This window comes from Oxyura jamaicensis, chromosome 21 (assembly GCF_011077185.1).
Source record: "Oxyura jamaicensis isolate SHBP4307 breed ruddy duck chromosome 21, BPBGC_Ojam_1.0, whole genome shotgun sequence".
Lineage (NCBI taxonomy): Eukaryota > Metazoa > Chordata > Aves > Anseriformes > Anatidae > Oxyura > Oxyura jamaicensis.
Genome location: NC_048913.1, coordinates 3,644,489 through 3,710,976, shown reverse-complemented (window position 1 = coordinate 3,710,976; position 66,488 = coordinate 3,644,489). Strand labels below are relative to the sequence as shown.

The window sequence follows — 66,488 nt, the reverse complement described above, 5'->3', positions numbered from 1 at the left end:
AGCCCTGCCCCCAGCCCCGCCCCCAGCCCCGCCCCGGCGCGGGGCCGGCGCGGGCAGAGCGGAGCCCGCAGCACCGGGCACCGGCACCGGGAGCGCGGCGGGGCCGGACCGGGAGCCGTGAGTAGCACCGGGGGCAGTGGGGAGCACCGGGACCGGCCCTGCTCCCCCGCACCGGGACCGGTCGGGGTATGGGGGGAGCCCCCCCGGGCCCTGGCGGCGGTGGTGGTGGCTCCGTGCCCAGCCCGCAGCGGCCCCCGGGGAACCGGCGGCGGTGCGGATGGGAGCTAGGGGTAATCCGGTGTGCCCCCCCGCTCCTGAGCAGCCATCCCGGTTGTGCTCCCGGTAACCCACCGGCCTCTCATCACGGGGAGGTGAAGGGCACGGGGAGAAGCCTGGTACCTCGGGGGAACGGGAGGAGGCGTCGGGTTTGGCGATTATTTATTTTTTCCCTCTTGGCCTCTGCGGTGAGCGGCAGGAGCCGTCCTCCCTGCTACGGCATCCCCGGGCCTGGGGCAACCGCTGCTCGGTCCCGGGCAGGGATTCGGCATCTCCCCGGTAGTGTTCGGGGTCAGGAAGGGGCACAAGCGGTGACCTGGCTTTTTTGGGGTCTCTGTAACCACCATCAGCGGGGTTCACCGGGGACACAGTCCCGGGGGAGTCCCTGAGAGGAGGCAGGGTGCTCCCGGGGTGATTCAGCACCGTGGGGATCCCGGGAGCACCGGGAGGGTGCCGGCGGCTGGTGGAGGTGAGCAGAACCATCGGCTGGAGGGAGCTGGGGTGGGGGGGAGGAAGGATGGGGACCTCCCGACAGGTTTGTGGCAGCGTTTGGGTCCGTTACGATCCCAATTAGAAGGGGCTCAGGCCCCAGCGGGTATCACAGCGCTGCTTTCAGGAACGATGGCTGTTGGAAGGCGAGGTGTTGTAGGCAACCTCACGTGCCTTCAGATGCTGGTTCCTCCATGCTGCAGAGACCCCATGCGGAAAGGTTATCTGCTATTTCAATTCTTTTGAGCTCAGGTAGGGTTTTCTTAAAAGTAATCCCGGCCGTCACTTATGCTATCAGACAAGAAGGATGTGTGGAGGAGAACTTGTGCTGCTGGACAAGGACGGGGACGTGGAGGTGCTGCAGGCGCCCTGGCCCCGGTGTGCCACCGGGGCACGAAGGTCTCGTGGTTAGGGGCGCTACAACCGAGCGGTCACCTCCGTGGAGCTTTCTTTCCCTCCTGATCCGGGAGCATCTGGTGGCGATGCGTTCAACGGGGCAGTGTTGTGGGTGTGTTGGGTGTAAAGATGTGAATTTCCTTCCTGAGAGCTCACCAAGCAGGCAGCACCCAGTTCAGAGCAAAGCGGGAGCTGGCAGGGGTGGCCGTAGCCCAGCCTCTTGACTTGGTAGTCCAGGATCTGAGTGGAGTCACTCCTTCGTGCCTGGGGCTACAAGGAAGGTCCCTTGTTGTCCCTTCTGCCTGCCAAGGGCAGCTCGGTGGGCAAAGAAACCTCTCTTCCCAGCCCACCTCGTGCCCTCCATCCTTGCTCCCCTCAGCACCAGCCCGGGGCTCTGAAGGCCACAGATCTGCTGGGCTCCTCTTCTGGTCTCGCTTCGGTGCACTGCAGGCCCAGCAGCCCCCAAATCACACAGCCTGGCTGAAGTCTGAGCTCTGGTTTCTGTATTTTCTCGGGTCCCGTCGCTTTGTCTCCAGCCCCAGAGGCAGGGCAGGCCTCCCCCTTTGTGTCCGGCCCGCAGGCCCCGCTGCCTGCCTGCAGGATGCGACCCCTCACGGGCAGGAGCTTGAGCTTCTTCGGCTCCGGTTCCCAGCGTCTGGGACCCTGCGTGATGGCCGGTCCTTCACAGCTTCCCAAGCAAGTGGTTTTTTTTGGGGGGATTTCCCTGGTCTCTACCTCAGAGCAGACCTGGTTCAGTCAGAGATGGCTCCTCACCCATGACGGCCGGTCTCCTGGCCTCTCCTGCATCCCCACCCTGCTTCCATCTCTCTCCAGCCCTGCTTTAGGCCGAACATCCTCAGTTCCACAAACACCTGCCCAGGAGGAAGCATTTTGCATCCCTCTCACACGAGTGGCAAGGACACGAGGGCTCCAGAGGGCTGCCTGCAGGTGCCCCGAGCTCCGGTCTTGTCTCCGCTCACCTGCCTGAAAAACACGAGGTGGGGACGGAGATGTGCCTCCCAGGGGAGGTCAGCAGTACCACGCCGCTGGGTGGTGCTTAAGCAGCTGTTAATTAGTGCTCTTTGCTGCCTGGAGACTTGCTCCGTGCCCACGTGTGGAGGTGTGACCCTGCTTGGGCCGCGATACAGCACCTGACCTGATGGTAGCTTCTCTCCCTTTTCTGCTGAGGGATGCTAGGAAGGGGCAATCAGGACGTTTCCAGCCCTTGGTGGAAGCAAAGGGCTTAGATTTTGCTTAGATTTTGCTTCGTTTTTGGGGTACTTTAGGCTGTAGGAACTGCTGCCTGGCCTCGCTGCAGCTGGAGACCTGCACATTTTGCATCTCGAGGCACCTTTACAATTTGCTTTCCATTTCTTGTTTCTTCCCAGCGTGGGAAGCCAAAACTGTTCAGGTCCCGGCCCTCACACCCAATTACCTGGTGTGACCCCAATGTTAGCACGGACGCCCCTACGTCCACAGACCGTGCGGTCCTGCTTGGAGCTGCTGTGATCCCCTCTCTGCGAGATGCCGAAGGCGAAGGCTGCAGGGGAAGCTGTCTGCAGGAAGAGTTGCTGCCTGTGCATGAGAAGGGTGTTTGCCCAGGTAGGCACTAGGCGAGCTGGGCTAAAAACCTTTCTCTTTGGGGTATGGGAATGTCCTGGTGCTGAGGTTCTGCCTTGCACCCCCTTCTCTGAGCAAATTCACTTCTGAGGATGAGCTGGGGGGAAGCGGGCGCAACTATGTGCTGCGTTCCCAGACAAAACACCCCGGGAGAAATGGGAAGAGAAGCTTCAATGAGAGGAGACCTCCAGCCTTGCGTGTGCACCAGAACCTATTGATTACAGCCCACTGAGCTGCTGAAAGGCACTGACTAGGTCAATGTGCTGAACGCCCTTCTTTGCCTGAAGCCAGCGCTCTGCCTGTGCTGGAGAGCTGGCAATCGTGTGCGCTTCTCCCCTGCCCTCCCCACCCCCTTGCCAAGGCTCCCCATCCTCTCTGGCAGCTTGTCACTTCTCTGCAGATGTCTAGACAGGAGGATTCAGTGCGTGGCAGTTATGCCTAATTCATTAAAAAAAAAAAAAAAAAAAAAAAAACACCCTAGTGAGGATTCTCAGCCCTGCAGACTCAGCGCTGCCGGTGGTGCCCCTGCAGGCTGGCTCTCAGCAGATTTGTTCCGCCGCTCGCAGGATCCACGGCGGGAGGGTCTGGGGGGACAGGAGGTGGACGTGTGTGTGTGTGTGCCCACAGCGGGTGCCACAGCCAGCCCCGGAGGGAGAGGAGGGGAGGGTGAAGGGATTGGGATTGGTGTGCGTGCTCAGAGCGGCTGTCTGTCCTTGCAGCTGATCACAGCCGTGCGTTCTGGCCGTGCTCCTGCCCTCCACGGTGCTCATCGGGAGCTGGGAGAGGGGCACGAGGCATCCGAGCCCTCGGTCTGGCTACCTGAACCCGCCAGCTTCCCGACTGCCAGTCCCGAGGCAGAGCTGGTGCCGGGAAGGCCAGCTCCTTGCCCTGTTAGGTCGTATTTCCATCAGTAGTTGCAGTCCTGACCTGTGTATGGGTTTATTTTATAGGTATTTACTGCCGTAAATTGGCCATGGCGGTGGCTGGATCCGCAGCTCGGAGCAGCTGGTGCTGAGCCGTCAGGGCCCTCTGCTGCCTCTCCATCGTAACGTGGGCTCTGCTGGGCTGGGCACCCCAATAACCGTGGGTAAAGGGGCTGAACGCGAGCTGCTGCGCGTTCCTGGTGTCTGCTCGGGGTCCCGGGGTGCAGGCGGGGGGAGGACGGAGTGAATTTCGAACTGAGGGCACGGGGTTCTCTGTCTGGAACGGGACGGCTCTTTTGGGGGACAAGCGCCCAGATTTAGTGCCTGCTTTGTGTCTCAGCCCTGGGTAGATAATGTCTGGAGGGTTTCCAACCCGCTTCGGTTGTGTTTGTTGCAGAGAAGGGAGCGGGGGAGGTGGGCATGCAGTTCTATTCTGTAATCAGCAGCGCCAGGACCTGGGAAAGGAGCAGGAAATTTTGGGATACCCAGGTTGGAGGCGGAAGGGCAGGTGAAGTCCGTCTGCTGTAGCTTGCGAAAACAGCCCCGGCGTCTCAGAGATGCCTGCTGCAGGAGGATTACTGATGCAAAAATACTGCTAGTCATCTTACAGCCTCTCTTCAGAGGCTTCAGAGCCACGGACGGGATTCACCAAAAGGGCTGGCTCAGCGCGGAGGAGCCCTACGCCTAACGGGACCTCCACAAAGCCCCGAGGAAGGGGAAAATTTGCAGGCAGGCCGGCAGCGTTCCCAGCTAGATGTCTGGGTGCTGGTCCGTGCCCCCGTGGTGCTCTTACTTTGCGGCAGCACAACAGCAGCTATTGTTACTGCCGGCTCAGCTGGTCGTGTCTTATGACTGCTGAAGGGAAGGAGCAGTCCCCGGGAGCACAGGAGCACATCCTCTCCCTGCTCCGGGGGGTGGGAAAGAAGAAGCTGCCTGCGATGCTGTGCGCACCCAGGGGTTCCCCGTGCCCCCTTGTGGGGGTCCCTGGGCTCTTTCCCTGAGCTTCACCGTGCGCTGGGTGCCTGGGCTCCTTGCATGCAGGAGGCTGCTGCTGGGAACAGCCTGGGAGCCCTCTCGGAGGGGCTACAAGTAATAATTCCCAGGGATGGTGTAGGGGAGAGGAGAATGCACTCAGAAGCAGCAATTCTCTCCTTTTGACCCCGCCGCCAGCTCCTTCCTCCCCAGGGTCCGTGCCCTTGCTCTGGCGCAGGGCGAGCCTTGCAGTGCATGCCCCAAAGCAGGGCTGTGGGGCTGGGTTCCCAGCAAGGAGGCACTGGGAAAGCAGGGACAGGGCACACGTGGGAGGGATGGATCTGGGCATAAAGCGCCTCAGGCCTTGGGGAATATCATGCCGTAGAGGAGGGTACGGCACCTTGTCCCCAGCACCCGGCCAGCTGCACAGGATGTCTCCTCATGGCCCGGCGGACACAAACTCCCCATCCAGGGCCACCAACAAAAAGCCTTTCTGCAGGGCCTTCCTGGGGAAAGGGCAGCCCCCGAGCTTCTCCCGGGAGGATGCTCTGTTCCCTGTCTATTGCTCAGCACGCTTCTTTTCACTCTCGGCAAAATATGTTATTTTTTATTTGTGCGAAGAGAACAGGCCTCCCTTTGGGCAGGCATCATTTGCATTAATTAACGGAGCCGTTATGCACGGCCACGCTCTGTCGCGTAGGAGCCAAACAAACGCCTTTTTCTTATTTTATTTCATTTATTTTTTTTTTAATTTTGTCATAACCCAGGAGTTATTACAAGTCAGCCACCGCATCCGTTCCAGCCGCTGCGTTACACGTGCGCCCAGGCTGCCGCGTGCTCCACAAAAGTGGGCTTGTGTTTCCTTCCCCCCGCTGGAGCCCTGGACACTGCCTCACTGTCTCTCGTGGTCCAGGCGCCGTTCGCCGTTAATTATATCTTCGCCGGGCTCGTAGCCCTTCATTTCCTGGGAACGAGGTTTTAGGAGGAAATGAGGAACGTTTAATGCTGCCGGCGGGGCTGGGAGCTCGGGGAGGGAGCAGCAGCAGGGTGTCCTCTCCCTTTCCCCCCCCACTGGTTATGTTCTGGCTGGTTAAAGCAGAAGAGCTCTGATGGGAACGCGTCATTTCGGAGCAGAGGGAGTGCTGGGGAGGGGGACAGGGGCTCTGTGCCCACTGCAAGCCTTAAACCAGACCCATGCCAGTGGTCTCCACGTTTTGGGATGGGGACCCTTCCCCACGGTGCCTGCGGGGCACAACGCATGGAGCGGGGCATCAGCTGCCAGCCTGCCTGCTTCGGTAACCCTGCAGAGCTCGGTGCTTTTATCATGTAAGGTGGTCGTGGCTGGTGTTTTTCTGGCATTTAAAACGCAGCTGTGAGCCTGTGCGGTGCCCTTAGGTGAAGGGCTTCTTTTTCGAGGGCCCCCCTAGCACAGCAAATCAGCCTCCTAGGGTTTGTCGTCGTGATTCACCTCTGTGTGCGCTGATGCACGCAGCCAGGAGGGGGGAGGCTCTGCAGGAGCTGTTTCCCTGTGCAAATCCTAAGGGAGGGACTGTCCCGTGGGCTGGGGATGCTCTTGGGATCCCGGTGGCAGTGGGGTGGCTGGGGTGGGATCTCCCTTGGGTGCTGCTCCCTGCTTGGTCGCTTTGTTGCTGGCGCTGCACGGGGCAGCAGGGGCGAGGGGGGCACCGGTGGGGCTTCACTGAGCTCTTCGGAGGCTCACTGCAGGGAAAGATAACGTCCCCCTTGTCACTCTCTGCGTTTGTACTTGCCCAAAGTCATGCAATGACTCAGTGGCAGGGCTGGGAAGAGAGCCCAGGACTTCCGACCCTCCTTGGAAATGCATCTGATGGCTGGAGCTGGAGATGCAGCGGCATCACGGTAACCTTCAGCCCGCCGTGCCCTCTCTCCCCGCTGCTGGAGCCGCCTCGTGTACTGCCCTCCAGCTTGTCCCGGGGAGGCACAGCGTCCTCACAAGCCTGCCAGCACGCCGAGCAGCAACCCCAGCTCCCTGCACACCTCTCCTCTCCTGCCTGGTGCCCTAGCAGTGCTCGGGGGGGGGCTCTTGGTTACAGCTGGGGCACCACTGCCGAAGCGACGGGGAGCAGTGTGCTCGGTGGGGTATTGCACAGAGAATCAGGCTTGCAGCTAGGCAGGGGAATAAAGGAGAAGCAACGTCTGTTCTCTGCCTCTAAACCAGGTCTGGGAAGGGAGCTGCTGAGCCTGGAGAGATGCTAAGGTGCCTTCGTGCAGGAACCTCTCGCCGCGGCGTCCACACGCGTTACCTGGCACAAATGGGGTGTCCCGGGGACGTCGCAGCTTTCTGAGAGCTCAGCTGAGGGGCTTGGGAGGAGAAGGCCAGTTAACGCTTGGGATCTTCTTCCCTTCCAAGGGCACAGCAGCAACCTGCTCTCGCTGCTGGGAAGCATTCCTTGTGTGCCCATGAATCCTCCTCGCCGTCACTGCGACGGGGAATCTCATATCGCGCTGATGATGCGAGGAGAAGAGGGCATCGCAGGCCTCTCTCCTGCTCGGAAAAGCTGTTTATTCATCTTTTTCCCTCCCCCAGACTCTAGTACATGATACAACTGCTATTTAAAAATGAATAGATGGCTGCTTTCGTGGCTGAGCAGGCACAGCGTGGTGGGCTGCTATTTTTAGGCTGAGCGCGGCTGGCGACGTGGAGGTGTCGCGGGGAGCAGGGAGGCGGAGGGGATTCTCTCGCCGCAGGGATGCGGGGGCAGGCGATGAGCACAGCATGCTGGCTTTCTTCCTCCCAGCTGCCTTTTTCTCCTGCCGCCTCCCCCGGCTCCCTCCTGCTGCTCTCTTGTTCCCTCCTCACTCCCCCGGCTCGCCTTTGGGTGCCGCTGGCAGGGAGGCAGCCAAATGCCTTTTGAAACGCAGGCAGGAGCCTAGATGCTCACGGCACGGAAAGGAGAAAAAAAAAAAACACATCTTTGCACAAATAAATGCCCTTGTTTAGGCATTTTTTTTGTTTGCTGAGAGCTCAGCAAGCTCCCGCTGCTGCTCCCCGCGTGCCCAGAGGCGTGCGCGCAGGCTGAGCTCTGCATCGGGTCCCGGCCACCCGCTCAGTGTCCCTGTCCTTTGCTGTCTGTCTGTCCCATCCTTCCCATCAAGCGAGCACTGCCTGAAGCCCAGGGCCAAGTGCTGGAAGGACAACATCAGCCAGGGATGGTGCAGGGGGGCTCGGGGCTCTGCTTTGCCCCCGCTGCCCACTGGGACCGGAGCTGCGGCGCTGCGGCAGGATGGCCCAGAGCAGCCTTGGGGTTGGATGTGCACGGTTAGAGGACAGGAGGGGGGAGTGAGACCAGCATGTTAAAGCGCGTGTTCCCTGTTCCCGTAAAGCAAAGCTCAGCCTTTGTCCAAAAAGAGGCTTGAAATATAAAAAAGAGAGAACTGAACCCCAAATCCGCAGGGTTCTGTTGCTGGGGCTGTGCAGCTCTGTGCTGCGATTGCCTTTGCCCTCCGCCTTGTCCTCCTGAATTGTTTTTGGGCAGCTCTTTGGGCTTACCTTCTGAAGGCATTGCAAACCTCCTGGCATCTTCTGGAGGCAGGAAGAGGTCAAGCACCGCTCAGAGGGCTGTGGTAACACCCCTCCTGCATTTGGGATCACGGCGTTCCCTGGTTCTTACTTGTGGTCGCGTTCGCTGTCTCGAGTGGTTTATTTAAAAAGTGCTTGATCAACGCGAGGCTGGCGTGCCCTGGTGGGACTTCTGAGATCAGGGCTGGGGACGTGACGGAGATGCACACGGTCGGGCTGATTTGGAGGTGGTGTAGCTTCACGGAAAACCAGCAGGGATCACATACCTCGTAGAGCAGTGCCCTTCTGGGCGCGGGGAGGAGGATATCGATCCGGAGATGAGCACAGCAGGGAAGCAGCGGGTGTGAGAGCAGCGAAGACCCTCGGCATCACCTTGCATCTCTCGTGTCCCTCCAGGGACCGTCCCCTCCCCATTCCTTAGGAGCAGGGTGCTGTTTCCCTGGCAGGAGCTGCTCTTGCTTGGGGTCTTTGAGGAGGGACCCACGGGAACTGTCGGGGTCTAGAGCTGTTCTGGGTAATGCTTTGTTTCTCCCCCCATCAGTGACACCGAGAAGGGGGATCCCACCGCCCGCCACCCGCAGCCATGGAAGGCGGCGTGCAGCTCCTCAACCGCGACGGCCACAGCATCTCGCACAACTCCAAGCGGCACTACCACGACGCCTTCGTCTGCATGAACCGCATGCGGCAGCGCGGGCTGCTCTGCGACATCGTGCTCCACGTGGGCACCAAGGAGATCAAGGCCCACAAGGTGGTGCTGGCGTCCTGCAGCCCGTACTTCCACGCCATGTTCACAAGCAAGTAGTCTTCCTCTCTTCTCCGCGGCGTGGTATCCCCGGCTCCTCAAACCCTCTGTTTCCTGCAGTCCCCTTCCCTTTCTGCCCTGCTCCTGCCTTGTGGAAGGATGATGCCTGTGTATCATCTTGGTGAGCAAGTGCGTGCCTCATTTGGCTCCCCTCTGTGCAGCAGTTTGCCCGTAATCCCCTTCCCAGGTATCTTGATGCCTGTCCTGCAGACGTAGACCCCATTCCCGGCTGCTTCTCCCCGCTGAGAAGTGGGCAGGAGACCTTCCTTGGCTGTGATGCCGGGCTGTGGACGTGGCTGGTTCCGTATACAGCCAAGTCTCCCTGCGGGGAAGAGTCCCGCTGAGGGACTTTGTTCGTGTGTTGCCCCAGATGAGATGAGTGAGAGCCGCCAGACCCACGTCACGCTGCACGACATCGACCCGCAGGCCCTGGAGCAGCTGGTGCAGTACGCTTACACGGCTGAGATCGTGGTGGGCGAGGGCAACGTGCAGGTAGGAGCCCCCCCAAATCCTTCCTCTCCACAAAGCTTGTATGAGGCGTAGCTCCTGGGGATTTTCTTGCCCTCTGCTCGGGACTTTCAGCTGTTGTTCTGTGATGCCACCCACATTTAGCAGTGGTCAGGGAGTTCCTCTGCCTTCCTGAGCCCAGAGGTGGAGTTTTTGCAACTGCCTCCCTAAAGCACAGTGGCAAGGGCAGCTCTAGCCCCAAGCATCTGTCATTCTCCTGCCACTTCCGAGCACTCTGGAGTATCGTAGGCATCCTTCCTGGCTCTTCTTAAACTCAGTCCTGTTGGAAACAAATAATACTCTGTCCTCTATGAGCTTGTGTGCATGAAGCCGCTCACTTAAGCTGTTCTGCCATTGACCTGCAGTGGGACAAGGGTGAAAATGGTGTTTCCTTGCCCTGGAAGCTCCCTTTTTCCCCATTCTTTTCCACTGCCAGACACTTCTTCCCGCCGCCAGCCTGCTTCAGCTCAATGGTGTGCGGGATGCTTGCTGCAAGTTCCTCCTGAGCCAGCTCGACCCATCCAACTGCCTGGGGATCCGGGGCTTTGCCGACACGCACTCCTGCAGCGACCTCCTCAAGTCTGCCCACAAGTACGTCCTCCAGCACTTCGTGGAGGTGTCCAAGACCGAGGAGTTCATGTTGCTGCCCCTCAAACAGGTGAGGTCCTGCTGGAGACGTGAAGGTGTGGGCCTGGCGAGGCTTTGCTTGATTTATCCTGGAAGGCACAGTCAGGAGCCTGAGGGACCCGCACAGAGGGGACAGGGTTTGGCAGGGAAATGTAGCCAGAATCTGTGCTTTGTAGCCAGAATCTGTGCTTTGGTCTTTTCTGTTTGATGGCGAAACAATACGTGGAGGAGTGCTGTCAGAGCGAGCTTAATCCCCTGTGAAACAGGGACGGGAGGCTAGCAGGGAGGATAATTGCTGGTGCTGGTGCTCGCCACGTGAGCTCTGGGTGCACTGCCCTCTGCCTGGGAGCACAAAGGGACACGTCTCCCTCTGTCCGTCCTCGGGGCAGAGGGGAGGGAGCATTTTGCCACCTGCTCCAGCTCTGTCATCCTTTGGCAGGCGAAGCGAGCCTGCTGGGAACAGCCAGGGCACCTGGCTCCATCCCATGAAATATTGAAGGGACGCGTGCGGGCAGAGTCATCTGCCTGAGCTCACTGATGCTTATTGGAAGTGTCAGGCACTGCAGCAGCTTCAGACACAGAAGGGGGGGGGAACGAGCCAAGGAGGGTGGCCGAGGGCAGAGCTGGCTCCGCACCCGTGCTGCAAGGAGGGGGAGCTGCACCTGCCTGCTAGCGGGGTCCCAGCTGCCCTGCGGATCCTTCATGCAGCGGCTGTGCACTCCTCGGCCACCAGCATCTGCAGGGGGCTGCTCTCTGCCTCTGCCGGTGCTGTTCTGCTGGCCACTCAGCTGCCTGTGGGAATAAATCCCTCGCTCCCACGCTGTGCCAGCTGACACTTGCCTTCTCCATCCCTCTCTGCAGGTGCTGGACCTCATTTCCAGTGACAGCCTCAACGTGCCGTCGGAGGAGGAGGTGTACCGGGCCGTGCTCAGCTGGGTCAAGCACGATGTGGACAGCAGAAGGCAGCATGTCCCCAGGGTGAGGGAGCCTGCTGGGTTCAACCCGCCAGCTCCCAGCGTCTGTCGGGGTGGGAACGCAGCTGTAGGAAGCTGCGGGGTGGCCAGAGGGCAGGGTGGCCCTGGCACCGGGCAGGGTGTGGGCAGCAGAGGGGGATCAGCCCTGCCTGCAGACTTCCAGAGCTTTCCCATGCATTCTCAAACAGGAATCTCAGACAAACGTGATCAGAGACTTCTTCCAACTCATGTCTTTGTACCTGCACCTTGGAGCCTCCTGCCGTGGGCACGCTGGGTGCGGGAGGGCTCAGCAGCCCCACGGCGAGGATCATTGCTCATAGGATGAGGATGAGGGACGTGTCCCGCTGGGCTGAGGGCTCCTGGCCCTGCAGGGGCATTAAGGCAGAATTGGTGGCTTTGTCACCAGCTGCCTGTTCTGCCAAGTGAGCAGGATGCCACCTCCACGCAGAGGCAGCCTTGTTGGTGTGCCAGGGTTTGGAGGGGTGGCATGGGGGGGTGTAAAACCACCACGGGGGGGCTACAGTGGCCAAATCCTTCCCACCCCGCTGATGGGACGTGACCCCTCTCCCTTCAGCTCATGAAGTGCGTGCGGCTGCCCTTGCTGAGCCGGGACTTCCTGATGAGCAACGTGGACACGGAGCTGCTGGTGCGGCACCACTCGGAGTGCAAGGACCTGCTGATCGAGGCCCTCAAGTACCACCTCATGCCGGAGCAGCGAGGGGTCCTCAGCAACAGCAGGACGAGGCCACGGCGCTGCGAGGGGGCCAGCACCGTGCTGTTTGCCGTGGGTAAGGCGCCGCCGGGGAGGGGATTGCCCCTTCCACGCGCGGATATCCTTGAAAACCCACTTCCCAGGGCCTCGGGACTGTTGTGTGCTCTGCTTTGCCGTCCCGTGCGCAGGTGGGGGGAGCCTGTTCGCCATCCACGGGGACTGCGAGGCCTACGACACGCGGACGGACCGGTGGCACATGGTGGCCTCCATGTCGACGCGCAGGGCCAGGGTCGGCGTGGCTGCCATCGGGAACAAGCTCTACGCCGTGGGCGGGTAAGGAGGGCAGGGGGACAAGGAGGGGCTGTCACCACCTCTGCACAGAGCTGTCTGTGCTCTCAGCAGGTGCTTTGGTGCTCTCAGCCTTGGAGGAAGCTGGGGTGGTGACGGGGATCCAGGCCCTGGGTTTCTCCAGCACACACCCAGGCTTCCCAGCCTCTCACACGCTCTCTGTTCTTTTTATCCCCCTACAGCTACGACGGGACCTCTGATCTGGCCACGGTGGAGTCCTACGATCCCGTCACCAATTCCTGGCAGCCCGAGGTGTCCATGGGCACCAGGAGGAGCTGCCTGGGCGTAGCGGCGCTTCACGGGCTTCTCTATGCAGCTGGGGGGTACGACGGGGCCTCGTGCCTCAACAGGTAGGGGATCGCCCTGCTGCGGCCTCCTCCGTTGCTCTTGCATGCACTGTCCGTGGCGCTGGGTGCCTGGGGAGCCCCCACTGTCTGCTCCCGACAGAAAGCCTGGCCCTGGCATAGATTTCTTGCAATCCAGCTGTGCCTCCCAGTGTCTTTGGCCCAGGGAAATAGCATCCTGTAGCCCTCTGCCACCACAGCCCGTGACCTTTGTTAGCTCTCCCCTCCGTTTTTCCCCTCCCTTTTTCCCAAGCCTTCTTGGGAGCTGCCCGCGAGGCTGTGTCAAAGGGCTTTGACCTGGGCTTTGCCAGCGTCACACCTTGTGTTCCTGTGTCCCTGCCTGCTGCAGCGCAGAGCGGTACGACCCTCTGACAGGCACCTGGACATCCATCGCTGCCATGAGCACCAGGAGACGCTACGTCCGGGTGGCAACGCTAGGTGGGTGATGGCACGAGGACCCGGCTTCTGTGCAGACCGTCTCTTGCGTTCCTGGGTGGTTCCTTTTCATCTTCTTCTGTTCCAGTCGCTGCCTCCCCTTCCGCAGGTTCCCTGGCCGCGGGTGCGGGTAACCCAGCCGTCCCTCTGCTATGTCCTGACCTGCTCCCTGCCTTTGCCTTGCTCCTCAGCCTCCCTCGTGGTTGGGTTCCGGCACATTCCGGCAGCTCCCCAGGGGACCCAGTGCCCCCACGACTTGTTCCTCAGCTCCTTTGTGCTCACTTCGAGCTTGGAGCACGAGGGCTGGCTGCGGACGATCAGCCATCCCTAGCAGGGAGGGGAACGCCTTACGAGTTTTCCCTTTTGACAAGGGGGCAGTTCCCTTACTGATGATCCAAGCAGTAGTGCGGGGTCAAACCTGTGTCTACCGGGGGTGCCATGCCACGATGTCTCATGACTCCGCCGAGCGACTTCTGTCCTTAAGGAGGATGCAGTGGGAGAAGCGGCCACTTCATTACTTAGTGCAGCTCTGGGGTTAATGCAAGTTCCACTCCCCCCCCCCCCGAGCTGGACCCCCGTGGGGATGCCAGGGCAGCGCTCTGCTCCCCGCCACCCCAGCATCTGCTGCGAGGCGTCCCCGGGCGCCTCTCCCCTGCCTCGTTCTGTGCTTCCAGCTCTCGGTGCTGACTCAGAGGTTCCCTCCCCTCCATCACCAGCTCGCACGCCGCCGGCCACGGCCTTTATTGGCTTTCCCCTGCTCCAGCCTCCGCTGCTAAAAATATCCCGTGGCTCTGGCGGGGAGCGCTTGCAGCTCCCGTCACGCGGAGGTCAGGAAGCAGCCGGCGGACGAGCTCTTTGGGAAGCTTGCGGCGGGGCTGGGAAATTGCCCGATGAATATTTCACAAGGCTCCATGCTGCAAGGCAGGGGGGAGCCCTGCCAGCCCCCTGGGGAGCGGGGGGCACCCATGGGGACACCCCATGCGGCGTTTCTGGGGGATTATGCGGGGACTGGGGGGCTTCAGCTGATTCCTGCGTGTGTCTGACTGTCTTTGCAGAAGGCAACCTCTATGCTGTTGGGGGATATGACAGCTCGTCCCACTTAGCCACGGTAGAAAAGTATGAGCCCCAGGTAAATCCGAGAGAAAGCGTGCCTGGTAACCTCTTTTCTTTCTCCCCTCCTGGTGGGTGCCTGAAGGGGCCCTGCAGGAAGAGAAGGGCCACGCGAGTTGCTGAAGGATGTAGCAGAAGGTGAGAGGTCTGCTGTGCATGGTTTTGGAGCAGGCAGCTGCCGTAGTTGAAGATGGGACCACGTCCTAGCAAAGTATTGCAGGGACAGGGGAGCTGGAGGGGTGCTCAGCTGAACGTGGGCAGCACGGAGCTGCCCGCCTCCTTGGTGGCACGTCCCCATGGACAGCCCTGAAATGGGGCCATACCAACCCCTTGTCCAGCAGTTCTGCAGGGGCAGAGCATCCGTGGGGGCAGCCCAGAGCAAATGAGCCATCACCCACCTCTGAGATCTCTCTTTGAGGTTTTTAACCACCAGAGCCCTCCATATCCTCGGTGCCCGTAGGCCAGCTCGGCTTGTCTAGGAAGAGCAGTTCTCGTTCACGTCTCCCAGCTTCCAGCCCGAGGTTTTTGCTGCGTGCTCACCCGGGGCACTTAGCAGGGATTGCAGGAGGCTGGGGACAAGGGTCTGGGGGCTCACAGCTCCGTTACAGCAGGCTGCAGAGCTGCAAACAGATCAAAGAGAAGCTCCTGGAGGTTTTCTGTGAGCCCTAAAGCCACAGCCGTGCCTTGTAGAGGTTTGAAATAGCCACAGCTCCATCCCCGTGCCTGGTTCGGTTGCGAGATGCCTGGTGGCCTGGCACAGAGCTCTGCTCAGGGGGTGGCAGGGCTCCTGCCAGCTGGGGCTGTGCTTTCCCGAGCCTGTCGGCAGAGGTCTCTCCTGGGGCCTCGCACCTCTTCCTGCTGGAGAATTGTTTCATCTGCGAACTTTGGGTTTGTTTGATAGCTCTTCTGGAGCCGCAGCAGTGTCCCAGAACCCTGCATTCACAGTCCTCCCAGGTGCTTAGCTGGGAAGGGCAGAAAAATCTTCCCCATGGGAGCTGTGAACAGCGATAATTTGCCTCTCTCCTTCAGCAGGAGCAAACCAAACCCATGCAGCAGAGCTCTCCACCCTCCATCGTCTCACGACATCTCTGTGATCCCCTCCAAAACTGTTTTGTTTTGTTTTGTTTTTTGCGAGGGACGAGAGGAGGCTCACAGTTAGCCTGCAGCTCGTGCGGGCAGCGTGCTGCTATCCGCCTGCAGCCGAGCTGGAGAGCCGTGGGGCCGGGCCGGAGATGGCAGCCGGCAGTGCTGCGATCCAGCTCGCTGTGCAAGCAGCTCGTGGCCTCTGCTCCACATAGCGATGCTGGGAGGGCTGCTCCTCGCTCGCCTGTTGCCCTGACCTCTTTGGATGAAGGGGAAAGAGCTGGGGTCCTGCCAACAGCGTTTTCTGGGGGGAGGGCTGTTAACTCAGCGTGGGTAGAGCAGGGGTGAGGGGAAGAGGACTTGTACCCGCGGCTCATGAGCAAGCATTGCCCCCTCCCAGATCAACACCTGGACGCCCATTGCCAACATGCTGAGCCGCCGGAGCAGCGCAGGGGTGGCCGTGCTGGAGGGGATGCTCTACGTGGCCGGCGGCAACGACGGGACCAGCTGCCTTAACTCCGTGGAGCGCTACAACCCCAAAACCAACACGTGGGAGAGCGTGGCGCCCATGAACATCCGCAGGTAAGGAGCTCGGGGCCAGGAGCTCGTCCCTCCGAGAGCTTTGCCGCACTTGGCACGGCGAGCGGTGCGCCGCAGAGCGTGCCCCAGGGGCCGGCCGGCCCTGCAGCTGGCTGGCTCCGTGCTTGCTGCACAAAGGCAACCCGCACGTCCTCTGTGGGGGATTTAGGGGGGTGTGTGTGTGCCAGGAGGGGCCTTCTGCAGCGGGCGTTGTCTGCTGAGGGATTTATTCCCGGCTCTCCGCATGGCTGTACAGGTTCAGGTGGCGCAGCTGGCTGGGGCCACGTAGATGTTGCTTGGCTGCGGGAGGATTTTAAGCTTGGAAGTGCAAGAATTTTAGGCTCCTGTTATTTAGAAATAACACTGCTGCTGTGGGAATTGGATATCGGAGTGAGGGGAAAGACTCAAAGCCCTGTACTGTGCTCTGCCACGAACACACAGTTTCTTTTCATGGGGCATTTGTGAGGCTGGGCACCCCCTTTAGCGGGGTGGCAGAGCTCCCCCGCACCCCGCGTGCGCTGCACTGGAGCCTCACACCCCTGTGGTCTCTGCGCGGTCCTTCCAGGAGCACCCACGACCTGGTGGCCATGGACGGCTGGCTGTACGCCGTGGGTGGCAACGACGGGAGCTCCAGCCTGAACTCCATCGAGAAGTACAACCCGCGCACCAACAAGTGGGTGGCAGCCTCCTGCATGTTCACCCGCCGGAGCAGCGTGGGGGTGGCGGTGCTGGAACTGCTCAACTTCCCACCCCCTTCCTCGCCCACCCTCTCGGTGTCTTCGACGAGCCTTTGACAAAGGAGCAGGACCTGCCCTACCTCAAGGGGACAGGGGCGCCTGGCGGAGCACCCGGCCGCCGTGGCCCGCCCCGCGGGGCAGCCGGTCGTTATAGGAGGAGAGCGAAGGCACCGGGTGCCACCTCCAACCCCAGCACCCCCAGGGACCACGGAGCCATCCCCGCTCTCGGTGCACGCATGGGACCCGCGCGGCGGTCAGAAATGTGCTTCCCGGGGGAGCACCCTCCTTCCAGGGGGCGAGGAGAGGGGGTGCTGTCTGCCCCGTCCACGGACTCATCTCACCGCCCTCCCGAAGGGTGTGTATTTTCCTTCGGGGATGGGAATCTCGAAACCATTGCTGCTTCTCGGATTCAGACGATCCGGCCGGTGCCGCACGGGCGAGCACAGCCAGCCGTGGAGGCTCCCCGGAGTCCCGTGGGGTGGCAGAGGTGGGCGGCGCTCCTCCCAGGGACACGGCCGAGCGTGCGAGCTCTCCTCTGAATGTCACTGTAGCCAAACTCTTTACCAAGCCTTTCGTGCACTGTTCAAGACTCTGAGGCCACCGCATGGTTCTCAATGGTGTCTAATCGATGCCTTAAAATAAATGACTGAAGCCCAGCGAAGGAACAGGGCCTGGAGGAGGCGAAGTTTGGAGACAAAGCTGGATGCAGCATCCTCATCCCTCGGTGTTTCCCGGCTCAGCTGGCCCAACCTCGCTCCCAAGGCTCCCAACGGCCCGTCCCTTTGGGGCGGCCCCAGACGGGGGGATTGGACTTGTTCGCATCGTGCCCAGGTTTTGCTGTCCCAGGTTCAAGTGGCCGTGTGGCTGCCTGCTCCCTGCACGTGCACCTGGTGGGAGCAGATCGGCCTGGCTGCTGCTCCCCTCTCTGCAAAGCAGGTTCTGGGTTCTGGGAAGGGTTCTCGGTTCTTGAAGGAGAGCAGTCCAGCCTTCTGAACGAGGAGGGTTGCCTGGTGTTACTTTTTTGGGTGTTCATTTTTCACCTTTTTTAACCTGAGTGCCAGTATTTTAATTTTAATGACTTCGTATCCTTTTATTTTTACGCTCTCCCGGTATTCCCCATCCCATCTGCTTTTAAGGCAGCAGAAGGGATGCAATTACTTTCCTTAATTGTCGATGAGATGATGACTGTGTCCTGGAAGACGCGTGGGTGTGTGTGCATGTGTGAGATACCATATGTACAGCGAAAGCAGCATGGAAGGGACCATGTGCAATTAGCAACTCCCCGGCAATTAAGCAGCCACTTTAACTAAAGGTTGAATAAATTAGCACTGTAAATCACAAGCCTGTCCTTCCAGAGCCGCCTGTGCCATGGGACCTCCTGGGTGGTTGCTTAGGATGCGATTTCGATGTGTGCGCGTTGTAGGGGAGTGACTCGAGCCCTGGTACCTCAGCGGTGTTCGTGGGGCATTGGAACGTGCTCTGACTTTGTTTGCTTCAGACTTAATGCCTTCAGCCGTGTGCCCCCGCTCCTCCTTGTTCCCCATTTGCAGAACTCACGTTTCACTTGTGATGGTATTTGGCCTAGATTTGCAAGTGGCGTGGGATTTCCTGCTTTCTTTGGGGTGGAAAGAGAGCTTGAGACTCCCCAACTTGAGGCGATTTGTCCCGCGATCTGATTTCTCCTGGACAGGTGCCTGCATGTTTTACAAGCCCATTTACAGTGCCTAAAGTTGGACACCTGAAATTACCAGCTGCTCCTGAAAATCTAGACTGCTTCTCCCCCTGGCCTCCCCCCCAGGACAGTCTGGGCTTCTCGGGCTGAGGAGGACGTTTTGTTTCTCAGAACAGACTTGAAACCCGCCTTTTGTTCCCCTGCCACTTCCCAAGACTCTGTCGAAGCCAGCCCAGCTCAGCAGCTCTCCCCTTCCTGGAGATTCACACCCTGTGAGCGGCCGGGAGGCTCGTGCAGGTTGCCTCCTGGTCAGCACGGCGGTAGGGCTGCCAAAAGCGGTGGCGTTCATCTGCTTTGTGTGCAGGAATGAAGAACTGGCGAAATCCGCATTGGTGTGTGTGCGAGTGTGCGTGAGAGAGGTCTCGAGCCTTTTCTTCCCGTTCCTGTAAGCAACATCAGGATTTTAGTCTTCTGCTGGGCTCGTTTCAGCCAGCACATCCAAGGTGCCCTGGGCTTTAGGGTCCCCTGTACAGGAGGATCGGCCTGAAAGCCTCACGGTACGCTCAGAAAGGGGCTGGTGCTGGGACGCTGAGGCCGGTGTAAGGAATGGGATAAGGAGAGCTGCGATCCTGAGCAATTTATGCTAGAAAAGCTGTGCAATGCTGCCCTGCCTCCCGAGGGTCAGGGAAAGGGGCAGTGTGACTCCCGTCACCCTCCGGGTGGGTCCTGAGCAATACCACCAGAAATTGTGGAGGAGGGAGCCCTTCGTGTCTGACGTCCTAACTATGCAGGTGCTCACGGCTTTCCCCTAACGGGAAACAGAGGAAGGAAAGGGAGAAACAGTTCCCCAGCAGCTTGCGGGGGTCCAGAGCACCCCAACCCACACTGTGTGGACACGAGGTGTCAGCATCTGCCCCGGGGCGATGCCGGGGCCGGAATTGGTGCTGCACGCCCCTTGCCTCGGCGGGGATGTGCGTCTGTGTGTGTCCGTCTGTGCGTTGTACCCTGTCCGAGCGGGGAGGAGAACCGTCCCGACCCTCCGTGGCTTCTCTGCCAGTTTTAGTTCAGTGGTGTCTCGCCCGAAACGCCCCTCGTGCCGTTTCCCACGTGAATTTCCCCCGGCTGAGGGGCGGCTCCGGGCTGGCTGTGTTGATGTGCTTTGCCCACCGACCCCGCTGGGGATTGCGGGGGGACGGCCAGGGTGGGCCGAGCCCCGAGCCCACACGGGGCAGGGGTTTGCTTGGCCATCCCGGTGGGCAGACCCTGTCTAGCCATGTCAACCCGTCGTCACTTTGATTTCTCTGTAAGTTATCCAACTTATTTATGTGGAACTCTGTTTCTCTGAATTTTTTGCACTACGTGGGACTGGGGAGGGGATACAAGCAATACGAGCCAACGTGTACAATAAAGATGTTTTCTTGAATACAGGATCCTGTCTTCTGCATCCTTTCTTCTCACTTCCCTGGCACGGAGACAGGTAACATTGCCCCGTGCAGATGGTGCTGGGCTAGGACTGTCCTCCCCAGAGCAAAACCAAGGCAAAGATGCTGGTGGTGCTGGAGCCCACTGGGAAAAGCCCAGCCTGAGGCACAGGGGCTGATTTACACCTCTCCCTGCCTTTAAATTCCACGTGGGGCTCCCCAGGAGTCCCGCTCTCCAGCGCTGCTGACAGCTTTTCCCTGCAGTGGGAAGGAGAACCGGCCGAGAGCCACCCTCCCTTACCTGCAGCTGTCACACGCCTCCCGCCCGGGGGCAGGAGCTGCTGCCTGGCCCCATGCGGCGGCTGGGAAGGCTCAGATCTGCCTCCACGAGCTGCTGCCACTCACTGCTGGCTAGGGGGGGAAAAATGCCAAACCCATTTCATGGCAGTCTGAGGCGGGGGGGGGGGGTGAAAAGGGCAAGGAGAAGCTGCGTGGCAAGGGGTAACCACATCCCGTGGGGGCCCGGAGGGGAATTTTCCCATGCATGCATGATCCTACCCCTGCAGCAAAGCCCCGATGGTGCACAGCAGCCGCAGCACGCCTGGCTGCTGCCCTGCCCTGCTCCTCACCGCTCTCTAGGCTCAGTCCTGGGCTTCTATAAATAACTGCTGTGCTGCAAAAGGCTGCAGCCCGGCTGCTTCTGCCCCTCCTGGGAGCAGAGCCCCGGGGGTTTGGGGAGCCGACAGCCCCGTGCGCCCAGCAGGACCCTGGTGGCAGCAGGAGGGGGCAGCTGTAAGGCTTGGGGCTGTAAGGTTTGGAGCTGTAAGGTTTTGGGCTGTAAGGTTTAGAGCTGTAAGGTCTTATTTAGCGCAAACACGCCGGGGGAACAGCACGTTGCTGGTCACAGCGCCGATCGCGTTAGGCACGGCTCTTAGGAGGAATCCTATTTTTTCCTGAAAAAAACACCAGTTGTTGCTGTTGGCTGTGATTCTGGGGGGCTGCCAGCAGGCTCTGGGACGTGGCTTTGCTGTTGGAGAGGGAAAAGAACTTGCAGAAGTGGCCCCGCATAAAACATCGGGGTTTTCTGGCAGGGGTCCCCGGAGGGATGCCCGGCTGCTTTGTGCAGCCGTGAAGGGTTAATGAACTCTGTAAGGAAGAGGCTGTTTTGAAAGCCAGCCGTGTGGAGGCCTTTGACAGGTTTTATGGCATGTCTGTTATCAGCAGCCTCCGCGGGCTGCCGTCGCCCGGCTGTACGACCGGCTCCGCGGGGCTGCGCTGCGTTCGTCCCCGCAGGGCTCCTCGGGCTCCCAGACGGGGCAGATGCAGAGCCCAACAAGCCCGGTGTGTCTGTAAGCTCTCACCTCGCAAACCCCGCAGGACTCGGGCAGGTCAGGGAAAACATCCCCGGCCAGTTTTTAAAACCCCTTGTCCAAGGATCTCCCAGTCTGGGAGCTGCTCCAGCCAGAAATGACCTTTCCTGCTTAAAATACGCACGCTTTGGGGTTAGCCTTGTCCAGCTTCTCTGCCCCAGCATCGTTTCTTTTCGCCTCCTTGCCAGCTGCTTGCTTCAGGGCTGCTCCCCACAGCAAGACGGAGATCCTGGGCCGTCCCTCGGAGCAGCAGGGAGACAAACCTTCCCCCTGACAAACCCATTATTACAGGATCGGGCATTTTACCCCCCGAGACATTGCTGTCCCCATCGGCTTCTTCCACTCCTGGCCGATGCCGTGGTCCTGCGAGACGCTCTGCAAGCAGACAGCGGCGATCCCAAACCTTTCCTGCTCAGGTCTTGCAAAACTCACATGTGAATTCCCCGCATGTTTTGTGCTTGCCTTTTCACACCCACCTGCAGCACCAGGGGAGGAAAAGTGTTTCGTCACTTGCTCTGACTGCGCTGCCTGGCTTTTTTCAATCCCTAAACCAGAAATATTTATTCTGCGTCTACCTTCTGCATTCCCACTCACGGCCCACTATTAGCATTACCACTTCCACGCAGCAAGGGGCTCACACCACAGTCAGGAAGCTCTGTCTGGATCCTTTTGAAGTGTTTCTTCTAAAAGTATCCCTGTAGTTTTGCTTATCATACATGTCTCCGTTTGGGATTCGCTTCCTTTGCCAATTTTCCATAATTTCTGGATTTTAACGTGTGTGTAACTTCAATATATACATTGGCTTTCCCATATTTATTTCTTTTTCTGCTGTTAGTTATACTTTGAATCTATTATTGTGTTTTTCTACCATGTGTTTCACTTCAAATCTAATCCAGGCTGTTCCTTTCCAGCTCATACAACTGTCCCGAGCTGCAGCCTTCTGAACACCCTGAGCAATAACCGTCGGTATTTTCTTCCTGCTCCCTTTTTCTTTTCCCTTTTCCAGCCGAACCAAGCAGTGATTTATTTCCTATAGGGAAAACGCTCCCGAGGAGCTCCTCAGGGGCTCCAGCCTCGTCCTGTCTGCCGATCTGTGGTCTCCCCATGCATCCTCGGAGCAGTGCCCGTGCGTGCCAGGGCATCCATCCCTGCGGGTGCCGCGGTGCGCACGGGGCCGTGGCTCTGGAGCCGGCACCCAGCCCCTCCCCGCGGCACGCAGCGCGTCCCGGCCCCACGCGGGGAGGGAGGAGAAGCGGAGCGGCTAAGAAACCTTGGCCAAAAGTCTGTTTGCTCGCAGCTCACACCCACAAGAGTCACTGCAGACGGAAGCGGGGAATGGCTGCGTGACACACCGCACCGACCGCCCCGGCTCCGCGCGCCCGCTCGCTGCTCCCAGCTGCTCCCGCTGCCGCCGGCATGGGGAACATAACTTGTGTTCCCCAGGCACCTGGGAGGTTCAGGCACTCGTTCAGAAGGAAACCTTCGCTGAAGAAAGAGTAAGTACGCTCGTTTTTATTCGGGACAGTTTTTTCAAGCCGTCCTGCTGACTGTCTCCACGCGGGACGGGGCTGAGCCCTGCTTGGGGAGCCCAGGAGCTGTTGGCAGGCTCGGCGAAGGAGGGCTCCTGCGGGGTTTTGAGTGGTGCTGGCGGTGCCAAACGTGATCGACTGGCTGCCAGCCCCTGGGAGGTTATTGCGGGGCTGTGCTGGGGTATCCCGGTGAGGCTGCCCTGAGGAAAAACTTGATTTGGGTCATTTTGGGTTGAAAAATGGAAACTCCCCTGTGGGGCAGATGGGGTGCAGGGCAAAATGCCTGGTGTTCCTCCTGTTCACCCACAGCTCTTTAAACGTGACACCCAGAGCTGCGGTGCCGTGGGGTGGAAAAACAGCCTTCACATCCCTTTAATTTCAGACAGCCCCAAATCCCAGCACCCTGCCCCTTCAGTGCAGTCCCTGCTTGTACCCCCGCAGGAAGAAAATGCCTGCGAAATCCTCTCGGGGCTTTGGTGTCGGGTGCCCGGGACAGCACTCAGGTACCACGGTCCCAAAATAGAGCCCTGGAGGAGACGCTGCCACCGGTCCCAGGTCTCGGGGCTGCCCTAAACCAGCAGCAGGGCTGTGGGAGTCCATGGGAGAAGGGTTGGGGGGTCGGGACCCCGAGGGCTGACACCGGTCCCTGCTCCCCGGGGAGATGAAAGGCGAGGAAAGCAGCTGGGAAATCCCAGCACAGCAGTCCCAGTGCTTCCAAACCGGTGCCTGCTCCTCACCGGTGTGCGCATCAGGACGAGCCGGGGGCTCTGCTGGGAGCGGAAGGAAAGGGAGAGGGAAAGCACAGAGCTCCAAAATAAAACCTGGCTGTGTGTGTGTGTGTGTGAGGGCACACATCTCCGCTCCAGGGGGCTGACAGCAGCCGTCGGGGCTGTGTGGGGCCTCTGCCTTCTGAGCACAACATCCTTCCCTACTCGTCTGGAGGCTCGGTTGAGCCCAGCTGATCCTCTGGCTATGGGAAGAAATGATGAAAAAAACAAACCAACAGCAAACCGAAACAAAACCCAAACACTGACAGGTGCAGCACAAAACCCATTACAACTGTCCCAGGCTGGTTATCAGCCCATTAAAGGGCTGGGATGATTAGAAAGCCCATGACAAACTGCTTACTTAGCGTTCCGACTTCCTTATTTCTGGGAAGAAATAAGAATTCACAACACATCAGCCCAGCTCTGTGTTTACATGCGTGTTTTGTTTCAGTTTTTCTTTTTTTTTTTTTCCCCTCCCTTCTGTAGGCAAAATGGGAAGAAAAAACTGCCCAGCTTTTTCGGCATAGACGGAGGTGGGGAGCGAGATACGACCACAGACAAAATCCTGCAGTACATCCCGGGAAAGGCAAGTACCAACGCATCCTGCCCCCTCCCCGGCCTTCCCAGGGCTTATTCCCACCCATCCCAAGGCCAGATGTGTGCAAAAAGGGCCCCGAATGGGGTGGCAGCAGGTTTGTCTCCCACCCACCACCCAGGGGCTGAGTCCCCTGCCTGTCCTGGCAGCGTCACCGACTGCTCGAGCTCCCTAGAGAGGGCTCGAGGGGAGCTGCCGTGTCCCAAAATTCGTCTGATGGTTGTGGGGGTGCTGAGGGCAAGGCAGGCAGCACGGTGGGAACATCTCCCCCCTGCTTCTGCTGCTCGTGGTTCTTTGTTTCTGGGTCGCCCCGCGGAGGAAGGGAAAATGAGAGCGAGCACTCAAAGGTGATTCATTCCCACGCTGGAATGAGACGGAGCAGGCAGCGCGCTCGCGGGGAGCCTTGGGAAGATAATCAGGAAGGGCAGGTCTGCCCCGGGCACGCAGCAGCCCTGTGGCCATATGGCCCGCTTCCCAGCCCCGCTCGGGGCACGCAGGGGCGCACCGACGAGCCCCGATGTGTTTGCCTGGCTTTTGGGGTTGCCCAGGGCCACGGATGGAGCAGTCCTGGGCATGTGCCCCCCCCCCCCCCCCCGATGTGGGTATGGGAAGGGGAAACTGAGGCAGGGATGGTGGCAGGACTCCGTCCCTTGGGTTTTGAGCAGCTGGAGCTGAGAAGCTTGTCGGGGGCTCGGTGTCCAGGCTCTAGGCAGTCCTCCAGCTCAGAGGGGATGGGCGCCGTCCCCTCTATTTGGGGGCACCCTGGTGGGTACAGGGGGAAGCTGTTCGGCTGCCCGTGACTTCTGGCTGAGGGCAATGGGGTGGGCACGGCTCCCTGCCTGCCCCCTAAGGGCTGTGCAGCACTTCGGGGGACCAGATGCTGCCTACGTCCCCCAGGAGAGCTGTGGTGACAGCAGGTCCTGCGAAAGGAACCCCGCGAGCTGCCAGGAGAAAGGTGGCCGGGGATGATTCCGTGGGGAGCAGAAGTGTGGGATCCCCTCGGGGCAGGAAGGAGGGTGGAGCGGTGGGGTGGATGTTACCCTGCCAGGGGCAGCTGGGATCCACGCTCCCTGCTCAGCCGCAAGCATCTTGTGTGGCCAGGAGAAAGCTACGATTTCGCCCTTTTCCCACCCTCGTTTTTCAAGGAAAAAATAAAACAGCAGAGAGCAGGAGGTGACCGGGTACTGCGGGGTCTTAGGGCGAGCAGAGCCATCAGCGTGGACATCCCCACCTCGGGGGTGATGGGGTCACCCACAATGTGCCCATAGCAGGCACAGCTTGGGATGAGGGCAAGAAACACCCCTGAAAACCTGTCCCCATGACCCCACCGTGGGTAGCGTCCCTGGCACGCCAAGCCAGCCCCCCTGCTCCCACCCAGTGCCTTTCGTCCCACTTTCCCACACTTAAAACTGGGGGGGGGGGGGGGGGGGGGGGGGGAGGACGGGGCAGGAGAGCAGCGCTTCTCCTCTGCCTGTTTTATCATCCGGCAGCGGCTTTCGGCGCCCCGGGGCAGCAGCAGCAGCCCTGCGAGGCTGAGCCCTTCCTGGCAGGGCCGGTGATTCAGCGGGGAGTCACCGGGGGCTGCAGGGGCCAGGTTAATCAGCAACGGGCTCTACCTGCGGGATGAGGCAGCAAGGATGGAGGAGGAGAGCGAGGATGTGGTCACGCTGCTGCTGACCTGCTGCGTCGCCAAACCCCGAGAAAAATAAGATTTCCAGGGATCTGCACTGCCTGCAGCACAAGGGGACAGCTGAGCTGCCCAAAAATGCGCTCATTGGGCAGGGAGAGGGTTTGCCCCCAGCACAACCCAGCCAGGGGAGGGCTTCCGATTGTTATTTTCCTTTGTTTTTGGCTGCACAAGGTCGTTGTGGGGCTGCCAGTGCTGCTTTTTGGGGGATGGCTGAGTGCGGGCTGTAAACCTGTCCCCCAGTGGGCTGCCCCGGGGACATCCGAGGTGTCTGCCTTCTGCAGGGCTTGGGTTCACGCAGCCTGGAAACTGCCTTTGTACCCAGAAAGAGCATCGGGAGCTTGTGGGAAAGGGCATGGAACAGGGGCTGAGCCCAGCCCAGGTGCTGGCCAGGCCACGGGTTCCTGGCAGGAGCAGCAGAGCCCGTGGTGGTGATGTCTTGTTCGCACGGCAGACGCATCCGAAGCGCCGCGTGTCACCGCTGCGCCTGGTGGGGACCTGTTCTCCGGGGATCTTGGCTGAGGACCTGGTCCAGCTGCTGGGTTTGGAGGTGTCCAGCTGCCAGCACCGCCCTCCTGAGATGCGGGCAGGGACCTGTGGAAAGCTGGGGGCAGCTCCCCTGGTGCCTACTCAAACGCTGTGCTCGGCTTGGGTTTAACTGTGGCACCCCAGTGAAAAACAACCGGGTTCAAAAAGTCCAGGAGAGCCCTGCCTGGTAAAAAATTGACCAGAACAGTCCCACTTCTTCCTGCAATACCTGATGAGGAATGATAAGACCGCTGGCGCTTGAAAGGCTTCTCAATTACATCTTTCTCAAGAGAGAAAAATCCTGCTCCCCCCTTTGACCCTGGCCGGGCGAGCAGCTGGGCTGTGCCCAAACTGCCTCGCTGCAGCTCCGAAGCCAGGAGGGAGCAGCTGGGGAGCTGAAGCTGGCCCCAAACTCCTCAGAAGGCTGTTTTTGTTAAAGTCTCACTGTCTGTGACCTGATGTGGTGGCCTTGTCCCCATCAGGGCATCGCATCCCCACTAAAGATGGGATCTGGAGATGGTGCTGCCCTGCCCTGAGCTTGAAGGAAGGGGTTGGGGCGTCGGGGGCACCTCACCCCTGCGGGGCTCTTTGCCAAAATCCCTGCTGGCTTCCCAGCGACCAAGTTGCTTTTGCATCCCAGGGCCTCACTTATTGCAGGGCAATTCGGCCGCCAGCATTGCTGGGGGACCCTCTCTGCTCATCGCAGTGTCCCCGCTCTCGTTCCCGCACCCCTCCTCACCCCGCCGCCAGGTTTTGTTATCGGTGCCCCCCCCCCACCAGCCGATCGGCCGCTCTGTGTTCGGGCAGCAGCTCCTAGTACAACTGCAATCGTTTCCTTTGCTTAATTGCCTCTCGGTGAGAGCGTTAATTGGCAGCCGGCAGGTTCCCACCTCCGGGGGAGGATCCGGGTGCATGCGCACGGGTACCGCGTGGAACTGGCTGGAGGGAGACGTGGAGCAGAGAAGGGCTCAGCCCGCACCCCAAAAAACCACCTCAATCCACGAGGGCGCAGCGGGAGCTCCAGTCCTTGCGGGTGGAAGGCTCCCGGGAGCGGAGGAGCGCCGGAGATGGGCAGGGTGATGGGTGAGGAGAGGGGTTAATGCCATTCCGCAGGGCTGAGTCACGGGGGCCCCAGCACGGATCTGGTGCTCGCTGCTGGCTCGCCATCCATCACGGGGCTCAGGCAGCTGTCTCGCTGGCCGCCGGCGGCGGGGGAGCGAGGGCTGCGCAGGGCGAGAGCTGTCACCCCATCCCCGTGCGCCCTGGCTCCCTGCTAGTTCCTGGAAATGCTGCTGCAACAGGGGGGGAGCCACATGCCACTGCCGAGCCCTCTGGCACAGGACAAAACCCAGCCTGCAACGGGCAGAGTAGGGTCCCCCTAGGGTGGTTTGCAGCCAGGGAAAGCTTGCATCTCCCATCTGCCTTTCTCCTTTTCTCTGGAATTAATATCCTGGAGTCCGTGGCATGCCTAAGACTGATATTTAAATCTCAGATGGGCACACAGGGCATGGACCTGGGGGGATTCTGTGGTTTTGCTGGGATGCAGCCCCTCCTTCAGCCCAAAAAGTCAACCAGCCCCCAGGAAAAATCAGGAACAAAACGAACATTCTTCCCAGAGGAACTGCTGGGAGAGCTTTTCACCCCCGGCCTTGGTGCAATGCCCCACGGGCTTTCGGCAGCACAGTGCAATAGGGGTGTGGGTTGGTGTCGTTGCACAAGGGAGGGATTTCCATATAACCAGGACTCAGGAAATAAGAGAAACTCCCCGCCTGGAAGGCAGACTGTGTTTGCTGAGCCAGGGCCGATCCTTGCTCCAGTGAATTTAATTAGGACGGCAGGGGGTCAGCTGTGGAGCTGGGGGACCCTAAATGCAGGCTGTGCTTCTGCGCCCCCTCTTTCCCACCCCATAAAGCCTCCTTTTAGCTCCGTATCTCCCCAGGCCTGCCAGCAGCACCCGAAGCCAGCACGCTGGCATGGAGACCCAGCAACAAACAGCAGGGGCTGGGCACCCTCCCAGGGCACCTTTTGGAGGTCGGGTCACGCTGGGAACATCTCCTCCATCCCTCCCACCTCTGACTTGTTTCTCCTCAATCCTTTCTACAGCACATTCAGAACCAAGAAAACCAAAAAGAAAACCTGGACCAGAGGTTCCCCAGCCTGTTCAAGAAGGGAAGGAGGAAAACGGTTGTCAGGAACCTGGGGAAGATCATCTATTACTCCAAGGTCAAGCTAAAGCTTCAGCACTGCCAGGTAAGTCACGGCACGTGGCTGGGGGCTCGGAGTGGCCCTGCAGGGCTGGGAAGTGACGAGCAGTTTTGGGCAATGGGACCCATGGGGACCTCCTCCAGGTGTGCGTTTTGTCCGTCAGAACCCCCAGAAATGTTTTTTTTTATATATTGTTTTCTGCAGGAGGTGAACGACTGCTACCTGGAGCTGTTCCAGTCTTACCTGTACTTCCAGTCCATGGGCTTCAACGGGCTCACCTACCAGGTGGGGCACCTCCCGGGCAGCACGGCCAAACTGGGGGCACTGGGAGGACAGGATGGGATGGGGCAGGACAGGGAAACCCCGCTCCTGGGGCTGTGCTGAGCAATCTTTTAACCTGGTGATGCTGGTTAATTACAGGCAAAGGCTGCTCTGCCGAAAAATCACAGCCGAGCAAAGCCTGAATGCGCTCTCCCTCCACGGGAGTATCTGAGCATTGCTGTTTTGGGGATGTTCGGCAAATTCGTCCCTTTTAGAAATGATTTATCGCCTTCTAGGTCACTTGAGGTTAATGCAATGTGACAATGCGGTCTCTTGAGTCAGCCAGCAAGCCAGCCTTCAGCCGAAAAGACACATGTCAGAATATAAACAATATCACAAAATCCCCTGTCTGCTTTATAGGCAGCCCCTCAGATTATTAATTCTAAAGGAATTAAAAAGGAATTAATGTGCCAGCAGTGGTTCCTAGACATCACAGCAATCTGCATCCTTTACAGCCCTTGTTCAGAGCCCACGACAGGGAGCACAAACTTGTCATCTGTCCCCGTGCCTCGTTGCAGGAACCCGGCAGCCCAATTTTGCTTCATGGGCATTTCCATCTGGTTTTCTTCTGTTAAATCAGCATCGTTTTGTTGAGGTCTCTTAAAACCAAAAGACTTGAAGCGTACAGAAAGCATTCCGGCCAGCAGGGCAGTGGACATCCCGAACGTTTCCATATTTTCTGCAGCCCAACCTGCTGGGGCCGGGGCTGGGTTCCCAGTCCCCCACGATAAAGGGGTGTAGGTCACCTGTCCCCCGAGATAACGGTGCATCCTTCTCGCGCAGGGACTGCTGCCTTTGAAAGAGCTGAATGTGTGTGAAATCGAGACTGGGAAGAGCCCGGGGCAGGAGGATCACGCCTTCCGCATCACAGGTCGGTGCCTCCGCGCTCGCTTCGGGAGGGGAGCAAAGGGTGCATTAGTCACAGCCTCCTGCTCTTTGTCCCCCTCTGACCTAGTCCCAGAGGAAAACACAGAGAGAGGAGGCAGGGGGGTGATGCTCGTCCTCCCACCGTTTGCATCCTTCCCTCCGAGGCTCCAAAATTCCTGCCCAGGGCTGCAGGCAGGGAAGGGGCCGGGTGGGAGCGCAGAGGATGGGCTGATGGGGCACCCGGTGGTGGTTCCTGCGGGAGCGGAGCATCCTGAGGTACATGTGAATGCAAATGGGAGCGGTGCTGAGGGGTGAGCTGCCCCACCAGTGACACCAGGCGGGTGCCATCAGGGCACCGCATCGTTTCTTCGACTCTCCCCCGGCAGCCCTCCTGCCTCCATGAGCCTTTTAGATTTTTCTCGGCGAGATCTCCCTTTATAAACCATTTCCTGGGATAACGACCTGCTGCAGCATGGCCGGAGGCTTCCTTGGGCAAAGTCATTACAGAATTTCAAGCCCCAAGCCCCCAGGAGGGGCAGTTACAGCATGAGGTGCACAGAAATAAGTGGTTAACCCTGTAAAGGCAGAGCCGAGGGAGCTCATTCGTGCCCTGTGCCCACTCTTAGAGAGAAAAACGTACGATGGCCACTCGAACAACAACAACAAGTAACATGTAAAAAAGAGCTGGGAAAAATGACCCGCTGGTTTTAAGGACTGCCGGGTTGTTGCATCACTGTGCTGCGTGGGGCAGGGCTCTCCAACCCTTTTTGGCAGCTGAAAAGACGAAGGCAATCTCCGTGCAGGGCTGGGCGGACGCGCTCTGATCGCGCTGAAAGGCGGGCGAGCGCGCCTGGGTGGAAAATCGCCCCGAGCCGTGCTGGGTTTGGGTCCTGCTCAGGGGAAGAACAAACCGAGGCTCTTCTGGCAGAGGGAGGTGGTTAGGAAATAGTGACAAGGAGAGGCTGGGGAGGCAGAGATGTTTAGGAATCCCATGAGATCAGCGGAGCAGTTTTATTTCTCCGCTGGAGAGGGAGAAACCAAGGCGCAGCAGGAGCAGAGCCTGGTGTGTGGCCTCAGGGTGGGAGTCTTTTGTCTCATGACTTGGCGACAGAAGACACCAGCCCATCCTCTTGTGAAATCCTGCAGATCTGCCCCAGAAACTGTGCTTTCTGTTCTGCTTGGTGCCTCGGAAGGTGCCAGCACCGTCGCTGCTGATGCTGGTACCTTGGCTGCTCCAGCCTCCGGAGCATCCCGGTGCCCCTGCCCCAGCTGCGGATGCTGCAGCAGCTTTTTTGTCTCCTGGAAGAGCTCTGGGTGGGAATCAGCTGCAGCCATGCAGGGAAGTGGCTTTGCTGACCCCGACCTTCCCCTGGGAGCCTTCCCACGGAAAGGGGAAGCGCGGGGCAGACGAAGGGCGCACGAGGGCCGGCACAGGTTGCTCAGCCCCGCTGCGTCACGGCGCTGCCGCAGGCCGTGCTGCTGGAGTTCCTCTTCTCCTTTCCCCCCCCTTAGCACCCCGTTGGATGTGGCGGTGAGGGGCGGCAGGGCAAGCAGCGCCGTGCTTGGAAGGATTCCTGCTGCCTCTGCGATGGTCTGGGTGCTCCGGGAAGAGCTCGGAGCTTCCCGAACATCTGGATAACGTTGTCACGTATACACCCTCCGAGCTGCCCTGCACAGAGCAGGGAATCTCTTTATCTCCACTGCAAGGGCAGGGAAATCAAGGCAGGAGAAGAGGAGAGAGCTCGGAGCCACGCGGGTCGATGGGCACACGGGTGCCCAGGGCTGCGTGCCACCGAGGTGCTGCGATGGGTCTGAGCGCCGTGACTCACGGGCTGCCGTTCAGCTGCCTCGGTTTCCCCGCCTCTGTGTTTGTGTTAAGAGCATTTCTGGACAGACGGAGGTGTCTCAAAGTCTTAATTAACTGATAGATAATGCGGGAATTGCGAGATGACAGGCGCTCCACGGGAGGGCAAAGTACCGTGTTTATGCCGGGCGCTCGTTATCGGAGTACCTCCAGGTCCCACGAATCCAGGTCTTACGAAGCATGCACCAAATATGGCCTTAACGTGAGATCATGGGTAAATTATTAATCATAACGTCCACTCTGCAGCGTGCCAGAAATGATTAGTAACGTCATCAGGTTGTCTCTGCAGCGAGTAGCAGAGGGTGTGTGAGACTGGGGCTTGTGCTACGGGGGGAACGATAGCTGGAGACATTAAACCCAGCAAGGTGTAGGGCTGTTCTTTCCTCCCGGGCCATGTCCGAGAGCAGCTTCAGCTCGTCTGGCACAGGCCCTATCTGGGGAGGCAATAAATAAACAGCACTGGGAAGCTGCTGCTGCTCCATACGTTTGCAGCCGAAGTGAAACCAAGAGCACCACGATGGCTTGGCGTGGCGTCACCGATGCTTTTCGCAAGCTGACAGGGGCTTGCGGAGTTAAAAGCTGCCTGCTGATCTCAGGCGTGACTTTTGGACTCTTGGACTTCTGCTCCTGGCCTGGTTTTGGACTGAAAAAGGGCGGTCAGAGCTAGAGGTGACTGCGGGTGCTGAAGGTGCTGGAGAGGTTGCCTCCCGAGAGCTTCCCAGCAGCCTGTCCCATGGCAGGAAACGTGACGGAGGTGGTGGTGGCGTGGGCTGGAGCCGGGTGGCCGGAGAGCAATGTCCCAGGCAGCCCGGGGTGCGATGTGCTGGGCCAGGACAGCCCCGGCCAGCTGATTGCCCTGTGATGCTCGTGCCCTTATCTGCTCGTCTCATCTCGGTTCTCCCAGGTCCTTTGCTGAATCCCCTTATCGTGTTCTGCCCGACTGAGTCAGAGCTGAAGCAGTGGCTTTACCACCTGGAGAAACAGATCCACCTGAACGGAGGGAGCCTGGGCTTGCCCTTCCTCTCCCAGGTGAGCGTCTTGGGCCGGTGAAGCTGTGTTAGAGGGGGACAACCCCTGCAACCGGCCGCTCTCTGCATTTTCCAGTGCCTTTTTCCATCCTCCTTTGGGGCTCGGGGCTCCTCCAGCCTGGAGAGCGTGAGCAGAGGGCAGGGGGCAAAAAGGCAGTGGAGCTCTGGGTCCGCTTCCAAGTGCTCCCTGCTGTGCTCGCTGCGATTTCCAAATTCAGGGTGGAGATGTGGGGTTTAATCCTGACCAGTCCCCAATTCTCCAGGCTGGCTGCTTCCCTGCAGCAGCCAGGAGCTGCCCCTCAGGTTGGCACGTGGGGTCTGGCAGGGTGTGGGTGCCCAAAGGGAGCCTTGCCACCCAGGGCTGCCACACCACGAGGTTTGGGGCTACTTCGGAGAAGTTCTCACCCAGTTGGCTGCTGGCGCAAATGTCCTGAGCTTGCAAAACATTTTGGAGGAGGAGGCTGGGAGTGGGGTCTAGAAAATGGGACCAGATTCAAGAGGCTTGCCTTCTCTTCCAAGCTTTATGGGGTGTTCTCCTCCCCTCCTGCCTCCGTCTGCCCACGTGGATATTCCCCTCTGAATTCCCCCAACGTGCAGATGATGCTAGGCTCGAAAGCTGGCTCCTGCACAGGTTTATTTGCTCTCTCCTGCCTCTGCCCCGCTTGAGAAGTGTCCTTCCATGAGCCCTGTGCTGGCTAAGCACTTAGGGGAGGACGCGCTGCCCTGCTCCTCAGCCCTGCTCCTGTCCCCAGGACGACTGGCAGCAGAGCTCCGTGGGGAAGGAGGAGCTGCGGTGGTCCGTGCAGAACATGCCCGTCCAGGAGTGGAGAGGGACCGAGCGGGAATCCCTCGGCGACGTCCTCTGCGTTTCCAAAGTGAAGCTTCAGCACTTGCCTTTCCAGGTAGGACACAGCCTCAGGTTGGCGAGGCCGATGGCGCAGAGCCCTGCCCAACTGCTGCCGGCCATCCAGGGGGTCCCCGAGGGCTCCTTTAATCCTGTAAATGGGACAAACCAGCCCAGCAGCGGTGCCAGGGGATGGCACGTGTGCGCAATGAGCATTTGGAGGTCGGGGCTGGAGCTGCAGGAGCCTCGCCGGGAGGCTGTGGTCTGGCAGCAGCTGGGCTCTGTCCCCGGGGCTGAGCCTTCCTCCCTTTTGCTTTTCCAAGGAGCAGCATGACCGGCTGCTGGTGCTTTACCCTTCCACCCTGGTGATAGTGTCTGAAGAGCACAACAGCCTCTACTTCAAGGTAAGTTCACCTGCAAGCCTCTTCTCCCTCCCTCCCCACCCCACCGCGGCTATTTCAGCGCGGCCCCAGCTCTTTATTCCCCTCCACCTGGCCTTCCCTGCGCTCCCCGTCTTGGCAGGGGCTCTCCCTCCACGCCGCTCCCTTGCCAGCTGGCAGGCGAGCAGGCAGAGGGATGTTGCAAGCCATCTTCCCATGAGAAACACCTTGCCCTCCTACAAAAGCCCCGGGGGGAAGGAGCTGGCTGCCAAGGCTCTGGGAGGAGGAGGTTGGCGTGCTCCTGGGCGGCCGTGCCGGCGGCTTCCCCAGCCCCTTTCTGCGGCACCGCTTGAGAGCAAGGAGCACGGGAGCTGCATCCGCATGGCCTGCAGTGTGAGCCCTTAATCCCCCTTGCCAGCCTCCGTCCTAGGCACGGCTGTGACGGCTGTTAACCAGCCCTGTGCTCTCCCTGACCCTGTTTTCTCATGCTACAATGAGGGTGCCGAGACAAGCCGCGTGCTGCCCAACCAGCAGGTGCAGCGGCACCGGGACGTGGTGGTGCTGAGCTCAGTGGTGTCCTTGGTAGGACAGGGACCAGGGACCAGGGACGAGGAAGCCCTGTGGAGGTGGAGGGCTTGTGAAATTCAGCGTGAACCCACTGGGGTCCTTCGTGCTATTTCCCCATGCCCGTGTCACTGCCTTGAGTGCTGCAGGCTGCTTGTGATTCGGGCAGGAAGACCTGCACGGAGCATCCCACCGGCTGCAGGAGGCTGTGCCCGCAGCGGGAAGGGGCACGAGGAGGGCTGCACACCATTACAAGCTTTCCTCTCTCAGCCACCCAGGTGTTTCCCAGCAGCTGGTGGCTCCTGCCACACGCCTCCAACTGCGCCTGCTTTCGGGAACGCATAGTTTGCAGCTCCTGGGAACGGGGCACCGCGCAAGGGGGCCCTGGGCTGGGCTCCCGGATTAACTCATCCCTTTTGAAACCTTAAACCAGATTTGTCTTCCCCGGCCACGCAAAGCTGCCTTCCCACGGTGCCGGAGCGTGGGTCCGCGGGCTCCTCGCTAGCGGTGCCGAGGGCAGGGCTGCGCGGCTGACTCACGGCCGGCTCCCTGCAGCACCAACCGGCTTTTCCACGGGCGTGCCGGGGCACAGCAGCCTTCTCCCCGGGCTTCTGTGAGCCGGCTTCCCTTCCTTCCCCGCGAGCAGACGCCGAGCCCTGCCTCTGGTGTGCGAGGGAAGAGCCCGGCCCTTTTGTTCTCTGGTCTTGGGCAGGAGCTGGTGCGCTTGGGCTGACCCAAAGCAGCCGGTTCTGGCCAACTGCTGGTGGGAAAATGCCCCGGGCAAGGTGTCGAGGGGCACAGGGGGGGGCTTCTAGGAGGGGGGCCGTGCCCCAAAAAGGCTGGAGGGGCTGCGCAGGCAGTGTGCATGCTGTTTGCAAAGGATGCTCTGTGCCTATCCCGTGCCAGCCCCCACCCACACGCATGCCAAAGCATCAAAGTCCACCTCTGACAGCAGCGGGGGAAACTGAGTCACGGTGCGGAGCTTTCCCTCCCACATTGATCCTCCCGGCACTGCTCAGCCGGCAAATTGCTTGGCTGTGCAGGAAAAGCACTGCAGGAGCTGTGTGTGCCCCCACGGGACTGCGGCGAGGCAGCCGCCCGCACAGGTCCCCGACACCTGCAGCCAGGGACAGCGAGGGCGTGATGAGTTGGTTTTTTTTTTTGCCAGAAACCTGATTTTTGCAGCTGGAGAACTCAGGGAAATGGATCCCAAGTGACTGCACCGTAGGAGCGGTGACAGGGCTTTGCTCCTGCTCTCGGTGCTTGGTGGGGGGCATGGCGAGGTGGGTGCTCGGGTTTTGGGCGCTGCGCAGGTCCCGCGTGTGCCATCCTGGCCAAAATTGTCCCAGGGCCACTGCCAGCAGCAGGGGTGCGGTGAGCAGGGGAGGGAGCAGGGGCTGCAGGGACAAAGGGACGATGTCCCTCTCTGCTCACAGAAAGGGAGAGAAGTGAGAAATAAAGCAGGGAGCTCATCGGTGGGTGGTGTCCAGCACAAAATCTGCTACGGCTGCTCGCCCAGGGTGCTTCTTGCTCATCTGGGGAGCCCAAAAAAAGAGACCCCGATGCTAATTCAGTGTTGCCAAACCCCGGGCCCTTCTGCCAGGCTGTCTGTCACAGGGAACCAAACTGTCACTGGTGGCACTCGGTGCAGCGAAACCCCCACAGGCCACCGGAGTGGCAGCCACATCTGAGCCGCATGGCCCCGGAGCTCGCGTTTCCCCCGCTGGCATTTACAGGGCGCAGCCCTGCCTTTGTGAGGCTTCGCAGGGTACGGGTGCTGGGGATTCCTGGCTGCGAGGCTGGAAATCCCAGCCCAGCACGTCCGACCTTCTTCAGGACCACGTTTGCACAGTTTTCTGGAGAAGTCAGCTGTTGAAGCGTGGGAAATGGAAGCAGGAGAAGGCATTTTTCTGAGCCCGCTTCTCAGGGAGGGCTTTGTGAGGACACCCCCAGCTCGTGCAGCCTCGCTGCCTTCCCAGGCTTCTCCCCATACCCCATGAAGATCCCCCCAGCTCCCTCCAGCCCAGCCCGGTCCTCGCTGCCAGCACTGCTTCCCGGCTCTTCTCCTGCTCCCAGCTGTGCTGGCAGAACCTCGCTATCAGCTCCCGAAGCCTCTTGGCTTCCCTGGGGGGCAAAAATCTGGTGCAAGGGAGCGGAGCCAGCGGTGCCTGCTCAGGCGGGCGCACAGCCCCCGGCGCATCCTGCGTGTGCTCAGCCTCCTTCTCTCTCCGCCAGGGCGAGCTGCCGCTCAACGCCATCCAGGTGTTTTTTGAAGAGAACGAGAAAACCTCCTTTTTAATAGAAGGTGCGTGTCTGCCATGCCGAGGGCCGGGCCGACAGCGGCTGTGGAGCTCACTGGGCTTGGGCTGGTTTCGCTGGGCTGCTGTGAGCATCCTGGCACCCCGATGAGGTGAACCGAGCCGCCTGGGTGCTATCGCTGGGATCCGGGCTGCCTTCGTCCCCGTCCCACTAAGGCAGAGCGTCCTCCTGTGGGTCCCGTGCTGCTCTGGATGCCCGTGAGAAATGGGGAGGGACGGAGCAGGGGGTGCCCATGGGGTTTTGGAGGAAGCGCCGCGGGCTGCGCTCGCCTGCGGTGCCAGCGGGGCACGGTGCTGTTTTACAGGCCGGCTGATCAATTCGATCCGGGTGATCTGCCGCAGCTATGACGATTACCAGGAGTGGCTCGACTGCCTGAAAACAGCCCAGTTTCGAAACGCCGACTCCTCCCTGTCGGGATCAGAGAGCTTTTCGGGATCAAAGCTGCCACACCTCAGCCAGGTAACAGGCGCTGCGGGTTCGCGTGGCTCCCGATGGATGTCTCCGGGGGCTCTGCCTGCCCTGCCTTTGGCCATGTGTGAATGCTCTTGTGAGAGCAGGCTTTGCTTCAAGCCCCCTGCTTGAAGGCTCGAGTTGTGCCAGGGGAGGTTTTGTGAAGGATTTCTTGCTGGAGAGTGTGGTTGGGCACTGGGACAGGGTGGTGTTGGAGCTCCCAGCCCTGGGGACATTTCAGAGAGGTGCGGACATGGCACTAAGGGACGTGGCTCGGTGATGGGACCCTGTAGGTCAGGCTGATGGCTGGACTTGGTGGTCTTGAAGGTCTTTTCCAGCCTCAATGGCTCCATCATTCTATGCTTCTAAGACTGTCGTGAAGTTGTTGATCCCTGCAAATTACCTTTGAAGCCCTACGTTGTACCATATAGGCTGATACTACACTGAATTCCCCCAAAAGCAGATCCCTGGCTGCAGCTCAGAGCGGTGCCACGCAGTGAGGTGCTCCCAGCAGGACACCACCAGGCTCCCACAAGGAAAATCCCCCCGGTGGCATTGCAGGGGGATGGGGTTGGCGTGCCTGGGCACCCACCTCCCTGCTGCAAGCACCCTGGGGAGGGCTGAACCATGGAGCCGCGGCTTCATCCTGCCCAATCTCAGCCCCAGGGAGCAGCACAGAGTGTGAGGATGCTCGGGGTGCTCTGACACACTCCCCTTCTCTCCCCCAACAGCTTGGTGGCAGCGGGAGAGGCTCACTAGCCTCTGATGGCCGCACAAACTCCTGGGCATCCGGAGGGAAAGGGGCCACCCTGACGCACCTCTCCCAGAACAGCGGCTCCTTCCACGACGCACAGTCCTTCGTGCTGCTGTCGGAGGGCAGGGTGCTGGAGGACTCGCTCAGCTCTGGCTATTCCCAGCCTCTCCATGTAAGTAAACCCCCAAAACCCGGGACGTTTGTGGGGTCAGAGCGATCTGTCCAGGTGCCCAGGCGGGCTGAGCTTGCGCGGTCTGTATTCACAGCGTGGCGTTGCAAATCCGTGCCCGGAGCCTGTGTTTGTCCTGGCTCATCTCTGTCATTGCTGATAAGGGAAAGGCTGATAACGAGCCCCAGTTATTAAATTCTCTGTATGAGGGTTGTAGGTACAGGTTGCAAAAGGCTGGTGGCAGCCACAGGACCATGGGGGGTGTCCAAGCGCAGAGCGATGCCCACGGCACCCCGAGCAGGGCAGTGGTGGTGCATCAGGTGCACATGTGCGTGCCCAGGCTGTTGGAGAGAGCCCATTTCGCCTTCTCCTCGCAGTGCCTGCCCCACGCCAACTGGCCGAGCACCGGGCTGCCCGCACAGGAGCTGCGGAGGGGCGGCAGCGCCAGGAAATCCAAAGGCAGAAGCGGCCAAGACGCGGAGAGGACGGCGCGCGGCCTCATCCCCGAGCACCCCGGCGGCGAGCTCGTGCCCGCGGCGTACAGCGAGCCCTACTCAGCACTCAGCTCATGGCATCGCCCCACGGCCCCACCGTCGCACCCGGAGCTGAGCAATGTAAGGGGCTGAGGGGTCTGGGGGCTGCCCTGCTGCCTGGGGAGGGTGCAACAGCAGGGAACTGGTGCACATTTATCTCCTGTGCCTTGTGCTTTCCTCACCGGTGCTGCAGGGCAGTGGGGAAACCATTTCCACAGGGGCCAGTCCCCATCCCCTTTGGCTGAGAAGCATTTGGGGTGATCGCCCCCTGCTCGTGCCCTGTTCCTGCCTCAGTTTCCCCACTTGGATGGAGCCTGGTGGGTGCTGCCCCCCTGCACGCCTGGCTCCCTCGGCACACATGGCCAGATCTGGCTGCCAGCGAGAGGCACCCCGTGCTGCTGCTGGTCACCTCCCTGCCTCGGCACACAGCTTTGGGGCTCCAGAATTTGTGCCCCCAGCCATTTCTTTTCCTGCTGTCTGCCTGAGCCCGAGCAGATGTGGCACTGCAGGGCAGGCGCGGCAGGCTGGGGCAGGGCACGGCACGGTTCTCCTCCAGCTGGGACAGAGGCAGAGGGAACGGGTCTCCCCTGTCTTATTGGTGGATGCCAGCGTCACAACAGCCCCGGGAAGAGCCAGAAACCACGAAACAAAGGCCCAGACTGAGATGTCACCCAGCCTCCAGAAGCTGGAGATGAGTCAGAGGCTGATCCACGCCCCCCGAATAACCGGGGGCAGGTTGAAGGCGATATTTCTAGTCCTGTGCATCCCTTAGCAGCCTTGGCTGGTGCCCCCCATATCTCTGAGCCCCCTCTCCCCCTGGAGGGCTCCTTCTGACCCTGACCCTGAGCTGCCCGTGGGTTTCGCCCTCCTCCCTTCACACCTGGCCACCCTCCATCACCCCTAGCGGGGTGCTGTGCGCGACCTGCACCCGTTCTTTCTTTCACAGCGAGGGCTTTTGGCGCTGGAATGTAGCAGAACTTGCAAAGTGGAGAGAAAAACCTTGTTTTGCCTGAGTCTGCAGCAACAATCTGCTCACAGCAGGGCTGGTTCACGGTGGGGGGGAGCAGCCAGTCTCCACGGCAGGCATCAGCTCTGCAATTTGTTCTGTTTAAGGTCCTGCAGTGCCCAAAGACCTCCCAGCCCCTGCCCAGCAGACACTGGAGGGAGATGCCCGGGGCGCAGAGACCTCCCCAGCCTCCTGCTGGTGCTCCTTACCTCGCCAGCGTGAGTTGTGAGAGCAGCCCTGGCTCAGCCTGGTGCTGGGGAGCGTCCTGGGGAGCAGGGGTGGTGTGAAGCGCTCCGGGACCGCATGGCTACGCCGTCCCCATCAGCACATTTTTTCCCTTCCAGGTCTCCTCCCTGCCAGAGGAACATCTGGGCCCCTTGCTGCAGCCTCCAGGTGAGACCCTCGGGAGCTGATGGGGTGCCGCAGCCCCCTCCGCTTCCCCCAGCATCACTCGGAGCAGGGCTGGGAGGACAAATGGGGGGGTCTCGTGCACCTCCTCCTTCTTTGCTGACCCCGCTGGTGATGGAGCAGGCAGCCACGGGGCGCCCAGCAGCTCTCCGAGCTCCGCTTTGCTTTCCTGCAGGTGACAGCAGCGGCGCTTATGACCTGCCGGAGGGCTGCTCGCGCCGCGGCTCCGCAGCCTACCACGACTACGCCGAGCTGCAGAGCTTCCAGAGCGACTTCAGCTACGACAACCTGTGGGAGGCCGAGGGGAGGGCGCCCAGCACCCCGCGGGGATCCCCAACGCCCAGCCCGCAGTTCTACCAGGCCTGAGGAGGGGTCCCAGGGCCAGGCACACGACAGCCCCCGGGCTCTTTTCCCCACCTGGGCTTCCCATCCCGGCGGGGTGCTGGGAGCAAAGGGAGGGGATCTGCGGGGAATCCTAAGAATTGCTGTTAAGCCAAACCTTCCCCCGTGAGCTCTGAGGTCTGGGATGTAGGGGAAGATGTAGGGGACCTGCCCGGCACAGCACGTGAGGTCGGTAGCAATAGGTAGGATTGTCCTCCTGCAAGATCGGAGCTGTCTGGCAGAGATGGAGACAGCAAGCCAGGGTTTTGGGGGATGTTCTTTCCATTTTATGAAAAAAAAAAAAAAAAAAATCCTTTCCTGATGGTGCTGGCTCCAAATCATAGTGTGACCTGCAATACTGAGAGCCGGACACCTCGGAGGTGGAATAAAGCAAGGTGCTGCCACAAAATTAGCCACGAAACAGGGCTCGTGTTTACCCAGGACTTCGCAGAAAGGACGCCCTAGGTTCCCCCTACGGGACCGCGTTCTCTCCTCCCACCTCTCTGCACACTGCTGGGCCCACACCAGAAGCTGCCTGGGGATCCTTGGGCAGGGAGGGAAGGAAAAAAAAATCCTCTGCAGAGACCTGCAGCTCGCTCTGCCCCCCGCCACAGCAGCAGCAGGATCAGGACACAAACAACAGGGGACAGAGTCTCGGTGCTATCTCTTTGCAGCCTCTTCAGCCAGATCCTTTAGCACATACAGGGCAGCAGCAAACCCGAATGTTTTTTTACCTGAGGCTCCAAATTCTTAACCTTTGTTCCCCAAAGAGGCTGCAAGCCGAGCATAGTAGCAAAAATCTCAATTTTCGTTCTTTCACTGGTGCAAACAAAAAACAACCCAGGAGCTCTTTGTACTTGAATACCTTTGCATTGTATCGCAGTGTTCTGTTATGTTTTGTTTTTTCAGAAGGTAACCAGCCGAGTTTACATGTAAGGTTTGATTGTATTTTATGTATTTAACGTGTAAATGTGTCTGAGTTGTAGGTCTATTTAATTTTGTAGCCGAGTTGTAGGTCTATTTAATTTTGTAGCCGCGGATGACCTTCAGTACTGTAGAACGGGCAGCTCCGTGCTCCTCCGTGTGCGTGTTGGTTTGGGTCTTCTAGCTGTTATTGTTCTGTTTCAGGTTCACTTTCGTGTTAGGAAGATTTGTCCCTAATAACCTAACCCCCAAGGACCTATTTATTCGGGACAGGATCTCAGCAGGGAGCAGCAAAGGCACGTGCTGTCCTGGAGGGGGCCGTGCTCGTGCGCTTTTAATGCGCGTTGGCGTTAAAAGCTGTCACCACGATCCTTTTAATCGTGTTTTAGCGGCGATGTCTACGTTGTACCAAAAGGGGAAAACCCCTCCCTGCTACTGTAAAAGTTCCCCTCTGGATCACTGTGAGCCCGTGCAAATACAACAAACCTTCTTCTGGAAGACTTCTGTTCTCTCTTTTGCCAGTACCTGGCTTGGTGGCAGTGAATTTTCGCCCCTTGGTGCTGTAACGGAGCCCTTCCTCCGCTTGTGTCCCTGGATCCCGCAGGATCCCCGGAGTGCTGACTCCCTGGGGCAGGGCAGGCACGTGCAAACACCTAATCCCAGAGCAAAGTCTCCACCGCATGGCGGATTAATGCCAAAGCTCACCGGCCTTTGCTTTCCCCCGGTGTCCTGGGGGTCTTGGAAAGGAGCTCTCCAAGCTGCCTCCTGCACCCCTATCGATCAGCCCAGGGTGCACAGGCATGCGAGGAGCCCCCGATGTCAGGACCCCGCTGCACAGCACCCGAAGCACCTGCCAGAGCTCGCAGGGCTCGCCCCAGCTACATCGGGGCTAAATTTGTCCCTTCCAAGCGCTGCCCTTTGGACGTGCGGGCTGCTCATTTCTCACGCCTCCAGCACCGCCTCCGTGCGCGGCTGCCGGGGTGTGCGCGGCTCCTGTTTCAGGTCCTGGACTGTGTTCATGCCTCGGCACCTGAGGTATGGCCTGGCCCCGTCCCTGCCGTGCTGCTGGGCAGCGTTTTGGGGTGACAGGCGAGCCTGCCCCCAGCACATGGGCACCGTCGGGGTTTGCACCGATGGAGAGCGGGGATGGGGGTGTGGGCACGACCCCAGTGTCCCACCTTTGTCCTGCTGCTCATGAAGACCTGCTCCCTGCTCTTCCTTCCCTGATGCCCCAGAGCACCTAGGGATTATGATGGCAAACTGCCACCGAAATGCTTGTACAGCCCCTGCCTACAAGCAGCTAAAGGAGTTTTGCTTATTCCCCTTCCTTACAGGGGTTTGACCCCCTATAAGCAGCCCTTCTCCCTGGTCTCTCTCTATTTATCCTTTCTTGGAAGGTAGTACAGCTTTCTCAGGCTGGCACCATTAATGCACAACAATTGATGTGCATTTACCAGCCCGAAAGTGTTTCCAAAGCAGCCCCCATGAGCATCAGACCAGTCAGGACCCCCACCTGAGCTCCACAGCTCAGCTTCCCTGTTGGGTCATTGGGTTTGGTGGCCTTGGGTTTTCCTGAAGGTTTCCCATCGGGATGCTGACCCAGGAGCTGTGTCCACGTACACCTGCCCGGTAGCTGGGAAAACCTTCTCATATTTTTTCTCTGTCACTTCTCAGCAGACAAAGGATTTAGAAATAGGTTCGCTTAATGTGGCACCAGGTGTCTTGGTACAGGTAGAAAATTGAAATTGAAAATGGAAACTGTAGTACCTGTGAACGCACAAAATACCTCCCTTTTCCTGGAAAATGCCTTCAGCCACCCCAGCAGCAGAGGCGCAGCCTGAGCGAGGCTGGGGGGCGCATCCCGCGGCTCCGCGCGGTCACAGGACACCCGCCTCTCTTCGCAGAGCAGGTGCACGACACAAGGTGACATTCAGTGCCAACAGTTCCCCCTGTGACAGTCTCAACGCCCTCGCTAGTGCTAAAAGCCGTGAATTGGGTGTTGTGCCCCCCCGAGATATGGAAACCCCTGGGAAGAGCGTGCTGCCCCCGCAGCAGGGACCTGGCGATGCACAGGACGCAGCGGCTCGGCGAAGCGCAGCTCCCTCGGGGATCCTCGCCGGGAGCCCACCCCAGTGCCTCGTCCTGGCCTCGCTGTCCCTGCGAGCAAGGAGGGGGCACAAGGCAACGCCAGCCCCGCTGCAGCCATCCAGGGCTGGCACCAGCAGCCCTCAGACACCCCTCTGATGTCCCGCGAGAAGACGGCAATGACGCAGAAATGACCCAGCAGAAATGCCCGCAGGAAGCTTTGCTCTGGTTTCATTGCTGAGAAGGTGAAGCAGAATAAATAAATAAATAAATTATAGATATCAGGAGCTGCTCTGGCGAAGCGGATTGCTGCGGGAGAGGGGGAGAGGCACAGAGCCGTGCCAGACCCCGGCTCCGGCGCGCATGGCAGGGCAGCGCATGGTCTGCCCCGGCAGCCCAGGAGCGTGCACCTGCCTGACTTTTTCATCTGCTTGGCACGGCGAGGTGTCAGATGTGGGAGCTACGTGCGAGGCGAGGAAGCGGGGCGGGATGGCACGGTTCCCGCTGCCGGCCCTGACGTTTTCTTCAGCGAAGTGCAAACAGCCTCGCCGCCGCCGCGAGGATGCTCCGAAAAGGTCGTTTCTATTGTGGTGGCCGGCGCTGTTGCAAAAGACGGTGAGCTTCTGGCTGCTCCCTCCGGGGAGAGATACAAGCAGGCTGACCTGGCCGCGGAGAGAGGCGAGAGCTTAAAAGGTCAGAGAACAAACCAAGCGTTAAAACTGCAGGCAAGCCCGTGCTGGTTTCCTTGAAGGACACTGGAGATGCTGCTGCTTGAACGAGCACAGCAGACGCTCCCAGAGCTGCTACCAACGAGCCTCTTGCAGTATTTCCCTTTGCATCTGCAGTGGGCTGAAATATTTATTTCATCCGATTCTGCCAGCGGAGAACAAAAGGGGTGTGAAATGCACCTGTGACCTGGTGGATAATCTGGTGTCTTCAGTGGCTTGTGCAGGGGGACGTGCCAAAGCACATTTGTTTCTCCAAGCCCAAGCTCTGAAGGACCAGATCCCGACGGTCCCAGACAGGCAAGGTGCTCTTACTGCAGAGGTGACGGGCACCTCACGCTGCCGTGGTGTAACGCGGTCCTGAGCTCTCCTGGGAAGAAAGCTGGCGCAGGTTTCACGCTCTGGGATGGAGACATTGAGGCAGCGAGATGGGCTCCTGGAATCAGAGCGGTTAGGGTTGGCAGGGGTTGGGGTGGGAGTTCAGGAAGACACAAAACCAAGGGAAGAAACCAAGAAACCAAGACAGGGTCAGGTGCGTGCCCACGGGCTGCCCCCATCCCAGAGCTCCTGGAGGAGATGATGTCCTCAAAGGTGTCCTCAACACCATGGCTTCTGGCCAGGAAGGCTCCCAGTTCCACTGAGATCTCCAGGCCAAATTTGCACCACTGAGACAAACCGGAGCAGCTTTCCCAGGCATTTCACCCGCTATTAAATTCGGTGATTTCTGGCACGAGCCTTTACTAGCTGCCAGCACTGCACCTGGGAGCGCTGCACGAGCTGGGAGGGAAACTAACTGTTCCTGCACCTGCAAAGCGAAGGGAAAATGTTATTTCTTCCAGGCTTGTTTGGCAAGGCTAGAAAACACAAAAATCTGAAAAATTCAAGGCGAGCAAGAAGCCAGCAATGCCTGTTTGTGCTTCAGCTTCCACTGGGATCTTCAGTCTGCAGGAGGAGCTGTGCAGGATGAGAGGCGGGCTGGCGGTCCCAGGGCCCCCTTCCTTTCAGCAAGCCTGTCTGCTGCCCTCCTCTGCCCTTTTTCTGCTTTGCTCAGCTCTGTGTCGCTTGGTCTCCCAGGAAAGCCCTGCAGAATGAAATCGCCCGCTTCCTCCAGCTGTTCCCCCATTACCCACCCGCCACGCCAAGGCTGCTGCATTTCCACCTGCCGCTGAGCTCGCGGGGAGCGCTTAATGGATTATGGCTGGATAAACAGTAAAACTGAGCACATGTGAGCCTTTCCCCCTCCCCTCTGCCTGCCGTGCTCCTGCGAGCGAGGTCTGCTCGGCAGGACTTCCAGGGCTGCAGTGCCAGGCTGTGCAGGGAAGGATGGAGCAGCCCTGGGGGTGCTGCCCTGCGCCCCCCATGCCCACCGCTGTGCTCGTGGGCACGGTGCGTGCTCAGGAACAGGCTCTGGGGTGCAGCCAAAGGGGAGGAGAAGCAGCCCAGCACCCCGAGTGCTCTGTCCTCCAGGGCTCCCCATCCTCTCCTACACTTTTATACCAACACACCCTGTGCGGGTTGATTCCTCATCCTTTAAAACCCAACACTCGTTCAACAGTTCCACGCGTGGACGATGCAGAAAGAGGAAGGCACGCAGAAGTGTTAAATGGGATAGATCTTTATTAGAAGCTTTCAGCATATTAAATATGTTCTCTTCCTCCACAAAACTCTTCCTACTCAACGTACAGCTACTGTAGTCCATGTAGAGCCTGCACATCCCCCTTACCACCTACTGCTACGTGTCTCACTGTGCAACCACCGTGTGCTCTCTTATCTGCAATAATACATGGTCTTAAGTGCAACCCCACACACATTAAAATTGCATGGCACTCTGCATTTCAAGGAAAGAGCCGAACCTCTCCTCTGTTCCAGAAGACAAATCCTTACTGCTCCTACAAAGCTCATAGGCAGACCCACACAGGCATCTGGGGCACGTTTCCCCCCGGTACCTTTGTGGATCTGGTCCCTAAGTGCTTAACAAATCTCACGTTTGTGCTGTTGCCAGACTTGGGAGTGCAGAAAACCCTCACGAATAATGCCCTTGGGTCCCAGGAAGGCGCTTGAGACAGCGAAGAAATCAAACCACCTCCTTGGTGTTTTCCACCCCCTTCCGTGCCGGGTCTCACCCCCGGCCCCACAAAGCCCCACGCTCACCCTCCATCCCCTCCCGTTTCATGTTCCTAGGACGGGAGGCAGCAGAGGCCCCAAGTGGAACACCTAGACCCTTGGCTGGCCAAGTGCCTGCGTCCCGTGTCCTCTCCAACAAGCTCCTGTCCTTGCCAGGGCTCTTCCCTGTGCTCAGCCCCCCTCCCTGCTCTCCTCCGTCCCCTTGCTGCGGCATCTTCTTAGCAAAGCGCCGTGCTGGGGCAGAGACAGCTCTTCCCCAGCTCTCTCCTCGCCTCCCCCCCAACCCTTTTGTAGGACACGAAGCCCTTCTCCTGGCTTCTTTGGCTCCCTCCTCCCTCTGCTGCTCCCTCCAGCCCCCAGGTGAGCTCAGCGGGGAGGACGGGCGAGCAGCGCCCCGGGCCAGACACCATGACTACTCCTAGCAGATGGCACGAGGATGCAAGAAGTGTGCAAAGAAAGAACCGAGCCAGCCCACGCCGGGCTCCTCTTGTGTCCAGTACAGGTACAAACCGCCTACCGTATTGCCAACGACCGTCACGGGAAGGATCCTGCTTCCTGTGACACCCTGTCCCTTTTGGGGATGGGTCCAGAGAAGTCTCGGTGCTGGGGTCCAGGCTTCCCACGCTGCCCAAGGACGAGGTGCCTGGCCCCTGCCTCCTCCATCCTCGCCCGTCCCGGGGGGAGCACCTCCTGCGTGCGCCGGGGCTAGGTCCGCGGGCGTCCTTCTCTGGCCTGCCGTCGGAAGTAGCGGATGGCGGACAGCGTGCCAAAGCTCGCCAGGAACACTGCAAAAAAGAAAACAAAAAACCATCGTGGTCCCACGGTGAGACTTCTTCCCAACCCAAAATATCCTCCTCGCATCGTGAAGGTCACAAGTCGCTGACCATGTGCCAAGGGGGTCCTTCCCCTTCTGCCCTCACCCCTCGTCCCCACCACGCCGGGTTAATCCCAGCACGTTCAACCCCGCGCTGCCAACAGCTCACCAGACCACATTTATTCCTCCAGTTTGGGTGCATCATTTTCCCAAGGAATGGCTGGTTTGGAGGGAAAGAGCACACAGACTTCACGGGTTGGCTGAGACGTGGGGGGAGTGAGCGCTAGGGAATGACACGAGGCGTGGATCCCGTGCTGGTGCTTGCCTCTAGCATGGCTGGTGGCCATTTATGGATGGGATTACCAAGAAAAAAGCCCTTTTGGAAGAAAATCCCATCTCCTGGGGCCAGCTCTGCCAAGGTGTTGAAGGCGACAGCCTTACCCTGGTGTCTGCACGGTGCTGGTCCTGCTGCGGGAGTTGTTGCTCATGTAGGACTCCCATCCCTCCCGAGCAGCTTTGTGTGCCCCGAGAGGGGCCAGCTGCCGGGTCGCTGGAGGGAAGGACACTTTGGGAAGGACCTTTTGGGAACGGAGGACGTTTTGGGAAGGAAAGACCTTTGGGAAGGGAAGGACCTTTTGGGAAGGACCAGGGAAAATGGTGATAAAATATCTACGCCTGCCTGGCTGGGTGGTGGTCTACAGGCTAGAGTGGAGATGTCTGATCTTGGATGAGAAGGTCACAGTAGGGAACCTCACCAGAGCTTCAGGACATTCCCTTCCTTTTCTATTGTTCAGACCAATTTTTTATTCTTATTTTTATTTGTGGGCTATCTGCTGATATTCTGATCCCAGCCCAAAGCAGAAAATACCCCAGACTCCGAACCAGAAAATGCAGAGCTTCAAACAAAACCTCAGGGAGCACGCACACAGAATGAGGCCCTTCTCTGAGCCTCTGGTGCAGGTTTTCAGCTTGGCTCATGCCAGAGGTCAGCCTGCCCCGCTCTTTGCCCAAGCAAAGCCCCTTGCACGCTACCTTACGCAACCCCATGGCACGGGGCCGCATCCTGCTTCCCGCACCCCCTCTGCCACCTCCGCCTCGTACTAAGAAGGCAACGAAGAGCAGGCCAAGAGCTCCTTGTGATTGCTGCGCGGAGCAACCTTAGCTAACGGGCTATTCTCAGCCCCGGGGTGTCAGCTTCCTGCGTGACCTTCGTGGGGAACATTCCTCCCCGGAGAGCCCATGGGCGGCGCTGGCCCCGTGCCCCGCTCCTCGGTGCCACCTCCTGCCGCCCCTTCTTGCCTCGCCACCGGCTCTGCTGTGGCTGGAGAGGGGGACCGAGGGCTGTGCTTTGTGCAGGTTGTGTTTCGGGACACGCGTGGGGATGACGGAGGAGCTGGCAGGGTCAATGCACCACCGGGGTGGTATTTAGGAAAAAGATTATCCCTTTATGGCACGTTATAAAAATGCGTGTGCTTGTTCCAGCTGAGCACGCTTGAGGTCGTGGTGATGCTTTTTGGAAGCAGGGACCCTAAAGAAGCCTCTCCCATCCCCAAAACCCCATACGGGTCCCTAACTGAGGCTGGATGGAGCGGGGATAAAGCCAGGCTCAGCTGAAGGCAGCAGGCACTGTGCAAGGGGAAAGACCCTAAGCAAGCAGGACTCAGGACCGACACTCCTACGGGACGTGTTAAAAAGCAGCAGGACTCTACAAAAACAGGAAAACATCTGCATTTCCCTGCCAGCACCGGTGGGTCCGTTAGCATCCCTGCCTCCCTCCCCGCCGGGTCCTCCCCCAGCCCCTGCCCGCCCCTCTCCCCCAGCCCCGTGCCGCACGCACTGGTTTTCCAGGCGTCCGGAGCCTGCAGGTCGGAGGTTTTCACCGCCCAGGAGGCGAAGGCGCAGAAGACGAGACACATGTCCTTGTGGGTCAGCGGCAGCGGGGCCTCGGGTATCCCTGCGGGGACGAGAGCAAGCTTCAGGACGCCTCGCAGAAGTAGGTTATTTTTGTTCCCATGTTTATTTGATCAGGCGTTTAATTAAAGCCGGCTTATTAATTAGCTACCACCGTGGCAAAGGGTGTTTTGTGTTTTTTTTTTCTCCCTGTGCAAACAGGCTGGGAGCTCTGTTTTGAGGCGCCCCTTGGGATGAGTCACTCGGTGTTTGGTTTGGATATTAACGGGAGGCACTGCGGCTCTAAGCCCCGCGTAAGCTCTAAGACAAATACGCCGGCTGTCCCGGTGGTCAGACCTGCTCTGCCTTTCCCCCCGTCCCTCTGACCTGCCCCCGTGCTCAGGAAGCCTTTGGGGTCTCTGGATGGCGCTTTGCAAACCTCAGCACGTGTTTTTAAGCCCCCTTCACCCTCAGCTGGACACGTTCCCCCCCATGCACACTTTTTTCCCCCACCAATATGAGATCAATCAGCAACCCAACCTCACCAGCCTGCAGCTCGGCAGCCGCTGCCTTGTCTCAGGGGCCTGAGTGCTTTGATTTTGCTCTTTACCCTCCAGTCCCCTCACCAAAAACACAACTACACGGTTTGGTGGGACGGCACGGCTGCAGGGACAGCCACCCTGGGTAGGACAGGGACTTTTGGCCAGCCCGTCACCCCACTGCAAGCACGCTCAGAGCAAAGCCAGCCGTGCCCAGACCTCCCCCGGGTCCCCATCCTTCCCGTGGGGCCAGCAGCACCACGAGCATCGCGAGCAGAGCCGGGGGTGCTGGGCACGGGGTCGCGGTGCTTTACCTCTCAGGGCAAGGGCCATGTCCAAAGCTTGGGGCTGCGCCTGGCCTCTTCCCAGCGGCACGAGGGCGAGCGGCTCTCCGGATCCTCTCCGCACCAGAGCCGGCTGCACCGGCACTTGGCCTCTGCCCAGGTGCATCGGCCTCTGCAGGAAGGACCTCAAAGCCCCCATGGCTTTCTTCACCTCGGAGGCTGGCGTGGTGAAGAAAAGCCCCCGCCAGCTCCCCCTGTTCCGAGACCTGTCGGGAAAGAAGTGTTCGTACAGCTCCGGGACTGTGGCAGCCTGGGGCTCTTTGACCAGCGCCAGGTCGGGTTCCTCTTTCTGCTGATCGTGGTCCAAGCTGCTCAACTTCTTTCGCTTCCTCTCTTTACCCTTGACTTTTTTCCTGTTTCCTTCAGGTTCATTGAAAAAATATTCATACAGTTCAGGCAAGGATATTTCCCTTTCCAAGGGTGTTTTCTCGCCCTCCACCGAGTTCCCCATTGCTTCTTCTTCCCCTTGGGAGTCACAGAACAAATAGTCGTACATCTCGGGCCAAGTCACATCCAGAGAATTTGCCCTCGCGCAGCCCCCTGCTGCAGAGCCTGGGGCGCTCACCTCCATGGGGGGCTCGGCTGCAGGCTCCCCAGGGCTCCCCCCGGCAGCATCCCCTGCAGGAGTGGCCACGCTTTGGGGACGGAGATCCTTCCCCTGCTGGCACACCTCTCCCGGAGGGTCTGGGGCTGCGGTGGTAAGAATCACCGGCACATCGCTGCGCACGCCCGAGCCCCCTGCCTGTCCTGCCTTGGGGAGCTTGGGGGCCCTCGTCTTCCCTGGGGACTGTGTCCCTGGCTCCTTCGCCTTCTGTTTCGGGGGAGTGCTCGCGGGCACATCTCCCTCCTCCGTGCCAGGGCTGGCTGCTGGCCGCTTGCTCTCCGCTGCCTCCTCGCTCCCCAGCCGCACGGGTGCCGGCTTGGCCGCCTTCTCCTTCCCTTTGCTCTTCCTCGAAGTCAGCGGGGAGGACGATGGTGCCCTGGTGGGCGCCCCGCTGCCCTGTGACGGGGTCCCCCCTGGCTCCCTGTCCACCGGGGTCACCTCGGCGGCACCAGCTCCACGCTGCTTACGGCTCTTCCTCGTCTGTGCTGGCACCTTGGGTCTCACCACCTCCGGGGAGCTGGGCTCCGGCCCCACTTTCTGCCCAGGGTCTGGGGGCCGTGCTGGGCAGCTGGGAGCAGCCTCCGGGGCAGGGCTGGGGGGTAGGCTGGGAGGGGGTCCCTGCACCCCAGGCTCCACGCAGGCAGCTGTACTAAGCCTTTTCCTCACCGAAGCATCCGGGGCACCCGTTTGTGCCGCCACTGGGCTTCCACGGGGCTGCTCCCCCCCGGCATCCCCTCCGTGCGGAGGGGCACGGGGTGCAGCGGGGTGGCCGGCAGGCTCCATGGCCCCACTGCTGCTGCTGCTGCTGGTGGTGGCTCCTTCCCCTGATGCCATCTGTGGTGCTGCCACCTCGCATGCCGCCTCCTGCCCTGGGATGCTCTCGGCCACAGGAGGACGGGGCGGCTGGGTGCCCTGCGCGCTGGGCATGGGAGCGGGCAGCGGGCAGCCGGGCTGGTCGCTCCCACGCAGAAAGCTGCCGGCTGAGCACGGGTCCGCTTCGTCCTCGTCCGCCCCGGGCACCCCACGTGGGGAGCAGCTTGCCCTGCCAGCCCCTGGCCCGCTGCCCGGCCCTGCTGCCAGCTCCCCGTCTGCGCTGGCGCTGCGCGGAGCGGGCACGCCGTCCCCTTGCTCAATGTCACTGAGACACTGCTCCTCCGCCGTGGCCAGGGAGGCCGGCACTAGGTTGCACTCCTCGGCCGCCTGGAAGAATTCAGCCCAGTCCCTGTCGTTTAGCTGGATGCTGTACTCGAAGTTATCCATGCCTGCAGTGGCAACAAAGCAAGGGGAGGGGGCCGGAGAGAGTGGGGCGTGAGGAGGGGGCACCAGCATCCGTGGTGGTGTGTGCCCCCTGCCCCTTGCCCCTGCCATCCATGTTTTTTTGGGTGAAATCAGTGGAAGATGAGGGTGGCTTGTGGCAGACCCCGTGGGACAGGTATCGCTGGGCTGGTATTGCCATGAGCACCCCCCTCGGGGCTGTTTTGGGGATCACCTCTGCTCAGCACCACAGCAGCGTTGCATCTCGCACACCCTTTTCCTATAACCCAGGTGACAAGTGATGGATTTACACTCCTTCCTGCTGACCCCGTGTCATGCACGAAGGTGGCACGCAGCACAGCCCATGCAGGATTTCAGCAAGCCCTTCCTTTCCCCTGCGTTTTGGGGAGGGAGCTGCAGCAGAGCCCAAAGCCAGCAGGGGGGGACCCGGCAGCAGGAGGAGAAGCAGAAAGCCCCCAAAGCCGCATCCTACCTGTGCCACAACCTCAGCTGGTGGCCGAGCCATTCAAAGAGCCACTCTGGAACATCCTCCCGGCACAACATGATGCTGTACCCTTGACGGGGGCAGAGAGCTGGGCTTCAGCACAGCTCCATTCACCCGCTAAAAATAGCCCTGAGTGTCACCTGAGCCCTGAGTGTGATGGGTTTGGGGAGGGCAGACCCATATTTAGAAGCTGATGGGGCAGAGGCGAGGGTGGCAGCAGGCTTACTTCCATCCTGCACTCTCCAAGGTCTCCAGGACCACTCTCGATACCCACACCACATCCTCCTGGGGGTGCTCCGTGGGCTGAGCATCCCAGCAGGGGCACGGGAGCCTCAGTGGGATCCTGGGGGTGAGCACGGCACAGGGGAAAAACCACCCGTGGGTCAGCAACCAGGGCCAGAAATAGCTCCCGGAGCCAGAAATAACCCCCAGCTCCTGCCAGCCCCCGGTCCCAGGGGGCCAGAAATATCCACCCTGCCCCAGCTGCCCGTCCCACGGGGAGGAAGCTCCCCTTCGTGGCTGCCGTCACGCACTGCACGGCCCCACGGCGTGCCGGAGGCGCGCAGCCCCGCGGCGTTCCCAGCTGGAGCGCGCCGGGGGAGCCTCGACCGGGCCACGCTTCCTTTCCTTATCCTGCGGGCTGACGCACGCGGGGAGCTTGTCAAGCCGAGAAAAGATGGAAGGAAAGAGCTCTGCTGTCTTCCCGTCCTATCTCGTTTCGGATCTGGCTACACCCTTCTCCTGCTCCCCCTCACACGCGCTCGCAGACGCAGGAGGGAAACCAACTGGCTTCCTTTTCTTGGCTGCAGCCGCTTCCTTCCCTTTGAGCCCGGCAGCCGGGGGTTAGTCAGAGAAACCTTTAAACTCTGCCTCGCAAACCGCAGCAGCGAACATGAAAGCGGCAGACGCAGCGAGACGGAACTGGAAGCCAGCAGCGGGCTGGCGGCCCGCGTTATCGGTGTCACATTGAAACCCAGCGCCGGGGCGGCCGCACACCAAACCCAGCAGGAACTGCACACACCCCGCCACATGTTCCGCCCCGGCCTGGGAGACACAAACAAGCCTCAGCGCGAGAGGCATCCAAGTATTTATTTAGCTGGCCGGGGCGAAGCCCACACACCGTCCTTAGGGGAATCGCACATCTGCTAACACTTCCCCGCCTTCCTCTGGGGCGACCCTAAAGGCGCAGCGGGGACCTCAAGGGCAAGGCAGGGGCGGTGCACGAAGGACGTCCAGCGGGACCGTCTCCAATTTCCTCCTGGCGCCGCGTGCCCGGCCCCGTGCCGCTCGGGGACGCCTGGCTCCGGGTCTCCATGGGATGTGGGGATGCTGCAGGGGATGCTTGCACCTCCGGAGCACGGCGCGCGGCGGATGCCACCTGCCGAGCCGCGGGCTGCCCCGGAGCTCCCAGCCTGCTTGGGCACCCGAGGACGTTATATAAATAACTAATGTCAACCTGTAATTAGAGACGGGACTGAAATATAGCAGCAGATGAGGCCCCTCTCTGCCTGGTGGCGCAGGACATAGCGTAGGAGAAGGAGCCAGGATCAAGGGCATGGAAAAGGGACCTGGGCAGGGAAAGTGGGAGCGCATAAAGCCCCCCCTTTATGGACCCCACGTTCGTTATTCCCAGAGTAAAGGGAAAACTGGGAGGGGGAAAGGAGATATCAGAGCTGTACAGAATAATAGTCAAAGATAAGCAATTTCCTATCCAGCAAAACCCACTTGGGAAAATTCTACCTTCACGGGGCTCTTAAAATCAGCATTAACAAGTCACGAGTATCAGGTTTTTGGCAGAACGCGTTTCAGAGACAATGCAGCTGAGAAATGTGGGTTTGATTACAAACAAGCCCTCCCTGCCCTGATCGAGACCCATCACATGGTGTCTGCACGGGGAGGAAGAGAGCGATGAGTTTGCAGGAAGAGGGATGGGGGGGGAGGAGGGGGGAAAGCACAATGGAAAGAGAAATATATCTAGAGCTTCAGGGGCTATGTCGTCCCGTGCTGCTTCCCACTGCCTGGGGCAGGTGGTGCCCACTTGGTTATGATTTCTGCTTTAGCTGGATCAGCATCCTTCAGCCTCGGCCACTGCTCGTGGCTTTCTCTGCCCATCTCCAGCTGATCCCTGCGCCCTGGTCTTCTGCCCTGGCGAAACCATCTCGTGATGCCCCCCCCTCGCTGCGTTTCTCCCCTTCCAGGAGCTCCCTGTGGGCACAGACGGCCGTGCAGATGGTGGCAGTGAGGGGGGAGCGTCGTGAGCCCTCTCTCAGGATGGGGAGCGGGCAAACCCTGAATTTGCCCCCCCCAGAACGCCCGAAGGTTGCAGCCACTCGTGCCGAGGAAGGGGTTAAGCCTGCACTGAAACTCAGAGCTCAGCGGAGCTGCAACCACCAGGCTGGTTTTGCTGGTTCGGGGACAGGTGAACTAGGAATTATCACCCCCGAACCATAGGAGGTCTGCATTGTTTTTGCCTAAGCCCTTTAACGGTGTTATTTTTTTTATTTTTTTTATTTTTTTTTGCCTGAAACTCTGTCCCCAGGCTCTCTTAAAATTCAAGCCCATGCTTCCCGGGAAGCCAGCAGTGGGCTCACTCAAAGGTCAGCCTCCGCTGCCTTGAAACTCAGCCCGCGCTTGCCTGAAACCCTGCCAAGCTCTTCCGAAAGGCTTGTATCCTGGCCTGAGTTTCGGGTTGCTAATCCAAGTCTCGCTGGGTTTCAGGTTTCCTTGCAAGCCTTGGCTCTGCTCGCCACCCGAGCAGCCTCAGGACACAGCTCCCGGCAGGCCGGGGCAGGGGGGGCAGCAGGAGGACGGGTCCCCACGCCAAAACCAGGAGGGGACGAGCACGAAACCGCAGCAGCAGGCGGACGACAGCGAGACCTGGCTGGCCACAAAGCTTACTGAGCCCATTGCAGCACTTAAATCCGAATTACGGCGCGGTGAAGCCAGACCCATGCGTGGGCTGTGCTGCTCGTAGGGTTTTTGGCTCGGCACCAGCAGCCACAAGCCAGGTGGCCACCGGCACGGCACGGCCACCCCGTAACTCATAGGGGGTGCTGAGCTAAACCCCGCTCCCTGTCATACCCAGACAGACAGAGCCCCTCCGTCCCGTTGCACGAGAAGCTGCAGCCCTCAGGAATCCGAGTTTCATTGCTGAGCCCGCCAGGAGCTGCCTTTCACCTGGGGAACCCCCCCTTTTTTTTATTATTATTTTTTTTCCCTGCCGTTTCCACTAGATGTCACTTACAGCCAGAAAGTTAAGGCTTTCCCTAGGTTTTTAAGCTCCTGATGCCCAGGTTTATGCTAATCCTAAAATGGGGGCTTAGATGGGCAGGACATTGGGGTCAGGATGGTGTTAGGGCAGGCGGAGGTGTGGGGGAGCAGCCAACGTCTCCTTTTGGGATCAGGCTCCCTGCAAGACGTCACTGTGTCAGCTGCTTCCAGCGTGCCCCCAAAGGTTTAACCAGCTATTTTGTCTGTGTTTAGCAAAAATAAATAAATAAAAATAAAAGATATTCTGGGGAATCCCAGCTGGGGGTGAGGTGGTCCTCGGACCTCGGTGGTTTTTCTTCCATCGTGATGTGAGGGAAAGGGCAACAGTAGCTGCAACTGCAGCCGCAGCTCCCTTTCTGTCCAAGCTGCTGATTAATTATGTTTGGGGTTGAAAGGGCCTCCCCTCCCACCCTCCCCTCCCACCCCAGCCCCAAATGCAAGCTGCTCCACATCTGCGGGGCTCCCTCGAGGCCTCGGTGCCTCCGGCCCCACGCTGGCCACCCCCTGTCCAGGAGCTCCGGCAAGGGCAGGACAGCCGAGTTATCCCATCTCCCAGCAGATCCCAGTTACTCCAGCTCCCAGCAGATCCCAGTTATCCCAGTTCCCAGCAGATCGGCAGCGCCGCTGATCCCAGCCCACCCACGGGCAGCAGCTCCAAAGGGCGAAGGAGAGGTCGGCTGCAGGCACCGGTAGCTCCTCGCACGGGGCTGCTCCTCCGGGGCAGAGCAGGGGAGGCTGCCTCGGTGCACTCTGGCTTGAATTAAATCAGCCTGATGGCATTAACCTGCTGACGGCTGCAGGATGGGAATCCTCAAAGCCTCCTTTGCCACGGGGAGCTGTGCTCGGGGTGCCTGCAAAGCCTCCGGTGCTGCTTAACGTGGCACCGGGGGTGGGTGGTGGACATGCAATGCCCTGCACAGGCTGATCCCCGAAACCTGAGAGTCCAAATACCAAAACAGCTAAAGCTCTCTGCAAGCTGAAGGCTCCTGAGGACCTGAGAGCATCCTCCACCTGAAATACGCTGCCCCTGTTCCCCAGCGAATTAACCCCCCCCTCCTCTGACCAGCTCCTTGCAGGGAGTCCATTTGTTTCCCCGTTTTGAATACAAAAGCCCCACGGAGAATCGTGGCCAGGAGAATGGCAACCGGCGGTCCTCATCTCCTCGGGCTGAAGATTAGTTGAGAGGTTTCCGAGACAAAATCGGGATTAGAGCTGGGCCAACAACAGCCCTCGATTATTGATTCGAGTGCCTCGGGCGCTGTGCGTGCTCGGAGGGAGGGCAGCGAGCGCAGAGCTGAGCTGGGACAAAGCACGGGGCGGCGCTGCCATCCCAGTGCCTCCCAGCGCCACCCAGTACCACCCAGTGAGCCTGCCTGCCAGCATCTCTGGGGGAGAGGGCAGGCAAAGAGGAGATGCAAAAGGACGGGGCTGGGATGCGATGGTCCAGCATCACTCGTGCCCTGGTTTTGGTGAAGAGATCAGAAATCAGGGTCCCTTGGTTGCACACGCACTGCTCCCAGCAGGACCCGACAAACCCACCTCTTCTACAAACAACAAAAAAAAAGAATTATTTTGAGGAAATGGTATTGTTCCTGTCTTTGGAATAACTCTTCGGCAAAGCCCTTCCACCGCAGTGATTTCTTCCCATCTTCCTGTCTCCCTGAGCCACATCTGGGAATCCTATTTGAAGTGCACATTTTTTCCTCCCTTCCTTAACGAAAGTAAAATATTTCTTCCCCCTTTTCCTTGGGGGGTGGGGGTGGAAGGGGCGGGGGGGGATGTGTGGCTCGCATTTGTATTTGCATACCAGCTATTTGGGTTATTTCTGAGTGATTGCGTTCCTTTGCATGCTGCAAAAAAAATTCTTGTGCTCCTTTTGAAAAGAACTCGAGGTAGCAAATGCTGGCCCAGGGTGGGAAGGACGGCTCGGTTTCAGCTCCAGTCGGGATTTTTCCTGGCAAGGGCACAGAGAAGGTTGCAGTGTTGCACACTGATGGGCTCTGGGATGTGTTTTAGGTCACCCCAGCCTCTCGGTGTCACCGTGTATGGGGCTCTCCTGGTGTTTCCCTGCCGTACATCAGGATGCGAGAGCTCAGCACGCCAGCTCCTGCTCTCCTCCTGTGCCAAGCACAGCCCCTGTGCCACTCGGTGCCGGAGCCTCCAGGCGCTGCTGCAATCACGCTGCTAATAACAACGACAGCCCAGATGCTGATGGAAACCTCCGCGCTACCTGGCGCTGCCCGTGACTAATCTCTGCCCGTTGATTTAAGCAGCTGAGACCAAGCCGGAGAGACAACAGCGGCGGCGAAAGGCAGGAGCAGACAGCAGAATTGCAGCTGGAAGGAGATGAAAGGCTGGGGAGGAGCAAGGCCTCTCCCTCCTCTCCTACCGCGGGGCTCCTCTGGGCTGCCCAGACGATTGTGGGATCGTCTTCCCCCTGCGATGAGCAGCACCGAGGGGCTGGGATGGGCCAGGGGCTGCTGACCCCAGGGGCTGGGATGAGCCAGCAGCAGCCGACTGCTCGTGCACCTTCTGATTTCTCCCCCCCCACCCCGGGGGGCTCGGCATGGGAGCAGGGCTCCCCTTGCTCCGGCATCTTAACAAGAAGCAGCTGCTGGAGGCAGAGCGAGGAATGGCACAAGGAAAAGGCCCCGCTGCATTAATTAAAGGTCACGGGGCCATTCCAGAGGCTTCCCAATTACCTCTGGAAGAGTGTCGCTAATGTGAGATAATGATGTCATACGGCCACTAATGAGGCAGGTTAACCAAACCCCACCGCCCCCTCCCCAGAGGATGTGCCGGCACCAGCGGGGCGAACACGGCCGCTCATCACCCCCCCTGTACCCCTCCAGCTCCCCCTTAATAAGGTGCCTCCCGGCGCCCCTGCCCATAAAGGAGCCAGGGGAGAAAGGAGGAGAGGCCAAGCCCCTCTTTGAGGTTTTTGTGCCCAGGAGAAGTCCCGGCGAGGCCCATTCTCCCCTGCGCCGTGAATTGCTCCTCGGGAGTGATGTCAACAGGATATTGTTCGGCCCTGACCCTGCTCCCCGCCTCGCTCAGACCAAATCCAGCCCCATTAGCGCTCCTTAATTGAGAGTAATTTGAAGCGAAAAATCTGCCTCCCAACGTGCCGGGGGAGATGGAGCTCCCCGGGGCGGGGGGGACGTGGTCCCATCCTGGGGACAACCCCGGGTCCCAGGGTAAAACCCTGACTGGTGGAGGGGTCCTGGGTCAGTGTGGGTTTGGGGTCAGGCAGAAATTAATGTTAAAACGTTAATTTTCCATCCACCCTCTGCTGTTTGTCTCCAACGCCTGGGCAGGCCCGCAGCGTAAGCACCTCTTTGTCTTAGGGTTCAGGCACCGGGCAGGGGGTAAGGAGACAAAACACTGTGACAGAGATTAAAGTAAGCCCCCAGAATGATAAATAAATAAATAAATGAAAAGCCACGGGGTCCTGAGTTCCCTGCTTTGGAGGAGGGAAAGGGAGAGAGGGTGCAAAGAAGCACCAAAAATAAAGCAATGCTCGCATCTGAAGCCGGTCCTCTTCCACCCAGAGCTTCAAAACTGATGGGGCAGGGGGAGCGGGGAGACCTCAGGATCGTGCCCCTGCCCATGCAGGGCTCGGCGGGTCCCAGCTGAGCAGGATGGGTGTGGAGCCGGCCCTGCAGCATCCCTGGGGGGCTGCTGCTGCTGGTGGTGCTTTGCCCCTTCCCGTGTGCGGGTGGCCAGGCTGCTGCGGAGGCGATGCTCGGGACAAATCCTGCTCCTGCTGGTGGCAGCACGCCTGGACACCCGCTGCCTCTCCAGCACAAGGGGACGGAGCTGGAGCCACCACACAGCCCCCGAGAGGCGACCCGGGGTTATCAGCAGCTTCTCCTTGGCCTCTCCCTGTTGTGTCTCCTGCTGTTTATTTGCTCAAGCAGCAGCAGCAGCACTGATTTGTGCCCTGCCTGCAGCACGTCCCGAGCCTCTTCCTTTAGGTCCTGCCTTTTGCCTTCCCAATCTCTCTTTCAACACGCTGATTGCCAGTTTCCAGCAGGGAAGACCAGGAGCTGGCTGTAAGAAAAAGGGTTGCTCTTGCCCTAAGCATGAAGGAGCTGCTGGGCACCACCTGCAAGGGGAGAGGAGGGAGGAGGAGAGGCCCTGGCCATCCCTAGGGCTGGCTCCGTGGGATGTCTGCTGTTTCACCGTGCCCTGCACGACAGATCAGAGCCCGACCCACACCGAGGAGCTCGGAACGAGGGCTTGCCGCTGAGAAACCGTGACAACGGCCACCTCCAGAGGGGCTGACATCCATCCCCTGTCCCCAGCTCCAGCCGAATCCTTACCCACAAGCGCACACACGAAACAAGCCAAGTCTGCTGGAGTGGGAGCTGCCAGCTGCAATTTATCAGGCGATGGGAAGAGACAGCACATGACTGGAAGTGAGGGAGCGTTTGCAGGGGGAGGCAGAGGTGGAGGGAGCAGGGATCTCTGAGTTCTCCCAGGAAGGCAGAGCTGAAAAGTGCCGGGGTTATTAATTATCTGCAGCTTTCATCCCTCCCACATTCTGCAAGGAGGAGAAAAAAAAAAAAAAAAAGAAAGAAAGAAAGAAAAAAGTTGTCAGGGCAAAATGGAAATGGGCGGGCGAGAGAAAAGAGATGAAAAGACTAACGGCAGAGAAAGGAGGAGCAGGGGGTAGGCTGGGACCAAGGCTTGCTGCAGAGAGGGTGCCAGGGCCGAGAAAACACGGCGCTGGCTGATAAGGAGCTTCCTCGCCCATAGGGATCCCATTAATTCCCCCAGCTCGCTGCGGTGGCCAAGGGGTGGGGTATTTTCCGTTCGCCAGCACGATTACATCTGCTCCAGGAATTCTGCTCCCATGGCTCCCCCAGGCTGGGTGGGATTTTTCCATGCGCTCGCAGATCGGGCTAAATCAACACAATTATTATTATTTTTTTTCTAGCGTGGCCCTAACCTGCGGCAGAGGAAGAGGCTGGGAAGGGCTGGAGCAGTAATCCCTGACCTTTGCTAATCCACAGGCAATAACTCGGAGCAAGAGGCACGCTGCAGGCGATGGCAGACTTTGCTCTCCCCCCGGGCAACGTTTTTAACCTCGGCAGCAGACGGGTTTTGCCGGCAGCTCGTGGGTCAAGGAGCTGCAGGGGAGCCGTGAAGTATTCGAGAGCCCCGGCTCGCTCCCGGGATGGATCCTGAGGGCTCTGGTGGGAAGGCCACGGGGCTGGGAGCTTCGGGAAGGCTGAGATGTGCTGCTGGGCTCCCCGGAGACCTTATTCAAAACACAGCACCTCCCTTTGCTTACTTCTTCATTTCTAAAATGAGGATAATGAGGCTGAGACCTTGGAGATGGAGCTATTAAAAAAAAAAACAGCTGCCGGGTCGCAACCGAGGGTGTTGCAGCCGGCTGGGAAGACGCTCGGGGTTCCAACCGAAATATGGATGTTCTGAGCAAATTCCTTTAACCACCCGTTAGCATCAGGATCCCGACCAGTGACCCGCGGCCCCATTTTTGGTTCAAGTCTTCTGGCCTCACGCATCCCTCCTCGGCCCTAATGCAAATAGAAGCTGTCACCAAGCACCACTTTATGCAAAGAAAAAGCCCATCGCGGCACACAAAATATTTCCCAGCTATTAAAAAAAAAAAAAAAAAAAAAAAAGCACATAGATAGCTGTGAAGATGAGCACCACCTGCATGCAAATCCATCCTCAGCCCCCTCTTTTGGCTACCACGGGGCTTTCTGCTGCCCTCGGGGAACATTGCCCAGCTCCATGGGGCTGGTTTTACCCATGCCTTGGGTCTGCCCCCTTGCAACTGGCACTGCTGCTCTTCTCCGCCAGCTCCTGCCCCATCCAGGGCAAAGAAAATGTCTCAAGCACAAGGAGCTGCTTCCCCGGAGCCACTTTGTGCACGCCAGGAGCCGGCCTCCAGCTTTTAAAGCCTCCTGGCTCCTTTGTCCCAGCCATAAATCCGGGTGTCTTCATTGGAGCCTCGGCCCGGCTTCTCCCGAAGCAGAAAATAAACAGCGGGGCTGTCGGCGCTGAGTTATGGGGGGAGTTTAGAGGCTGCGAGTGTGAAGAAGTTAATTGCCTGACACTCGAGTTAATCACCCTGAGACCGCAGCAGCCAGGCACTGAGATTCGGCGGCGGGGCTCAGCCGCCCCAGGGCGATGGCACCGTCCCCTGTCCCCGTGGCACGGTGGGTGCTGATCCCAGGAGGCACCCCTGGGTGCTGCTGACCCCCCCCCCCCCCCCATGCCTGCTCTTGCTGGTGCAACCGCCTGGATTTTGCAATCCTGCCCCTCGCAGCTCAGCTGGAGGAGCTCTGAGGCTTTTTGTGCTCACCTGGATGTGCGCGAGGAGGGGTGTGGTGGGGCGAAGCAGCACCTGGTGGCTTGCCCGGTGCTCCTTTGGGTATTAACACAACCACGGGAGCACTGCCAGTGACCCCGGGGGCTGGCGTGGTGCCCTGAGCACAGGCACCTTCAGCCCATGCAGCAAAAAGCCAGCACTTGATAGTCCCGGGTGGCTTTCCCCACCCCACACAACATTTTCCACGTGCCCCCATCCCCGTGCCCTCCTGCGACGGGCTCTGCAGGCAGGCACGGAGCGCTCTGGCCTGGTTTGTGAAGGCAGCTTTTGGCCTCTGACAGCACTGGGGCTGTGCTTGGTCCTGCTTCACGCTGAGCTAATGGGATCCATGTGCCTCCGGGGGAGGAGAGCGTCTGCCCCGGGCTCGTCTGCACAAAGCGCCTTTGTGCGCCGCTGCGGGAGGGAAGGGGCTGAGCACCACGATTCTCCCAGCACGCGAGCAGGAGCAGGTCCTCCGTGGTTTGTGGACATCAGGAACCTCAAAGCAACGAGGTGGAGGCAGGAAAAATGCAAGGATCGAGGAGCATCGTTCCCACCAGGCTGCCAGCATCACTCCAACAGGGTGGCGGTGGCGGCACACGGTGTAATCCTGCGCCCTCCTCTCCTCCCTGTCTGGCACTCCTGGCCCCACGCTGCTGGGGCTGCCTGTGGGTGTTGATCCCCTCTCAGGCAGGGTGTGAAACCCTAATTGCTGTTGACACCCGCCCGGCTGGGGTATTTACACCCGCACACGCAGGTGTTGGGTGCTGAGCGCTCCCTGCAGAGCTCAGGGCAGAGCCTGCCCTCCTGGACCCCCTGGCACCTCCTGGATCTTTTCCTCTGCACAGCACGTGGAGCTTCAGCCAGGCTTTTCCCTGCCCAAACATCTTCCAAGCTGAGCCTTCCCCGGGGAGATTCCTCCCTCTCTGGCAGCATGGAGTGCCCCACAGTCCCCGAACAAAAAAGCCTTCCCCAGCCCTTTAAAGAGCCGCCAAGGGTGTCTGGAGGCAGCAACCGCAGCGCGAGGGTGGCCGTGCTCATTGTCTCCTTCCCAGACGTCGTCCCCTGCTGCGGTCCCGGGAGGGGACATCGGAGCAGCCCCGAGGGATGCGTGCCCTCCTTGTCTGCTGGGCATGGGGGTGCCTTGAGGCCGTGGTCCCCGGGGGCTGGTGGTGGGCAAGGAGCAGCTCGGAGGGGAGAGGCAGCGGGGTCGGGCGAGCAGAGCATCCTCGGGGACCACCACCACCGTCCTGGTCCACCCGTGCCACCAACAAGGGGCGATTTCTCTGCCTGCCCCCCCAAGATTCTGCCCTCCGCCCGTCCCCGAAACGGTTAAGCCCCCGCAGATGAAAGGCATCCTGGGGATGGGCGAAGTGTTATAAACAAATAAATAAAATGTGTGCGCGCGCGGGGGGAAAAGGGAGGGGAAGGGGGCTCCCGGGGAACGAGGCAGCCTCGTAAAGCGATGACGCACGCACCGCCAGCTGTGGAAGGATGCCAGGGGATCTGGAAAACAGGTTCGAGGGAAATGCAGCCTCCTGCCCATTCCTCCTGCCTTGGGCAAGGAGCAGGAGCTGGAGGGGTCCCAGCTGCGGTGTGCATCCCCCTGGAGATCCCCAGCCCTCCTCAGCTGTAACCTCCATCCCTCATCCACCCAGCACCCAGAAAGTCCTCTTACAGCACCCGTCCTTTCTCCACGGGATGGGCCGAGCCCTTTTTCCACCCAGCTGTGCCCTCGGTGCTGAGGTGCTGATCCCCAAGCGCCCGATTAAACCTTGAGACAATGACGGTAATGGCCACGACTTCCTTCCCACCATTGTCTCCCCGCCTGGGTACGGGGGAAATCTTTGCTGGAATGCCTCTATAGGAGGTTTTTCCTTTAAGGGGCTGCTGCTTTTTTTGGTGTGGGGTGGGATCTTCCAGCACGTCGAGCATCCCCAGGTCTGGGAGGGAGCAAAAAGCAGAGCAGGGAGGGTTGCAAGGCCATGGGTCCGCCACCGCTGACCCCGCCTGGGACCCAGCGAGGTGTCTGGCAGGAGAAATTCGATTTGGATGTGACCTGTGTTTGCAGAGCTGTGCGCAGACCAGCCTGGCGCGTCCATCTCCCAGCCAAAATTAACAGAGCAAACGTCTGGTAGCTGGTAATTGCTTCCATCGGAGCAGAGGAGGGAGAGAGGTCAGGGAATTGTCGTGACACGCACGAAACTCGGTCACTCCTGGCGTGGCTGCTTTTCTCCTGGGTGTAACAGCCCCGTGGCTCAGCTGGCGCAGGACCCAGCCACCACGAGCAGGATCAGGCTGCAAAAAGGGTGCAGGCAAACCGCTGCCAGCAGCTACTGTGGGGAAGAGTTTTCTTCCCGAGCCTCCTGAACAACTCCAGGGCTATCCATCAGCTCTGTCCCGGCACGGCGAGCCTGCCTGAAGGGCTGCAAGGCTCCAGCAAGCTCCTGATTCTCCGTGTTACCACAGCTGAGCCTTGCCAGCTGCCTGCCCCTGAGCCTGCCTTGGGTGCTGAGGAGGAGCATGCACACGCCGGGTACGGGGGCTCTGCTGGGCAGGAATCCAAAATCGAGGTGCTGATGATGTGCATGAGGCTTTCCTCTTCCAGGATCCCAGACTACACAGAGGGAAGCACGTGGGCATCGCTCCAACCCTCGTAGAAATGCAGGCTTTGGGGCTGGGACGCACCAGTTTCATCAGTTTGGGATCAGAGCAGGAGCTGGCTGGAGACGGAGCTGCCGGAGCGACCGCGGTGGTCCCCGGGTGCAAACCCCATCCTGGGGGCAGAGCTGGTTTTGTGGTGCGCCCCCCCCCCCCCCCCCCCGGGGGCCTGGGTTTAATTCCCAGCCCTGATGCTGACTCACTGCACGCCCCCGGGCAAGTCCCTCAGCACCTCACAATAAAATGAAAAAAAAAAAAGATCATTTGTGTGTCTGCATTGTCCGAGCTCCTCGGGACGGGGACGAGCAGAGCTAGGCACGGCGGTGTTGGGTGGGTGCCCGTCATCCAAATAAATGCTGGGACGAGCTCCCAAAGCTCTGTCCCTGTGGCCCTGAGTTTCCAAGAGGCTGCGGCACTCCGAAATAGGATGACATTGATGGGGGGGGGTGTTATTCATTGTTATTTAATGAGGACATTAAACCGTGGTGTTCGGCCCTGCTCTGTGCATTGGATGAGTCTTTGGGGAGTAATTGTGCTGAGAAATGCCTGCTCCTAGGGACGGGCATTTGATGAATTAACTTTGGCAATACTTGCAAACGGTGTCATGCCAATAAGGCTATTGAGATTGAAAAAGAGCTGAACTGGAAAGGTGGGCGAGAGTGGCAAGTCCTGGAGAGAATTGACAGAGACAGGGCAGGGGCGAAGGTAGGGGCGATCCCTCACTCCCTCCAGCTGACACCACTTTAGGACTTAAGGAAAGCTGACAGCCAGGAAAAAAATAAAAAAATACAACTATTCCCTGTCTTCAAACACCAGTGCCCTGAGAAATCCTGCAGAAAACCACACGGGCTGTAAAAGGCCCTCGTGCCAGCAGGGTCGGGCATCAGCAGCTCGGGTTTGGGACCCAGCTGCCTGCCAGCGGTGGGGACAGGCAGGGGACAGCCCCGTGGGATCACTCCGGGGAACAGAAACCAGCTGCTACTTCACCCCTTATTTTAACCCCTATTTAAGCCAGCGCTTCCAAGCTTTTTCCAGCTTTCCCTGCAGGAGCCCAGCTGCTGGACACCCTCCCGGTGAGCCACGCCGGTGGGCAGGCACCGGTTCGCCCTGCCTCTCTGATTATTTTCATCACAAATTAGAAGTGGGTTAGCAAAACCCAGCCGCGTCCCCCTCGGAGAGCAGCAGCCTGTCCTCGCTGTTGATCTTGGCTGCCGCGGGGGCTGGCGGTGTTTTTCCAGCTGCAGGGTTCGGGGTTTGCTCTTTCTTCCCTTTTTTTTTCGCTTTTTTTCCAAGCCGGGTCCAGATCGAGTTGTGTTATTCTGCATGCGAAGTGTAAACATCGGCCCGGGTGCCAGAGGCAACAGCGCACAGGCACGGACACGAGGAAATAGGGCAGGAACGTGCACCCCGGTTTCCCTCTGCTCCGGACATGAACTCCCCGACACGGAAACCCTGTCCTGCAGCTCTCCTCTTCCCTGCCCACTTCCCCATCCCCTGCGGATCACGGGGCGGTGAGGCACCGAGCTGCTCCGGGCTGCACGAGTGCACCGGGGTTGTTGACTCTGAAACCTAAGGAAGGACGGAGCGGGGCAGTTGGGATTAACCAGCGTGTTCCTGGGTGGGTGAGACATCGGCCTGCATGGTCACTGCCTTAATCTGCACTTCCAGAAAAGAGCTAAGGGCTTGGCTACGTGCTCAGGTTCCACTTTTATAAGACAGTGAAGGAGGGACCCTGATATTTTGCATCCCCTCTTGAGCCGAGCCCTGGCCACAGCCGGGCATCACAGCAGCAAAGCAAAGCAAAATGCATCAAAGCAAAGCCAAGCAAAACGCAGCAAAGCAAAGCAATGCAATGCAAAGCGAAGCAAAACAAAGCAGGGAGCAGCCTGGAGCTGCAGCTCCTCACGGCCGCCTCGCTGCCTGCCCCGAGCCCTGGCTGCTCCGCTTGCCTTCCTCCCACTAATCCCCTGCCGACCTGCCTCGTGGCACGCCAATTACAATAAATTAGCAACACCCGGCGCTGCGCACAGGGTGGAGCGTCCAGCCCTTGGGTGGATGCCTCGGAGACATCTCACCTCTCTTGCTCCATCCTCCCTTCCTTCCCCTGGGACTCAGGGGCTGGCCCTGATGAGCCACACGCATTTTCTTCCGAGCAGCTGCGTGGTTCACAGGCGTCTGGAGCCTGGACTTTGCCCAGAGCCCATTGAAGCCTCTCCACCACCAGCAGCAGCCCCGGGACTAGGGCCAC

The 66,488-nt window shown here is 59.6% G+C and overlaps 3 protein-coding genes and 1 long non-coding RNA gene across 6 annotated transcripts; 3 read left to right on the top strand and 1 right to left on the bottom strand.

The window, feature by feature from the left end:
* The first annotated feature begins 8,357 nt into the window (after positions 1-8,357).
* Positions 8,358-19,595, top strand: KLHL17 (kelch like family member 17). Its single transcript, XM_035344685.1, has 11 exons — positions 8,358-9,029; positions 9,408-9,529; positions 9,981-10,202; positions 11,033-11,149; positions 11,720-11,933; positions 12,046-12,190; positions 12,388-12,555; positions 12,899-12,987; positions 14,040-14,113; positions 15,578-15,759; positions 16,322-19,595. The coding sequence occupies exons 1-11, from the start codon at positions 8,819-8,821 to the stop codon at positions 16,548-16,550; spliced, it is 1,773 nt and encodes a 590-aa protein (XP_035200576.1). The 5' UTR covers positions 8,358-8,818; the 3' UTR covers positions 16,551-19,595.
* A 2,517-nt stretch (positions 19,596-22,112) lies between these two features.
* PLEKHN1 (pleckstrin homology domain containing N1) lies at positions 22,113-41,577 on the top strand. The gene is made up of 15 exons (XM_035344817.1): positions 22,113-22,452; positions 23,739-23,838; positions 28,166-28,312; positions 28,472-28,552; positions 29,372-29,459; positions 32,224-32,348; positions 33,100-33,249; positions 33,515-33,595; positions 36,371-36,440; positions 36,759-36,913; positions 37,636-37,830; positions 38,205-38,441; positions 39,474-39,584; positions 39,711-39,759; positions 39,950-41,577. The coding sequence occupies exons 1-15, from the start codon at positions 22,373-22,375 to the stop codon at positions 40,138-40,140; spliced, it is 1,860 nt and encodes a 619-aa protein (XP_035200708.1). The 5' UTR covers positions 22,113-22,372; the 3' UTR covers positions 40,141-41,577.
* Positions 39,555-52,257, bottom strand: PERM1 (PPARGC1 and ESRR induced regulator, muscle 1). 3 transcript variants are annotated; one of them, XR_004755721.1, is made up of 5 exons: positions 51,952-52,213; positions 49,571-51,466; positions 48,665-48,781; positions 45,774-46,798; positions 39,555-39,575 (listed from the first exon to the last, which is right to left on the bottom strand). XR_004755721.1 is itself a non-coding variant. In XM_035344816.1 (4 exons), exons 2-4 carry the CDS (start codon positions 51,462-51,464, stop codon positions 46,719-46,721), a joined length of 2,091 nt encoding a protein of 696 aa, XP_035200707.1. In that variant the 5' UTR covers positions 51,465-51,466; positions 51,952-52,213; the 3' UTR covers positions 45,487-46,718. The 3 variants fall into 3 exon arrangements, 2 of the variants coding, with proteins under 2 accessions (XP_035200707.1, XP_035200706.1); XM_035344816.1 differs by lacking the exon at positions 39,555-39,575 and having other exon boundaries at positions 45,487-46,798; XM_035344815.1 differs by lacking the exons at positions 39,555-39,575; positions 45,774-46,798 and adding an exon at positions 47,649-48,597 and having other exon boundaries at positions 48,639-48,781; positions 51,952-52,257.
* A 277-nt stretch (positions 52,258-52,534) lies between these two features.
* On the top strand, positions 52,535-53,898 carry LOC118177255. Its single transcript, XR_004755722.1, has 2 exons — positions 52,535-53,270; positions 53,761-53,898. It is a non-coding gene; the product is annotated as an uncharacterized LOC118177255 (long non-coding RNA).
* The last annotated feature ends 12,590 nt before the right edge of the window (positions 53,899-66,488 follow it).

What these genes read in the sequence shown, in the direction of transcription:
- KLHL17 (XM_035344685.1), top strand. Translation starts at nt 8,819, where the DNA reads ATGGAAGGCGGCGTGCAGCTCCTCAACCGCGACGGCCACAGCATCTCG. An exon ending in TGTTGCTGCCCCTCAAACAG is followed by an intron (nt 10,203 to 11,032) that starts GTGAGGTCCTGC and finishes CCCTCTCTGCAG; the next exon opens with GTGCTGGACCTCATTTCCAG. An exon ending in AAGCTCTACGCCGTGGGCGG is followed by an intron (nt 12,191 to 12,387) that starts GTAAGGAGGGCA and finishes ATCCCCCTACAG; the next exon opens with CTACGACGGGACCTCTGATC.
- PLEKHN1 (XM_035344817.1), top strand. Translation starts at nt 22,373, where the DNA reads ATGGGGAACATAACTTGTGTTCCCCAGGCACCTGGGAGGTTCAGGCAC. An exon ending in ACAACAGCCTCTACTTCAAG is followed by an intron (nt 33,596 to 36,370) that starts GTAAGTTCACCT and finishes TCTCTCCGCCAG; the next exon opens with GGCGAGCTGCCGCTCAACGC. An exon ending in GCTATTCCCAGCCTCTCCAT is followed by an intron (nt 37,831 to 38,204) that starts GTAAGTAAACCC and finishes TTCTCCTCGCAG; the next exon opens with TGCCTGCCCCACGCCAACTG.
- PERM1 (XM_035344815.1), bottom strand. Translation starts at nt 51,464, where the DNA reads ATGGATAACTTCGAGTACAGCATCCAGCTAAACGACAGGGACTGGGCT. An exon ending in CATGGCCCTTGCCCTGAGAG is followed by an intron (nt 48,782 to 49,570) that starts GTAAAGCACCGC and finishes TCGTCCCCGCAG; the next exon opens with GGATACCCGAGGCCCCGCTG. An exon ending in GCGGCACGGGGCTGGGGGAG is followed by an intron (nt 48,598 to 48,638) that starts AGGGGCGGGCAG and finishes GGCGGGGAGGGA; the next exon opens with GGCAGGGATGCTAACGGACC.